At 36.5% G+C, this 72,089-nt stretch overlaps 3 protein-coding genes across 3 annotated transcripts in view; all 3 read right to left on the minus strand.

Annotated features, from left to right (window-relative positions):
- Positions 1–436: 436 nt before the first annotated feature.
- Positions 437–22,994, minus strand: LOC132092241 (protein stum homolog). The gene is made up of 3 exons (XM_059498404.1): positions 22,709–22,994; positions 7,722–7,901; positions 437–1,288 (listed from the first exon to the last, which is right to left on the minus strand). Exons 1-3 carry the CDS (start codon positions 22,875–22,877, stop codon positions 1,254–1,256), a joined length of 384 nt encoding a protein of 127 aa, XP_059354387.1. The 5' UTR covers positions 22,878–22,994; the 3' UTR covers positions 437–1,253.
- Positions 22,995–35,213: 12,219 nt separating this feature from the next.
- On the minus strand, positions 35,214–36,052 carry LOC132091825 (C-C motif chemokine 8-like). Its single transcript, XM_059497928.1, has 3 exons — positions 35,873–36,052; positions 35,599–35,710; positions 35,214–35,511 (listed from the first exon to the last, which is right to left on the minus strand). The coding sequence occupies exons 1-3, from the start codon at positions 35,940–35,942 to the stop codon at positions 35,382–35,384; spliced, it is 312 nt and encodes a 103-aa protein (XP_059353911.1). The 5' UTR covers positions 35,943–36,052; the 3' UTR covers positions 35,214–35,381.
- Positions 36,053–50,335: 14,283 nt separating this feature from the next.
- The window catches only part of LOC132092242 (EH domain-containing protein 3-like), a 23,485-nt gene continuing 1,731 nt past the window's right edge, over positions 50,336–72,089 (minus strand). Inside the window, exons 2-6 of the mRNA XM_059498405.1 lie at positions 69,281–69,457; positions 67,063–67,160; positions 54,704–55,116; positions 51,907–52,071; positions 50,336–51,467 (exon numbers count right to left, since the gene is read on the minus strand). Coding sequence (XP_059354388.1) covers positions 50,940–51,467; positions 51,907–52,071; positions 54,704–55,116; positions 67,063–67,160; positions 69,281–69,457 — 1,381 coding nt within the window. The 3' untranslated portion in view covers positions 50,336–50,939. The remainder of the gene's footprint in view (positions 51,468–51,906; positions 52,072–54,703; positions 55,117–67,062; positions 67,161–69,280; positions 69,458–72,089) is intronic.

Here is a 72,089-nt window from a genome sequence, read left to right on the forward strand (position 1 = left end):
TATTTGAAAGGCAGCATGAACCATAACAGCACACAACTTTACACAACTAATTCACTTTCTGTCCATCTTTACAACAAATCCTCAAACACATTCACAGCACACATTCACACCAGAGACCAGCAAATATCTATTAATAACATCCAAAAAAAGAGACTCAATGAAATATGAGACTCTTCAGTGTGAGTAATAGATTACAAACCAGTTCAGAGTACCTCATTTTTGGGGCTTACATTTATTTCCGAATATATCGCACACTTAGCAAGAGCACAAATTCTGCTTGCTCAATTGCTGCTATCATTTTAAATTGTTGTTTAATTTGTCAATGTCAGATTTAAATCACATTGTTTTGAACTTTTCAATTTGTGCCGTGCCTTTCTCTTATGTTGGTCACATAAAAATAACTTGCACTTAATTTACATTATTTTACATTATCACTATGACAACTGGCTTACCATGATTCACCAATACTTGGCTGTTTTACTCAACAACAGATAATTACTGGACAAAAAGTTTATGTTTTTGGATGATGGTCTCTGGGTATTTAAGACTAATAGACTGACAATAACAAGTGATGTATTTGTGCAGAATATAATACACACTTTCTGATTTGTAAGGCCTTAATTTGAGTAATAAAAACACAGCATACTATAAAGAAATACTGGAGACACTGTAATGCACATGACATATAAACATTCAGTGTAATATGTTTTCATAGTGCTCTGTAGGAAGCAAAATATTAAAAGGATAGTTCACCCAAAAATGTTTTCATTTTTATTTTATATGAACAGACATGAGGATGAGTAAATAATAACAGTTTTTCATTTTTGGGTGAACTGTTCCTTTAAGATTCTTTCAGCTACTTCATTAGAAACCTCAAAGCTTTTTAACAAATATTTAGTTTACAAACTGCAAATGTCCATAGTGTATATTGGTCAATTTAATACATACATTAAGACTAAAGAGTACGATTAAGATCGGTTTCCCTGACAGGTAACGGACGTGTTCGGCACATACATGTAGATGTTTTTTTGGAGATATTCACAGATGGTCATGCTCTTCTGCTGTCCTTCAGCAGTCAGGTGCCCTTAATGCAGTACCTGACAGGAAGTAGCAGGAGTTGGGGTGAGAATCTGCATGTGATCAATCCCTGGATCTCCCAGGCCATGTGAGGGCTGTCTCAAAGCTCCCATTCATGTTGGCCGGACAGCACAGGAGAATGGTGCACATTCAAGATAAGGTTTGGAGGACAGCAATCAGAGCTGCTGAGGGGTGGCCTGCTCCCTGTAGCCTAAAAGTACACGGGCATCAGAGTTCACAAGACAGCTAGTACTGTATATTTACACTACTTGGGTCGGCAATATGTTTTAATGTTTTTGAAAGTCTCTTATGCTTACCAAGGCTGCATTCATTTGATAAAAAAAACAGTAAAAACAGTAATATTGTGAAATAGTATTACAATTCAAAATATATTTAATATATTTCAAAAAGTAACTTATTCCTGTGAGGGCAAAGCAGAATTTTCAGTATCATTACTCTAGTTTCAGTGTCACATAATCCTTCGGAAATCATTCTAATATGATTTGGTGCTCAAACATTTCTTATTATTATCCAGTACTGAAAACAGTTGCGCTGCTAAATCTTTTTTGTGCAAACCATAATTTATTTGAAACTTTTGAAACATTTTAAGTGTCTTTACTGTCACTTTTGCATCAATTTAATGCATACTATCTGAATAAAAGAAAATTGAATAAGACAAGTAAAAGAATTGTGTTCCAAACTTTTGAATGGTATCGTGTACAAGGGCAACTTGAATAGTTGAAATGAATAAATATGGATTGCTTGGCCTAATGGTTAAATATCTGCCATTGTAACTGATCGCTTTTAGGTACTACTGTAGTTGTATAATATAAATTAATAAATATCAGATGAAAAAAAAATAGAACTGTTACTAACTGTTACAACTAACTAAAACAAAATAAGTTTAAGGAAAAAAATACTAAAACTGAAATAAAAATAAATTAATGATAAATATAAATATTTACAAAATCTAATAAAAATGTTAAAAGCACATCAAATAGTATATACATAATACTAAAAAAAATATTCTTTATTTTATATATATATATATATATATATATATATATATATATATATATATGTATATATATATATATATATATATATGTATATATTATATATATATATATATATATATATATATATATATATATATATATATATATACTGTATATAACCAAATAACTGTTTTATTTCTTACAAAAAGCCTAAAGAAAATTTGAAAGCATAGCATGCCTATATATATATATATATATATATATATACATATATATATAAAATAAAGAATATTTGTTTTAGTATTATGTATATACTATTTGAATGAAACTTTATTTTTTATATTTTTATATAAGTTTCAGTTATATATATATATATATGGGGTGACTCAGTTCGGTTTTCATATATATATATCACCTTGAAAACGCCTAGTGGTGTTTGGATTTTAGAGCACTGGATCAGCTGACAAAGCAGTCTTATCTGTGCACTAAAATATCACCCATTTTGCTTTATCTTACAGTATTTATAATGAGATGTAGAATGGGAATAGATTAATGAGTCATGACCTTCTTAAAGCATTGCATTATAACGCAGATGACTCAATGCATTAAAGCTTTCAAATGATCAAGACCCACGCTTCAAATAACTTGCCAATTCTTTTTTGCATGCAAGCCATTTAGTAAACTGTACTGCACACTTTAAGGTAAATATAATTAAATGGATGAACAACTTTAGTTATTTGTTAATATTCATTCCAAACCCGAATTACTTTCTTTCTTAAAGAAAATGATTTTCAGTACGATGAAAATGATTTTTATAAAAAAATGTATTCAAATCTCTTCATTTAATCAGTTGATCCAGTTCACAAAACTGGTCTAAATGACTCTCACTAACTCAGTTATTCAGGTTATTAACAGTCCATAATGCTACTGTATGACTTAAAATGATCCTATACTTATTTATATTTCCACTATTCCTTATTTAATCTTATTATATTAGCCTCATTGTTCATTTCTCAGATCCTTTCATCCCTACATTGTTCAAAATAAACCTTTTGTGTTTCATGAAAAGAAAGAAAATCATACAGGTTTGGATTATGCTTTCTGAGGTGAACTATTACTTTAAAGGCTGCTGTGCAACAAAGCCAAGGCTGCTGAAAGATCCGGTCAAAGGTCTCGTGCGACTGAAGGAGTCTCTGTATTAAGTCGCACTTTGGCAAAGCTTCTTTTCTAATGAGCACTATGGTTCTACTGGCATTTAATGGACAAAAAGTGGATCAAACAGACTGAGAGGAGACTGGCATATGGCAAGTGGTGGGAGGCACATTATGCGAGATGGATCAGAATAAACAGAATGAGAGAAGCCGAGCTTGCAGCATGGGTAGTGATGACGGGCTGAGACGAGTGACCAAACTGTGAGGACAGCAGACATGTGTCAAATATGTTATTGTGTTATGCTACTTTAGGATTTTACCATGTTTTTATTGCATTTAGATTGGTTTTCATTAGTAACATTCATCACATATTTTTTAAGGGTTACATACACACTGCAGATTTGACTATTATTTGATATTTAAATGCAAGAATGAATCCCCTAAATGATCATTCTGTTAAAAAAATCAGCATAGTTTGTCATAATGATAGAGATGTTTTGGCATCTCATGTCTATGAATAGTTATATATTTATATATCATTAAATGTGTATAAAAGTATGAAACTTAATTATGCTAAATTACTTTGTTTTAGCCATATTGAATCCATTAGTGGAAAAGGCAAACTCATAATACATTGCAACAAGCTCAGTAAAAGAAATAAATCCAGTTTATAAGAGATTTTTTACAGATCTATTTAATTCAAAAGAACTAATGCAACACAACTCTTGAATGTTTTGTCACAATTTAATTTCATTTTATAAAATGAAAGGGTCTTTTTGCGTTATATATGAATCATTTTCTGTGGCCATAACCAGATATATAGAAATCTAGATCCAGAATAAGAAGCTAATTCAGATGAGAAAGGATAACTAAATGAATTTATGTTTGCAAAAAACAAAAACAAAAAATTTGAATAAATGAATAAATTAGATTTCAAAATATATTAAAATACTGACTTTAATATGTAACATATGCTGCATTCTGTTTATAATAACATATTTTATTTTTATTAGGTAAATAAAGGGATTATTGATGTGTCTCATGTCTGTGAACAAGAAACTAATATTAAAATAATAATATTTTTTATCTAACATTTGCTGCATCCAAACATTTACATTTGTAATATTTAATGATAATTAATGATAAAGGCCTTATATTCCTAGACATTATTGAGGTTGCAAATGTTGCAAACAAAGAAACATTGCGTTCATAACAAAACACATTTTTTTGCAGTGTAGCTGCAGTATGTATGTAGCCAATGCTATGTTTTATAATATTTGAGACAGGTCTGACTATAAGTTGCGACAAGACAAAAGTCAAATATTACACCTACCTTCAGACACTTCCAATCCAAAAGGTTGTAGCAAAATAATTAAATAATAGATTAGAATTTTGAATCATATGTGTTTAAACATTTAATGATGCTACAAACGTTCCACAGGAAAAACACATGACAAAGTTCTGTGAGTTGCTTCGTCCGCCTCCACAGAACAATTACTGCAGAGCTTTCAATCCACTCCTACCAGCAGACCGCTCTAATAGTCATTGTTCAAAGGATTCTGGCACCTTCTACAGCCCTGGAAGGCGGAGGTGATATTAGAAGGAGTGAGAAACATGTGAGGTTGAACATGAACGGAGCTCACTATGGCCCACAGCAGGGTGACTGCTGAAATCCTGTCATTTTTTACACTTACTACACATATGAAAGGGAAAGTTCACCCAAAAAGGAAAGTTCTGTCATCATTTACTCACCCTCATGTCGTTCCAAAGCCCCGCACATGGCATACAGGAACAAAGTAGGCTAAATCATTTATAAATTTATAAATAAATTTATAAAAGATTTATAAAATTGTCTGCACAGTTTACTAATTCGTTCTCTCGATTTGCTAAATTTGGGGAAGCCGTGGCTTAGTGGTTAGAGAGTATAACTCCTAACCCTAAGGTTGTGAGTTCGAGTCTCGGGCCTGAAATACCACAACTGAGGTGCCCTTGAGCAAGGCACTGAACCCCCAACAGCTCCCCGGGCGCTGCAGCACAAATGGCTGCCCACTGCTCCGGGTGTGTGGCCATGGTGTGTGTGTGTTCAGGGTGTGTGTGTGCGCACTTTGGATGGGTTAAATGCAGAGCATGAATTCTGAGTATGGGTCACCATACTTGGCTGTATGTCACTTCAATAAATCGTGTACATGATTTATAAATTGAGAGAACGAATAAGTAAATTGTGCGGATGATTAAGCAAATCAAGGAAATGAAATAGTAATCGTGTGCACATTTTAGTACATCGAGGGAACAAATTAGTAAATCGTGTGCAGGATTTATTTATTTTTTCATGCATGTGTGGGGCTCCGTATTTGACAGAAAAAAGGAAGAAAGTTATATGGTTTTGGAACAACACGAGGGTAAGTAATGACAGAATATTCATTTTTGGGTGAATTATCCTTTTCTTTTAAATTTACTAAATTTAATGTTCCAGTTTTGCTGGAGATCATTAAAAAGAGGTCTGTGCAATCATGAGCGTTGATTTCCTAAAGTGCATATAGTGTGATTAAAATTCATATTTATTAATTATTTTTAGACATTATTATTATTTTATTTTTTTATTGGTACACGAAAGGAGAATTATTTTAAGAATTTAATTTATTACATTTATTTATTTGGTTTAACAACAGTTTATAATGGCTAAAAATGTCCAGCAAAGGCCTATATATGAATAAATAAACCAAATAAACACTATAAAAGTACAACCCGAATTCAGGAAAAGTTGGGACGTTTTTTAAATTTTAATAAAATGAAAACTAAAAGACTTTCAAATCACATGAGGCAATATTTTATTCACAATAGAACATAGATAACATAGCAAATGTTTAAACTGAGAAAGTTTACAATTTTATGCACAAAATGAGCTCATTTCAATTTTGATTTCTGCTACAGGTCTCAAAATAGTTGGGACGGGGCATGTTTACCATGGTGTAGCATCTCCTTTTCTTTTCAAAACAGTTTGAAGACGTCTGGGCATTGAGGCTATGAGTTGCTGGAGTTTTGCTGTTGGAATTTGGTCCCATTCTTGCCTTATATAGATTTCCAGCTGCTGAAGAGTTCGTGGTCGTCTTTGACGTATTTTTCGTTTAATGATGCGCCAAATGTTCTCTATAGGTGAAAGATCTGGACTGCAGGCAGGCCAGGTTAGCACCCGGACTCTTCTACGACGAAGCCATGCTGTTGTTATAGCTGCAGTATGTGGTTTTGCATTGTCCTGCTGAAATAAACAAGGGCTTCCCTGAAATAGACGTTGTTTGGAGGGAAGCATATGTTGCTCTAAAACCTTTATATACCTTTCAGCATTCACAGAGCCTTCCAAAACATGCAAGCTGCCCATACAGTATGCACTTATGCACCCCCATACCATCAGAGATGCTGGCTTTTGAACTGAACGCTGATAACATGCTGGAAGGTCTCCCTCCTCTTTAGCCCGGAGGACACGGCGTCCGTGATTTCCAACAAGAATGTCAAATTTGGACTCGTCTGACCATAAAACACTATTCCACTTTGAAATAGTCCATTTTAAATGAGCCTTGGCCCACAGGACACGACGACGCTTCTGGACCATGTTCACATATGGCTTCCTTTTTGCATGATAGAGCTTTAGTTGGCATCTGCTGATGGCACGGCGGATTGTGTTTACCGACAGTGGTTTCTGAAAGTATTCCTGGGCCCATTTAGTAATGTCATTGACACAATCATGCCGATGAGTGATGCAGTGTCGTCTGAGAGCCCGAAGACCACGGGCATCCAATAAAGGTCTCCGGCCTTGTCCCTTACGCACAGAGATTTCTCCAGTTTCTCTGAATCTTTTGATGATGTTATGCACTGTAGATGATGAGATTTGCAAAGCCTTTGCAATTTGACGTTGAGGAACATTGTTTTTAAAGTTTTCCACAATTTTTTTACGTCTTTCTTTCTTTTACGTCAGTCTTTCACAGATTGGAGAGCCTCTGCCCATCTTTACTTCTGAGAGACTCTGCTTCTCTAAGACAAAGCTTTTATAGCTAATCATGTTACAGACCTGATATCAATTAACTTAATTAATCACTAGATGTTCTCCCAGCTGAATCTTTTCAAAACTGCTTGCTTTTTTAGCCATTTGTTGCCCCCGTGCCAACTTTTTTGAGACCTGTAGCAGGCATTACATTTTAAATTAGCTAATTAAGTGGATAAAAGTGTAAAATTTCTCAGTTTAAACATTTGCTACGTTATCTATGTTCTATTGTGAATAAAATATTGGCTCATGTGATTTGAAATTCCTTTAGTTTTCATTTTATTAAAATTTTAAAAACGTCCCATTTTTTCCGGAATTCGGGTTGTATTAAAGTGGTTAATACTCTTGGGTTCCACAAGAAAACATATATATGTGCTAATATATATGATCTTCCATGACAACCAAAAATATATATATATATAAAAAGTGCTTGTAGTGGTATTATCGAGGAATACTCACTTGCCAGAATGACCATGTCCATTCCCCAAAATATGCTCATGATCCAGCCCACCATGACAATGGCTGTGATGATCTGGATGAAGGCAGCTGCGATGTTCAGCCAGAAAACACAGCACATGTGCCTGTCGGGAAGATCTGTCCTCGCTCCGCACAGAACCGTGAAGGCTGAGACGAATGTACCTGTCACAAAAATACAGTGAAATTCTTTCAGCATGGGACGATATGATCCTCTTCTGTGGTTAAAATGGTTAACACATGCAATATGACCTCAGTCTTGATCTCAGCTTAAAACCACCTGCTGTAATGATATCATTCATCATGGTGTGATTTATATTGTACATTACAGAAAGATCAAGACATAAACATGGCATAAAATATTAACAGAGGAGCTTGGAAATAAATTAACATGATGATTTTAATAGCAGTCAGTGTCAGATATGCCTGTAGCTTTTCTTACATCTGTGGTCTGGATGAAATCAATGTTTGTACTGTGTTTAAAATATTGTACATTTTGGTCTATCATCACACTTCTGATAACTTACAATACTGCACAAGTCATATGGAATACAAATATGTTTCCTTTTTGTCTTTTTTAGACAATATTCATTATGAACTGTTGCTGTGTGAACAATATCTCAAAAATATCAATAATCTTTAAAATTTCTAGAACAATATGAATGTGAATAATAACAGGATTTTCATTTTTGCTTGATTAAGGTGAACGTCTCAGGTTACGAATGTAACCATGGTTCCCTGAGAGGGAACGAGACACTGCGTCCTCTGAGGGGACACTATGGGGAACACCTCGTCGTGACCCGTGTCTGAAGCATACTTTGAAAAACGCCAACGTGTTGGCCGGCGACAGCCTCTGACGTCACTACCAGCGCGACGTAGGACCCGTCAATATCTTCTTCGTGAAGCTTGCGTCCGAAGCATGGCAGGGAGCTAGAGGACGCAGTGTCTCGTTCCCTCTCAGGGAACCATGGTTACATTCATAACCTGAGACGTTCCCTTTCAAGGGAACTTCGAACTGCGTCCTCTGAGGGGACACTATGGGGAACAGTATACCCACGCCGCCATGCTGAGGGGAGTGCAGACCAGAATCATGGCAAACACTAAGTACCAACTCTACCGCTTTTCTCTTCACCGGGAGTCGCCCCTGGGACGGTCTGACAGCTGCCTTATGACATTATCCCTTACGGCCAAAGGCCTAAGCTACATACCCAACTTATCCTGTAGGGCCCTGGCCCGGGGTAGAGCTAAAGGCATGGAATCACAGAGATTCCTTTAAAGGGATACGGCTAAAAGCCTGGCACTTTCCTCTACCAAGTCTTTGCCTGTCACACAGGGGGCTACTGCTAGCTTTCGCAAAAACCTGCCAAAAGGGCTGTCCCCACAGCACTCTAGTAGCGGCGCCCTGTTCTAGATAGGTATCCGAGGATACCTAGGTGGAGTGGTGCCCAAGATGAACGGGGCTTAAACCAACTCAAGAAAGGGCACGAAGCAGCAGCGCGAAGCCCTTACCATCTAGGGATTTTAGAAAGAACGCAGAGACTAGCGTGCGAACTTACCACAATGTGGATTTTAGAAAGTGCGCAAAGACTCCCGTGCACACTTACCATAACATGGATTTAAAATACTGTTCTAAGGAGGGGTTCTCGTGGGACTCTGTCAGAGCAGCTCGTAGAAGAATGGCCCGGGAGCAGAGCAATTGGAGGCCTCAGCCCCTGCCCCAGCAGGATGCCTGCTCTCACAGAGCGTCTCAAACAGTATGTGGTACTGGAGCGCTCTGAAGAACCGGGAATCAGTCTCCCAAGAGAGGAAGACTCCGAGCTCCGAGCAGCATGCTCATAGGTGACCCTTTCAGAAAAGGGGAGCGCTGCTGAACTACCCGAGAATTGCCCACACAGCCCCCCCAAGTTCAGGGGGCTTGGGGTGTACAATAAGTACACACCGGTTGGATGAAGCCCAAGGAACACCGGGGCGAATCATCCCGAGAAAGGGAACGAAGCGGAGCGCGTAACCCTTACCATACAGGATTTTAGAAAGTGCGCAGAGTCTTGCGTGCACACTTACCACTTTACGTGGATTTCAGAAAGTGCGCAGAGTCTTGCGTGCACACTTACCACTTTACATGGATTTCAGACAGTGCACAAAGCGTTAACGTGCACACTGACCACCATGTGGATTTGAGAAAGTACACAGGCAAGCGTGTGTACTGAAAGGTTACCTGACAACCACAGTATGTGGGAGCTCACATTCAGAGAGGCCTGTGAAGCCTTCTACCTGATAACCACAATATGTGGGAGTTCACCTACAGAGAGGCCTAGAGAGGCCTACTATCTGTTGACAGATAACCACCTCAGTGGAAACTGAAAGCAATATGGAACTCAACTCCAGGGAGGCCTGGTGAGGCCTACTACCTGACAACCACAAATCGCGGGAGCTCGTTTTTTAGGAAACGCACAGTATGTGGGAGCTAAATCTCCAGGGAGGCCTGGTGAGGCCTACTACCTGGCAACCACAGCATGTGGGAGCTCGTCTTCAGAGAGACCTGATGAAGCCTACTATCTGAAAACCACAATGTGCTATTTAGTGGAACGCACAATATGTGGGAGCTAAATCTCCAGGGAGGCCTGGTGAGGCCTACTACCTGGCAACCACAGTATGTGGGAGCTTGTCTTCAGAGAGACCTGATGAAGCCTACTATCTGAAAACCACAATGTGCTATTCCGTAGAAACGCATAGTATGTGGGAGCTAAATCTCCAGGGAGGCCTGGTGAGGCCTACTACCTGGCAACCACAGTATGTGGGAGCTCGTCTTCAGAGAGACCTGGTGAAGCCTACTATCTGAAAAAGCCACAATATGCTATTCTGTGGAAACGCATAGTATGTGGGAGCTAAATCTCCAGGGAGGCCTGGTGAGGCCTACTACCTGGCAACCACAGTATGTGGGAGCTCGTCTTCAGAGAGACCTGGTGAAGCCTACTATCTGAAAAAGCCACAACATGCTATTCCGTGGAAACGCATAGTATGTGGGAGCTAAATCTCCAGGGAGGCCTGGTGAGGCCTACTACCTGGCGACCACCGAACGTGGGAGCTCACCTTCAGAGAGACCTGGTGAAGCCTACTATCTGAAAACCACAATATGCTATTTAGTGGAGACGCACCGTATGTGGGAGCCAAATCTCCAGGGAGGCCTGGTGAGGCCTACTACCTGGCAACCACAGTATGTGGGAGCTCACCATCAGGGAGGCCTGATGAAGCCTACCACCTGATAACCACAATATGTGGGAGTCCACCCAGCCCCTCATGTTAAGGGAAGCGATGCTTGAGGTGTATAACAAATACACACTGGTTGAATGAAGCCCATGGAACCCAGGGCTAATCATCACAAGAAAGGGAACGAAGCGAAGCGCGTAACCCCTACCATACAGGATTTTAGAAAGTGCGCAAAGTCATGCGTGCACACTTACCACTTTATGTGGATTTCAGAAAGTGCGCAGAGTCTTGCGTGCACACTTACCACTTTACGTGGATTTCAGACAGTGCGCAAAGCGTTAACGTGCACACTGACCACTATGTGGCTTTGAGAAAGTACACAGGCAAGCGTGTGTACAGAGAGGTTCCCAAGCATCGCAGAGGCGCTGGATCGCACGGGAGCGGTGAGCTCCAACCCTCTTTTCTAGGCGAGGGGAGCATCACCTGAGGCAGTAAATACAGAGCTTCTTGCCGTAACCACCACCTCCCCGGATGCGCCAGGCGGCCCCTCAGGGTGACCTGGACGGACATCTATGGAATTCCCTGCAGTGCTGTGCCAATTCTTTGGCCACCTAGCTACTGTAAAGGAAACTCACAGAGATTGTTAGTAGACATATAACCACCAGCAACATAACGTCCATAAACAGGTAGAGCAAGGGTTACCTACTCACCCACCCTCCTGTACTGGAGTCCCGCTGCGGGGCGCCCCCTTCTGGTCCGGACCGTCAGTAAGGCGGTTGCTATGAACATAGAACCAACCAAAACATCATAGGTCCAGAAAGGAGACTGTTATGTGAGAGACCGTCCACCTAACCTCGATCAGGTGGAAAGCTGGTGGCTACAGGGGAATTAGGCAGGGGAGGACAAAAAACAGAGGTTAAAAACATCCGGAGCTACTAGGTCATCCTACCGCTCTGACCCGGGGCGAGGACGCTGCCTCATCCGAATCACGTCCCTCAGACCCTGCTTACCGCTCCGTGACCCGCGGTTCCTCTTGCCCCTGCCCTTAGGCGGGGGAGGAGCGCGAGCCGCAACACTAGCCTTCTGCGCCCTTCAACGACCCTCAGATCGAGATGGGCCAGGACCCCTGAGTTGCTCGGGCTCGGACCTGGACCTTCGTGGAATGAAGGATTTAAAGGCCGCTGAGCGCGCCCTTGCCTCCCTGAACTTCCCGACTACCATCTTGACGGAGGTACCAAAAAGCTCAGAAGGCGAGACCGGAGCATCGAGAAGAAACCCCCTTTCTTCCTTCCCGATGTCAGCCAGGTTCACCCACAGATGTCTCTCCGTCACCACCATGGCCGCCATAGACCTGCCCATGGCGGAGGCGGCCTGCTGGGTAGCTCGGAGAGAGAGGTCTGTGGTGCGGCGCAGCTCGGCTACCTGGTCAGGTGAAAGGCCCTCACCTGTATCCAGGTCCTTCAGCAGGTCAGCCTGGTAGGCCTGGAGCACCGCCATCGTGTGCAGTGAAGCCACAGCCTGACCGGCTGCCGCGTATGACCTGCCATTTAAGCGGGATGTATCTTGGAGGGGCTTAGATGGCAAAGCGGGAGATTTAAGAGAGGATGTTTGCCCCACAGAGAGATAGCAAGCCAGCGTCTCTTCTACAGGGGGCATCCTCTCATAGCCGTTCTCATGCAAGCCCTCGATATTAGCATAGCTCGTATGCTGAAACCGGTGGATGCGAGAGGAAAACGGCCTCTTCCATTCCTTTTCGACTTCTGCATGTAAGTCAGGCAAGAATGGAAGGCTCACCTGGGCTGGAGGGCTATGGTCAGACAAGTACCGCTCAGCGAGGCGACCTCGTGGCGCCACCTTGCTGGCATGCTTCCATGGCAAATCTAATTTTGCCGTGGCGCGATCCATAACCTCTAACAGCTCCTCATACGTGGGACAGGAGGATTGAGAAGGCTCAGCCTCAGCTTCTTCACCACTCTCAGACATCTCCTGCTCTTCCTGGGTAGAACCCAGCAGAGCACTAACTTCAGTGTCAGAATGGGTTAATGATACCACATCTGCCTCCCGAAGTTCGCTCTCGTTCGCCGCCGGAGAGTGTGAAAAGGAAGGTCCCTCTCTACACCCCTCAGCGAGATCCATTTGTGATCCCCACGAGCTCATTCTCCTCCGTGCCTCGGCAACGGCGGGACCTGAGCCGCGGGATCCAGATGGCTGTCCCTCTTTCCTCGAAAAGAGAGACAAACGAGAGTGGAGCTTTCTCAGAGAGAAACGCTCGCAGTGCACGCAGACCGCCCCCTCAAGGACATCGCGCGCGTGCTCTTCGCCCAAACAAGAGACACAAAGAGTGTGCGTGTCATCGGGTGTCAGATAACGCTGACACGGATGCACACACTGTCTAAACGCCTTGCTAGTGGAAGCCATGATGAAAACAGTAATAGATCGCTCTTACCGTTTTGGTCGTTTCTCAGATGCACGCTTCAAACAAAACAGTCAACTGAAGACGAAGAAGATATTGACGGGTCCTACGGGCGCATATTTATAGTCGCGCTGGTAGTGACGTCAGAGGCTGTCGCCGGCCAACACGTTGGCGTTTTTCAAAGTATGCTTCAGACACGGGTCACGACGAGGTGTTCCCCATAGTGTCCCCTCAGAGGACGCAGTTCGAAGTTCCCTTGAAAGGGAACTTAAAGTTAGCGCAAATGTACCTTTTTATTATGTATTTATTATTAAAATGTATTTACAAGTAAAAAAGGAAATTTAACAAGAATAAGGGCAGGGACTGGTTTTAACTTTTAATTGACTGGAAGATTAAAACTGCGCTTTATAGCTGGATGGAGTCAGACTGAATGTGAACAAAAATAGCTATTTAGCTATTGGTTTGTTATGAATGACATCAGCTTTGGTTAAATATATATAAAAAAATATTAAAATATGCTTTTCTGATCTTCCACAGATCTGTAGGACTTGTCTGAAGAAGAGTCTTTGGGAACTTTTGGGAACTTTAACCAACATGGTACTGTAACCTGCCAAGACAAGATACATTTTTCATTGCTTTTAGCAATTAGGTTATGAATAGCTTTCCATATTTGTAAGGCCGATAAGCATAAGTCACACTGAAGGAGTCTGAGCGAGCAAGCACTAGTGTTATCACAATAATAGATTCTAATGGGGAGGACAGCAGCCGAACATTAGCATATCCCACAAAACTGATGAGTCTCCTTAAATGTTCTTTATTCAGCCCGGATACAGCCTGTTATTTAGTTATCAGTCTGCTGCTATGAAATGTTTAGCTGTTATTGAGAAGAACTGGGACAGAACCTCTTTTGGAAGGGGCTTTGCAAGTAGAGAAGGGTAAAAAAAATTACTTTTCACAGTGTTTTATTCGCACGGCTGATATACAAACAATACACTTACAGAACTGCGCCTAAAAGCAGACAGCTTACAATAAACACCAAGAAAATTACTGAGCGAATGTAGGAAGTGGAAAAAGGCATAATTTTCTAAGTCCCTTGACTTGAGGAGGAGATATGTGTAAGCGTTCTCATTCTTCTCCAAGGCAGTTGCTTGACTGGTGAATGCAGCCCTTGAAGTAAGCCTAGATGAAATAATACCTCTAAAAATGTAATTTATTCCTGTTAATTTTTAAGCTGAATTTTCAAAAGCCACAAACAAATGAATGAATGCTCCAGTCTTTAGTCTTACATGGCCCTTCAGAAATCATTGTAATATACTGATTGGGTGCTCAAGAAACATTTATTATCATCATCATGTTGTGCTCCTTAATATTTTTGTGGAAACTGATATTTTTTTCAGGCTTTGCTTAACAGAATGTTCAAAAGAGCAGCAATTATTTGAAATGGTAATCTTTTATAACATTATAAATGTATTTTTTGTCACTTGTCACTGTTGAATATAAGTATAAATTTTTTTTACCAAATCTTACTGACACCAAACTTTTTAGTGGTAGTGAATACAGTATATAAACTGAAATCAAATTGAAATATGTTGAATATAAATTGATAAATGTACAGACGGATGGACAGGCAGACAAACAGATGACCAGACAAACAGACGGTCAGACAGATCAACTTTTGACCAGGATGAAAGAACATCATTTACCAGAATGCAGTACATGTGTTATTTTCATTATTCTTTGACATATATATATTTTTAATTCATCTTCCTATCATTTAAATTCCAATTCAGCTTACTCTAGGGTTCATAAATTCACAATGAATCGAAAGGGAGCCAGTTCTTCTGTCCTGAATCTTGCTTTGCCACCCATCCGTTGCTATTTCCGTCAGCATGGTTGAGTTAACACTGCTCAGGTCATGCCAAACAGAGCCTTGGGTGTTTGTAGCAGCCTAATTTAAGTGAATGAGGCAAGGACCCCCACTCCACCATATTATCACACACACACACACACACACACACACACACACACACACACACACACACACACACACACACACACACACACACACACACACACACACACACACACACACACACACACACACGCACGACAAATCAACTGTACAACCTCACATCAGGGTGTCAACAATGCTTTCTACCTGTCAAACTGCTTGGAAACAGCACTGGAAACCAAGGCCACTGTCTGCTTGCATATGCCACACCAGACGGCCACATCACATGAACACATTCACACTTTTTTTTCTCTATGAAGAAGGGATGCTTGAAGATAAGATACAGTAGGGTGGTGAGGGGTCCTAGTCCCTGCACATTAGGCTCACAATCACTATAATTTTCCTCAGCCTTCCTCATATGCGCCCCATTGCCAGTGTGGGAGGTTAATTATCCCATTCAGTTCCTTTTCTTCTGAAAGAGACAAATGTTGCTAGGAGAGTGTGTGTGTGGAGGTTCTTGGGTGCCGATGTAATTTTTTAGTACTCTAGGGTGTTTTAAACCTATGCACTGTACACACATAATTGTGTAGACCCTTGAGGCTGCAAGGAATGGAATTCAGTTTTCTTCTCTCCCATTTTCCATCGTCTTCAGACTGGATACTAGTGGATGCACCATTCAGTATTTTTCAGGAAGTCATTCACAAGACTCCTCACTTGTTGATTGCACACATTGATTGAGTTTCTTCAAGTCAGAAAGCATGTTTCGTCAAACCATTGGATAAAACAGGAGAGAGCCTAAAGAGGTTATAACACTATTCAAAATCTTCATAGAGATATTGAAGTTTTTGCAATAAGGAATAAACATTCACAAAAGACCATACAACTGCCATCACTTCATAATCCAACCTGAAAGGCTAATTTGCGACTCTGAAATTCTATTTTACAATAGTAGTTTTTGATTTATGAGTAAAAAGTGTGGGGTAAGTAAGAAATAAAGAAATTTTAAAATAAATGAATGCTTATATTCAGCAAGGACCCATTAAATTGATGAAAGTGACAGTACAGACATTTATAATGTTATAAAAGATTTCTATTTTAAACAAATGCTGTTTATTTACTTTAACTTTATATTAATAAAAAAATCCTGAAAAATATATCACCTTCTCCACAAAAATATTAAGCATTACAACTGTTTTCAACATTACTAATAATAAAAAAATATTTTCTTTAAGCAGCAAATCAGCATTTTAGAATGATTTCTGAAGGATCACATGACACTGAAGACTGGAGTAATGATGCTGAAAATTCAGCTTTGCTACCACAGCAATAAATTACATGTATTTAATATTTTATTACTGTTTTGCTGTATTTTGATTAAATAAGCCAGTAGCATATGATTGTGTGTATTTTTTTGAGGGAATCCATGGCTCGAAAATGTTAATGAAAACAGGAATCAAGTAAATGTTAGTTTTTGTAAGCTAGTGGAAGTGTATGTCTTATTTTTTTAAATGCATATGGAGAAAATCAAACACTGTGTACACACAGCACCTCTCTAACATTAACCATGCACGCTGTGTTTGGACCACAGGTGGCAACTAAAGGCCCGAGAGCTTCATGTATAACAGTCATTTTGAAAGCTAGGTGAAGGATTGGCCTCAAGGTAGGCCTAAAGAAATTTAAAATTCCATAACAGCTCTGCAGCCTCTATTTAAAACAGCTCAAGGATGAGAGCCAAGACAGCTTGCGAGGAGACACAACAAAGTCAGTCTGACTGCCTGCAGCCATCGCAGTTTTCAGCCATTCTGCGAGGAGCTGATTACTCATCAGTCATTTACTGGCTGTTCAATCCATTCCTCAGAGAGAGTCATTTGGGTAAACACTGTCTTTTATCAGGCTCACATGCAGCCTTTAAAGCGACAATTTCACTTGGAGTGACTGAGCCTTGAGAAGATCAAAATGATTAAAAATCATGCTAGAACATTTTGTTGTATGAAAAACCTCATAAGGGGAAAAACTTGAGTCATTTTCATTTCCCCAAAAGTTACAATTTGAAATGAACTTGTGCCTTATTGCCAAATCATACAATCAAATTTTTCTGTTCACTAATTTACCGTTTATTGCTAATGTAGACTTGGTCATTAATCACACTGCAAATCTTATGTAATCTGAAGCAAGAGCATTAGTGTAATTTGTTATCGGGTGTCTCTGCTGATTGCCACAGTGCAGCTGTATTAAAAATGAGACCAATAACAGTCTCTGAATGATGTCATCTCATTTTAAAGAGACCGTCTGTATAAAATTAGAGGTTACAGTGCTCAGTGGTCTACTATCTGTTGCCACAAACATAAATATATACCCATGGAACATCATCAAAAGCTGAGAGGAAAGTTCTTAATTGAACTTCGTACATACTTAAAAATGTATTTGATTTCAGACTCATCTTAAATTTGCATTGCAAAGCTTTGAATATGTTAACACAATGAAAAGAGTAAAGTAAAAACACCAAATTAGAGCACCACTACACTGTTGACCTCTGCAGTCAGTTTATTTTTAGCTTGAATCCACAAGAGAGTTAAGGTCCTATACAATAGTCCTCTGCCTGACAGTCACAGGCTCTTCTGAATGTCTGTTTCTTTTCTCTGTAATTCCGTCTGCTTAAAATATTATTCAATATGACCATACTTAATTGTTTTGCCTGTTTATGTGCACTTTGAAGGACACTCATGGACTGAATTAATTTGCATTACAGTATCTACCTCTTTCAATCTTAGCGGAGACAGGCAGGCAGGCTTCTGCTAGTATCTGCTGTCATGGAAACTAGAAGAGCACCAGGGCTAAAGTGATAGGTTTAGTTCAAAGAGTGCTGGGATAGCATCGACATGAGCAACACAAATAGTTTAAACCATTCTGATCTGCACCTAAACCAGCTGGCCAACCAGTTAAACCAGTAGAAGACCATGAACCAACTTTTTATTATTACCAGGGTTATCAGTAAAAAGACTTCTGTCAAAACTGTGGTTACTGTGATTTACTGTACATTCCTGGTTGGGTAAAAATATCTCACGAAATGTTTCTGTTTTCTGAATGCATAAATGCATCTGAAGTGGTCGACTTTTGTCTTTTCTTTGCACTTCAAACACTCACATTTCAAATGATACTCCATTTCAAACAAGGGTTTGTATGATGTTCACTACATATTTCCCTCTATTTGTGAACTAAAAATGGAAAGCTTAGAAGAATATTTTATTATTTTATTAATCTTCCTTTGTATGTATTAAATGCCAGAAATCTGCATGCTCACCACAAAATTTATATTTTTTCCCCTTGTGAAAAAACCTCCCAGATTCATACCAGGGCAAGATGAAAAATCACCAGTTTTCCTCTTTTAGACATTGAGAAACTAATTTCTTCGGATGAAATTCCCTCTATATCCGATTACATCTAAACCAAATATATTTTTGAAAAGGTTACATTTTGTTCCACACAAAGCGAAATAAAACAAGATTTTTCTTGTATGCCTGAACAAATGAGCATGCAAGCCTAAAACAAAACAGCTGTGAATCCAACTGTCAAAATAATTTTGATGCCACAGATTTTCAGAATGACTGACATCATAAAGGAAAAAAGATGCCAGTCAGGAGGTTTGAGTCCAATGTAGCAATTTAATTTTAAATCTGCAGTGTTGGATAGAAAAAAACTGTTTAGAGAGTTTTACTAAACTGCAGTTCACAGAGATTCAACACAGGCAATGCAGTCTGGGATATGAAGTTCTTCCACCCTGGTCCACAAAAGATAATTTATTAAATATAATATGATATTAAGCCATCCATCCATCCAACAGCAAAATTCAAAGTTTGTCCTAATAAACTTTGCTGTTTTAGATCAAATTTATAGTTACAAATTTCTTTTTTACTTCATTCAAATTCCAAATTGTCAGAAGAAAACATTTTTAGGTTTGTTTGGTTGCAGCATCTGAAGCAACTTATTTAAAAGTATGCTTATTGCATTATTAGTGTAAAGCACCCAGATGCCCAGCTCCGTCATTGTTTTGACATGAAATCTATTAATAACACCCTCAATGTTTGCACATGCAAATTAGCATGATTTGATGATTTTAATCTAAATTCATCTGGCACCCAACACATGCCCTGCAAAGTATCTGCAATTAAAGTTGAGGAGAGCATGTTGTCAAGCATGACTCTCTAACTAGAGTGGTAATGGTCTCTGACAACACGAGTGCAGACAGTGTGCTCAAGAGAGCCCCATTTGGCTACTGGCATCTTCCCTTCATCATCGTCATCCAAACATGGGCTCTCTTGTCATAATATTCCACTTTAGTTTATGTATGAGCAACTCCACAGCAGACAGGAGCTCAGTAAAACATACCCCTGTGCAGAGATGATACGAGACAAGAACATAACTGCCTGCAGAATGCATGTTTCATACTGAATGCTTGCGTCCTCCAAAAGCACTCCATGTCCTCCAGACTCCAGAGGGACTGGCCGAAACTTGAGGAGGAAAGGCTATGCTAAAGTGGACTGCAAGATGAGATGACTTGAGGCACAGGTCCAATAGGGCTATCCTGATGGATGAAACCAATATTGACACAAATACCAGAGGGCCACAAGTGACTGAGTGATGCAGTCACCAGGTTGAATACTGTATGTTCAATCTAACTGCAACTGTCAGAGATTGATCTAAGCTCTGCAAATGTCCCGGATGCATAAGTCTGGACAAAGATCCCATAGAGGAGCCACATATTTCCCATGCCCTGGTATCAGCACAAAAAAAGTAGGGCTGGGTTGACAATATTTAGTACCAGATTTTAAAGGTGCAGTAAGTAATTTCTAAGAAAACGCTGTTGTTATATGAAATCACCAGTACAAGCACGCCCCTACCAAAGGATCATAGCTGTCTTGAAAGGTCCGCCCCAAATGTACAAACATGCTATTTACTTACTAAAGTGTGTTTTGGTGCTTTGTCCAATTCACTTTCAAGAGTGTTTCTCAGAAATCAATGCACCTTTAATTGATTCACATTTTGACAAACCAATATCAAAATAATGTGACATGACCGATTGCAGTAGCTCCGCAGTTCAAGTGGCACTGTAGAGACGAACAAATCATTTCTTTCTTTTTCTACTAGTTATAGTATAAAATAAAAATGAATGATCATCAGAATGTATATATATATATATATATATATATATATATATATATATATATATATATATATATATATATATATATATATATATATATAAATGTACAACTATTTAAATGTATCACATCTCATATAATCCGTCAATGTGTTACGTAACATTACATTTACCTCAGAAAAGACACTCAATCCACAAACCTGTTATTGATGTCTCATTTATTGCATGTTTTAATAAATTTTCATGAAAAAAAGTTATGACAACCACAGTTTAAATGTTTATTTTTTTAACAATGAATTGGGGTACTAAATATCATTTAAAAATGTATTTTAAAAACTGTCTTAGTTATATGTTAAATATTTGTATGCATCTAAATAAACTGAATAAATACATCCAAAATATCTAAATATATCCCAAAAAATTTGAAATCCGAATTAAATAGATAATCTGTGTCTGTGTAAGTATCCATAACTGTGGGGTTAAAAGGAAGAGATATCTGATGTACTGCATGATCCATAAAAGACGAGGGAGCCAAAGGGTATCCGCTCACCTATCAAGACGATACACTTAGCTCAGATTAGAAGTGTTCAGAGTAAAGTTTCAGCAAAATGCTTTTGAATTGAAAGACTTTGGTGCAAAATAACAAGGAGTATTCTTTTGTTACTATTTCTAGCATATTTCAAAGACATTCCCTGAGGTCATGCTTCCCAGCCTTACTAGACATAAGGGAGATCAATATTCTTCTGCCATGTGTGCTTTTATGCTTTGAAAATTGCAAGCTAAAAAGTGATGCTTTAAATGTGTAGTGTCACTAAAATTATTAAAGAGAACTATTTCAAATGATCCATTTGGTCTTTGAAGATTGACATCATTGCATAATCTATTGGCAATTAAGAAAAGAGGCATATTAGATGAAAAAAGACAGTCACACAAGCTGATCACATACATGAAAAAATACCAGAGATGAACAATTACTTAGACTGAACTAACATGACCGAGAATCAAGTTGGAAATGAAAATATCAAGTTGGACAAATGGACTGGCTAGGAAGGAGAAAAGGTCAAGTTATTAATCAGGGTAATGGAGTGGATGAAATTTATTTATGATCTTCTTGATTAACTGTTCTGGTATGGATCTGGTGATGGATCTGTTACCACACTTCAAAAACTGGACATGAGCTGAAAAAAAAAAATCGAATTGAATCTTGACTTAAATGTCAGTGAAAAACACGATCTGTTCCTGTTACCATCCAGATAATCCAAGTGTATTTTTGTGCTTTGTGGCTCAATAAGAAATAAGGTCGTTTATGATCATAAAAAATAATCAAGTTTAAAACACATATGTCAGGATGTTAGAAATATAATATTTTAATTAACATTGATTTTATTCATTTTTTAAAAGCAATTTAACAAAAATGACTTAAACGTAAATTAGGTAATAACATATATTTCTTACACTTTGACTACAGTGTAAGCATATTAATCATTATATCATGCATTTTTAAATCACCAGCCGAAATATTATAGCATTTTCTTTGGGTTTTACCATTTGACAACTTGAACTAACCATGATATAATTTCCTGTTTATGATATAATTTCACGATTCATTATATAATTTCACATGACAAAAATGGCTTTCTGCATGTTGCTTCTGTCACTTTTATCCATTTTCCTAAACAATAATAACACCATTAGCCAACATACTCAAAGGTCATCCTGTTGAGATTTTCAGCCTTTTGATGAGTCTTTTTCATCATTGTACCACCCACATGGGTGACCTCATGCCCCGCAAACACATAAAAATAGATTTTAATTCAGAAATTGAAAACATTTTCAATGAAGGTGAATCCATTTGTTTGCATGAACTGCATTTTTTTGTTTTGTTGTGGAAAGTAATAGACACTGACAAAAAAAATAACCTCACGTCACTGACCCATATACAAAAATATCACCCAAAAAATAGAAACACATGAAGGAATGCATGAATGAAACAAATAAAATAAGCCTTGCTCAAAGTATTTATACATTCCAATCACAAATGGAAAGCATAAACAAAAAGTATAAGTAATATAATATACCTATGTATTACTTAAACTGTATAAGAATGTAAGTTTTTAAGGAAATTTAAATGACTTAAGCGCGTACTGAATGAACTTGTTGATGGAATGCAGTTCGTTTCGGGTGTAGTGTTATATCTCGCCGGTGGTTGTGTGTATATGAGCGAATCTCCTCCTCGTACTCACCCAGTCCGGGCACAAATGTGTTGAGGAACAGGCAGATGACAGCTACTGGGAAAGGCATATAGGGGATGGCAGCGCGTAAAGCTCCTTTCTTTTCCCTGACTTGAACAACAACTCCGCTGGTAGAAGAAGAAACTCCTTTTTCGTTCATTTCTGTGTCTTTCTGGTCCATTTCCCGATTTTCTAAACAATTACAAAGCTTGAAATCCTTGTTTTGGTTTGTACTGGACACTATCAGGCGCGAGCGCAAGCTTTGTGTTGAAATGAGTGCGCGCAGTGAACGGTAGGCGTCACACTTACTACTGTCTTTGCTACTGTGTCAGTGAGCAATAGTAGGTCGTTACACAATAGATTTAAAGGCACAGTGGTGAATTTAACAGATTTAATCGACAGATTATAACTGGATTATACCGATTGCTCGAAATATTACTGATATCCAGTAAATGTTTATGCTCAGTGTTTCGCTGTCAGAATTTTATATCACCTACTTCTTCTGAAACTTTATCTGCCGGTATTGCTCTTGAACAATTATTAGCCTACTAAAAAAAATGATACAATTATTAGATAATTTAAAAAAATATAAATTGTGTTTATTTTTTGTCCTGTTGATTTTATTTTCCCCTTTTAAACCACATTCTCCCTTTGCCTCCTCTTGGAAAATTCACTTGCTGTTTATACAGAAGAATAGTCTTTGGTGAGCCATGGCCTGTCACTGACAGTTTCTGAAAATGGCGATGTGTTGCACCTTGACTCAAAAGGCCATCAGAAGCCAGAGCCGTCACAATGAACCAAACGACAAATCAAAACCATCTGGGCCTGTTGTGTCAGCAGCTGTGGGTCTGAAGTATGGAGGTAAATCAGTAGCTAAACTCGAGAGGTTGAAGATCTGAATGTGAGAACTTGTCATATTAATATTTGTATTTGTAAATTAAAATTTACACTCACAGCTCTGATGTGAAAAGTTGAATCTTTCAATTTGCACACACAGACAATGATCAAAACACCCGTGTTTTGAATTGGAAGTTGTAGATTAATAGTTACAAATGTGTAGAATGACATTCACACAAAGAAAATGACATACACACATGTTTACTACATATTTACTTTTGCACTTTACTTCAGTTTCGCTGCACAACGTCAAGTCGGCACTTACAACCTCTCAGATCTGGAAGTACAAGTTCAAATCCTAGCGCTCTGACTTTTGCTACTCTTTTTGCGCTATTCTGTTGCAAAACTCACTTGTGCACTTGTATATGCAGATGTGAGAGAGCAGAGCTGGGGGCGGGGCTTTGGTGCGAATGAAGACATTTTATTGGTCGATGCCCGACCAATGAACAACGCCAACTGTTTTCACTGAATATCCTTAGCTTTGACAGGATTTTAAGACACTGCATTAATTTTGCCATTCAGGTATTATCTAGTAGACAAATAATGCAACATATTTTATATGTATATCCCACTGCATATTGCAGAGTAAACTCGCTGTACCAGAACATGCTTTGATCTCACCGGCACGCGGTCACGTGGTTCATGGAGCTATCAATAGTACTAAACTAAACGTTTAGTCAATATGTTTGAAATGTATTAAATGGGACAGACAGTAGTTTCATTATATTTGCAGCGATTTCTAGTAATTTGTAACACATAAAGTGCATTAATTATGCATGGATAACTACGATGACTAATGACTATGATGACTAATGACTATGATGACTAATGACAATAGCATTTTATACTGGAAAATGGAACAGCATTATGTTCTCATACTCCTCCTTGGCAGTTAAATGTGACTAAACAATTAAGTGTAACTTTTAACCAATAAAATAACTGTACTACATGTTAACTCAGTCCTGTTTAGTTAATTTGAAGAGATCATGGTACTAAATAATATGCGCAATAATTAAGATCCATGAATGACCATTTGAAATATAACATTTTCTAATATGGTTATTATTTATACTACAATAACTGTAGTATTTAGGTTTAAATTCCAGTGCAAAGAGGCACGCTTTAAATTAGAGGCATTTGGTGGACAGAAAGATAATATTCATATGCAATTCCATTGCTTAAACACTAGATGGCCTTGTTGATGGTTAATAAATACATGTATTTAGCTCTACTAGTTGTTCAAAACAGTATTTCTGGTCATAAGTGCTTATTTTTTAGGTTTTGCTGTTTAATGTACATTTAGACATTATTAAACACTCGATTTTTATTTAAAAAAAAAAATAATAATAATGTTGCATTTAAAAAGATTCATTACTGACAAGCAAATTAGGAATCTAACCCAATGAAGATGTTAAAATTATTTTTACAAAACATAAAAATAATAAAAACAGCATTATATTGCAACTCTGGTACAGTGATATGCAGTGGGATATACATATAAAATATGTTGCATTATTTGTTTACTAGATAATACCTGAATGGCAAAATTAATGCAGTGTCTTAAACTCCTGTCAAAGCTAAGGATATTCAGTGAAAACAGTTGGCGTTGTTCATTGGTCGGGCATCGACCAATAAAATGTCTTCATTCGCACCAAAGCCCCGCCCCCAGCTCTGCTCTCTCACATCTGCATATACAAGTGCACAAGTGAGTTTTGCAACAGAATAGCACAAAAAGAGTAGCAAAAGTCAGAGCGCTAGAATTTGAACTTGTACTTCCAGATCTGAGAGGTTGTAAGTGCCGACTTGACGTTGTGCAGCGAAACTGAAGTAAAGTGCAAAAGTAAATATGTAGTAAACATGTGTGTATGTCATTTTCTTTGTGTGAATGTCATTCTACACATTTGTGACTATTAATCTACAACTTCCAATTCAAAACACGGGTGTTTTGATCATTGTCTGTGTGTGCAAATTGAAAGATTCAGCTTTTCACATCAGAGCTGTGAGTGTAAATTTTAACTTACAAATACAAATATTAATATGACAAGTTCTCACATTCAGATCTTCAACCTCTCGAGTTTTGCTACTGATTTACCTTTATACTGAAGCGTGTGAAGCTGTGGCACGTACTCAGAACATTTGTCACGTCCCAGCCTGCAGACCGGCAGCAGTCTGCATAATACGATATTACAGTGGATTTTTCTTCTTGTGCCATTATTTGAACATGCACATATTTAATGGTTTAGCATGGAAATAGTGAGAAAATTATCAAGCAATATAATTGATATAATAAGGATATTTTGATCAATGTAACCCTCTGGTGCTCCACACATGATGGTCAAAATGACCCTTCTTGTTTCACAGAAATGAATGTACTATGTTTTAGATTTATGTTTTTTTATGCTTTGAAGCACATAGTATTTTGGTTTCTTTTTAAAAAATAGGCTACACGTGGAAGTGAAAAAAGTGAAATTTAGAAAAATGTTAAAGAAGTTTAAGTTTATTGATATGTAAAATGCATAAACATAGTATTTTCACATTTTATGTGAAATATATTTTCCATAACATGATTTGGTGTAAAACTGTGAGAAAAATCTAAGCCCTAAATAAAACAAGTTGTGTTCCAAATTTGAAGCTGATATTTCAAAATAATAAGGTTTCAGTCCGATTTTGTTTAGATGTACAGTAGTACCAAATGTTTCCACTAGATTAAATTTGTTTCCCATTTGTTTCCAGTGCTGTTCATTTTTGACCATGAGGAATGTAAACTATATTTTTTAAACTGTGTTTTTTTATATATATTTTTTTAACTATTAAACCTTTTCGATTTATGTCCATGATTTTGAGTAGTGTGTGTTCACACAGCGAGTGCCAAAACCTTTATAAAGTTTCATACCATTCCGATGAAGTAAAACATTCTAAAAACAAAACAAAACGTAAAAATTGCCAATCATAAAATGATGAAAGAGCACCAGAGGGTAAAATTTTACTTCATGCAGTATTGATGTTATCATTGGTACAGTCTTAAATATACAGGTTCCAAAAGGGAACCTGCAGTTATTCCATAAAGAACTATTTTGGGTCCCACAAAGAACTTTTCAGTGGACAGCTCTTATGTTCTAAAGAAAATTTTGTTCAAAAGAAATGTTCCATGGATCCTAACGGTTCTTCATGGAACCATAGATGCCAATAAAGAACCTTTTTAAGAGTGTAAGTCATTGAATATACTTATTAAATCTTCATATTCTCCAGATTTCATCTCCAAATCACTCCATATATAGAGGAATTAAGCTACTCCAAAGTGAAAGGACTTTGTCGTTATTTTTACCCTGAAGGAATCCATCTAAAAGTGCTGCTAAGACTCTTTTATTTGCAGTATAATTATATCAGAATGTTCATGACAACTCAACCGTTGAAGTATAATGAAGTCTGAAGGGTTGTGAAGTGCACAAGCTAATGTATAGCCTACACTGTGGATATGTGTTTCTGCTTTATTTCCTTGTCCTTTGGATAAACAGCCATATGAAAACAGACAATCGATTTCAGTTCAGGCTGTTTTGACATTTTAAGAACATGCATGCACTCTTTGTGTAATGAAGTTAATCTATGGAGGCTGAAGCAATTCCACTAGTGAGATTTAGATGCTCCATTCTTAAGCTTAACAAACAGGAACCAGTCGTCTGACATTTCGCTATAAATATTCATGAAGGTGACCCCCTCCACCCCACACACCATCCCAAAATCAGTCATTTTATTGTCAGGTCACCTAGCAACAGGGTATTCTAGGCAGACGTGGTTAATATAAAATCTTTCTTGTATGACTTCAGCTTTAAGAGTGAAACATGAAATGCTAAAAAGTCATTCTAGCCTTTCTTCATGCTGCATGCAATTTTTTATTGCACATGGTTTTAGAAACTAGGACACCAAAGAAATATCAAATGCATTTTAATAATAGGACAATATGTTACAGTCTTCCATCTGGAGGGACAGGAGTAGTTATTGGCTTAATATGAGTCATTACCTAATATCTCGATTTTAATATTTCTTTGGCCCTTCAGGCAAGTGGAGTGGAGTGGAGTGGAGATGCATGCACAAAATATATTGTGGCTAGCTTTCATCCACCAAAGGATGTAGAATAAACAACTGCTTATGTATTTAGAATGTGATAGTCAGTCATTTTGTCATAATTTCTGTTTTAAAGCCAGCTGATCCACTATCCACTCACTGCTTTTCTTTTAACTGATTTTCAAACATATATCCTGGATGAATAAAAGGTCATCTTTGCATTTTGATTATCAGGTCTGAATAAAAGATATTGAATTCTGAATTCAAATCATTTGTCCACAATCTGTGATAAAAAACAAAACAAAACAAAAAACACACACACACTAGCTGGCATCAGTACTTGCGACCGACCACCTGTCTGGTCTCATATCTAATCTGCTACATCAAAGCTGTCTGGTTCAGTTGGACACTTGCTTGCAGTATTCTGCTCTGCTCAGCTCAGCTCTTGGCTGCTGATTATTTTGGAATGAAATATTCAATTTGCAGCCCCATGTCAGACAAATAAAAAGCACATGTCTCATTTCAGTTGCTCTGTAAGTAAAAAATATTGATATATATACACACACATACACACAAAATTCTTAAACAATTATTAAATATGTTAAAGCATGAACTTATAAATTAACATACAAATAAATGCGCATATGTTTATAACCATGATATATATTAAGAGGCTGATAATGGTGCTAGTTAAAACTTGACACTGCATTAGACTAGTAATGGCGGCCACTAGTGGTCAGAGAGGTAACTGACAGGCTCCAATGAGATTTAGGACACGAAGACAGGCTGAATGAGCAAAACATGTCATGGTGATGATGAGAGAAGAACAATCTATCAGGAATCTCTGGAATAAGTTATTTGAGAGGTTTGAAGGGAATGCAGGGATACAGGAATCCAAAAGCATTAACTAGATAGTGAAGAATCAAAGAAGCGGATGTAGAGGATGACTCATTTTGAAGGATGGCAAAGACTTATAGCCTATTTATTTTATTTAAGGACTATAGCTATCAAAATAAATGAATAAATAACTGCGGTGAAGAAAGATTTAGTTGAATTAATTAACAAATTGAAATCAATCTAACATATATATATATATATATATATATATATATATATATATATATATATATATATATATATATATATAAATTTATTATTTCCAATTTATGTTTGAAATTTTTACATAAAAGGCTGTCAAGAGAAAAAGATATATGTATGTATGAATTTATTGATTATTATTATTGTGTGGTTATAGCTTCTAACAACAGGGTCAAACAGGACCATGCTAACCAGCCTTCTTTATCATTTAATCCTTTGGTATAAAATATAAAAATATAAAATTCAAGAAGGCCTGAAGAAAATGTAAAATAAAATAGAAAAAAAACTAAGAGAGAATGGGCTAGCAGAAAAAGCTAGGATAAGACATTTCTTTAAATAATAATTGTTAACATTAAATTATAGTAGTCCATGTGGCTATAAAGATTAAGGAATTTAATTTTTTATTGAATAGAAAGAAAGAGAGTTTCATGAAAAAAAAATCAGATTTTTTCTTGAACGGTAATTCCTGAAGGATAGACAAAATAAAATGGGAGGGTTAACATGCCAAACTCCCACAGATTCACACAGTAGTTAACAATCAACCTCACAAATGTTGCTGACAGCCTCAGCGTGCTACTGAATTAGCTATCATTAGTCAATCAAAAGAGCCATTTAGTAATGTTTTTTTGTGTGATGCATACTGCTGGATTTAGTAAAAAAAAAAGAAAACGGACAAATGTTTCAGAAATAAAGATGCAAAATGAGGAAGGAAAAAGAACAGCTCTCTGCAGTGTAATAGTAATAAACCAAACATTACACACATATATATTATACATTACACAGCAAAATATTACACATACCTTTATTTATTTCTGCTACATTTTCTTCCCTATACTCACCCTGTTTGTATGTTTAAAAAAGCAAGTGGCACTGTACTGTAAATTGTAGTGTATTTCGTTTTGCACTGTGCTGAACATTAACATATAGTAGACTGCATTGTATGGTGCTGCACTGTAAATTGTCGCAATTTAACCATGGCACTTAACATGTAAAAATTTACTTATCAAATATGAGGAATGTTTCAGAGTTATAAATATCAGCAACTCCACAAAATTCAGATACTTTGGCTCAGGACCTGAATAAAATTATTGATAAAAAAAAAAGAAGTTAGCTCTCTATTATTTTATATTATACTATATGAGACATAAACTGTAATGTTTCAAACATGATACTCAACAACAACAACAAAAAACCACAGACAAACTTTTTATTTTAGATTTAATTTTATATTTTGTCTAAAATTTCAATAAAATGTTCCATAAAAAAATAAATAATAATATATATATAATTATAATGAATGTCTACAAGATGCCAAGACATCATGTAGACATTTTTTTTTTATTTTATTTCACGTTTAAATTTTTAAAATGATTGGGATAAACAAGTGCTAGATGCTGAATTTGGAATAGCATATTACTGTAACTAGTTATTTCATATTTTATATATAAAGCATGGAGGGTAATGCGCCTCATGAAGCTCTGTCACAGTGCCATCTTGTGGTTGGTGGTATTTACAGCAGGCATAAAGGCTACCACACTAACAATGGAACTTTTTCTTGCAATTGCTATTTATTTTTTAAATATATAATATTTTGTAAAAATAACAACCTGATAACCAAATATTTTTTAAACCATTAATTATTGCTCGTTATTGATTATTGAAAACATTCACTGCTCAGAATTGAAACAACCTGATTGTGCCAACTAAAGTCTAGACTGTTGATTATGTGATTCTGTAAAAACTGCTAGAACACAGGGCTTCATTGAAAGCATGATATCACCACTATCATGATATTCCTAATTCAGCCTGTAAACAAACTTGAGTGTAGTCTCTGCAGGTCGGAATAGTGGGTGTCTCAACAGGCAGAGATTGGCATAAAGAGATTTTGGTTACACAAAAATTGCTATAAAATTGGGAGAGAAATAATGTTAGGGTTTTTTTAGAGACTTTTCCAATTGTTGCTGGATTGGTGCTGTTTGTGTTACTGGTTTTCTTTCAGAAGATAAGAGAGATGTCATGTTTACAACACTCGCTGATGTTCTGAATAATTTAAGGTGCTCAGATAACATTTGCAACAAACCTTTTTTCCTCCCCTCCCTGTACCGCTGCTGACATCAGACATGCTAACTTTCCACAGGGATTAAAATATCAAGTCCTATTAGCTCTACACCATTTATGACCACATAATTCAGTCAGTCAGTTAAAAGCATCCACAAGGTACTATCAGTGTTAGGGAGAAAATAAAAGGCTGAGATGGAATCCTTTAGTAGTGAAGAGGCATATGCTTTAAAATACAGTGTGTGATCATATTAATTGCTTAGTCAATTAAAAGCATTCACAAGATACGACCAGTTTTTAGAAACAGTTATGTAGCCGACAATAGAACAGAAAAATGGCATTTCGTTCATTTATCTGTTTCGTTATATTCTTAGTTATTATTTGGACTTGCTTGTGTTGTGTCAAATTCTACCCAGCGATGTGACTCTTTGAGGTGAACTAGAGCCGTTTCTCCTGGTTGCTGGAGTGCTGTAGTTTCTGACATTGTGATTGACTCTGGTTGACTCTTTTCTTTCAAAAGAGAAGAGAGATATTTCATTTTTACAATGCTCATTAAGGCTTGGTTAATTTGAAAAAGAAAAGCAGCACTTATCTGGATCTGCCGGAAGAAACACAGATGTTAGCAATTGATTAACTAGCATCTATTCACAAAGAAAAAATTAAGAAATAAATTAAGAAAGTCACACAATCACTTTGAGCCAGTGAGCAGAAAGCGAAGAGCACAAGACAGCACAAGATACAGTAGCGCCTCATGTTTGGGTTTGTGGTCAGTCTTTGATCAGCAGCTGATCGTCTTGAAGATAACAACCTCAATGTGATTTACAAAGTGGTGAGCTTGTACTTTGCACTATACAGATCTATTGATAGTTTTCACGTGACATCACACACTCACAGGAACGCCAACCTGGCGCCAGTTAAATAACCGCCAGTTATTTCTACGGTGTTTGGGTTAAGTATATAACGTAGTAAAACGCAGATATAAAAAGCATTAAACCATAAGGAAAACACTGAACCATTAAGTGGGTTGCATTCATATTCCAACCTCATCTGCTTGACTTTATAAACTATGCATCATTAATATAGTGATTACAGAATTTGATCTTTTAATATTAAAGTTTTAAATTTATTAAGTCACTTTAAGCGTTTTTACAACTTTTGTTGCACCGTTTAATGATTGAAATATTGCGCGAGTGCTTAATTTGGATTGCAAATGGCCAAAACTAGCATTTTGTTTACATAGGTCTACCTTTTTTTTATTCTTTTGAGACACCTCTCTCATGTATGTTATCAGTTCCTTCTCATCCCCTTCCTTAACCATTAGTATCATTCGAATAGTCTCAGGGCGAGTGGTACAATGGTCTCAATCTTACAAAAGTAGATTAAAAGATAGTACAGATCGTAAGAGTTAAGATATTATTTGCTTACTGTAATGAGAGTGCCCTTTCCCAGGGTCTTCCATGTAAATTATCTTCTGTTCTGGGACCTGGCTTAATGCAAATTCTAATTGTTTGTACGTGCCTCTATTTGGGGGATGTTTTCTTGGTGTTGTATTTAAAGGATTGCAGCAAAAGTGTCACGGCACTTCTGTAACCAGATGAGCCCACAGTGTGTCCACACTCTCTATATTGTATATTTTTCTAAAAGTCAGGTATGCATGTTACTCCTAGATTCATCTTTGAAAATTTGATGTCTTGTATTGGTTTGCTAACTTTGAATTGGCTATGTAATTGGCATTATATATATTAATAAGTTGTTTAATTTGATTCTATTCTGTTTTACTCTGTAATTAATGACTCTAGTAGATTACGCTGTATCCTCGTTACCGCATTTCCTGCGTCAGGTTAGTAATAGACTAAAATTCAGTTGAGATGGAGCATAGGGTAAATCAACCGTATCTTTAGAGATTCGGCTAACGCTTGGCATTAGTTCAAGTGTACTTATATCAGGGTTATTCAAATCTTGCCCTGGAGGGCCAGTGCACTGTAGAGTTTAGCTCCAACCCTGATCAAACCCACCTACCTGTGATTTTCTGATTTTCTAATTTCTGATCCCAAAGACATTGATTAACAGGCTCAGGTGTGTTTGATCAGGGTTGGAGCTAAACTCTGCAGTGCACTGGCCCCCCAGGGCAAGATTTGAATAACCCTGACTTAGATTGTAATGGCTTATAGGGAATTTCCGTTTAGGTCAACTGGATGTTGCTCGACCAACCTAAATAGGGTGAGCCTAACCTCTGTTTATTGTTATATTACTCTAGCTAAGTGTACAGTGGAAACCATGGCATGGCCATACCAAAACTACTAGGCAAAGTAATGTTGGTCAGCTTATAGTAGTTGTCGTGACCTCTGACTAGAAATAATGTTGCTTTATTCAAGTGTGTACAAATCTATGGGGGGTAATGAAAAGTAATTTTTTTAGAATGAGCAAGCATAGGAGCGGCTGTCTAAAGTATTAGCCAATTACCTCTGTCTAATAATCAAGACTGACAAGAATGTGACCGTAAGATGCACTAAGGCCAAAGTGATATTTTTGATCGACATGTGCACCCGAATGAACGAGTGCAATAATAAAAAAAAAATAGATAGAATAATCAAATGTCAGAATAATAACAATTAGAAATGGTCAAGCAACCAATTTGTATGACAATTTAAATTCCAGGTCATATTAAAATGGAGTCAGATTAGAATTAAACTTCAATTGAATAACTTTGATTGCTGAAAAGACAAGAACAAGCAAGAAACTTTCAGCCACCACTGGATACTTTACCTTGGGCCAAGTGCGTGGACCTTACAAAGGTGATACCACAAAGAAGAGAAAAACATAATGTGGTCTACAATGGTAGAAGTACTTCCTCTTGTACCCTTTCCTAATTCTGTGAACCTAGCCCTAATTGCTGACAAGTGTAACCTGATAAATGAAGACAATTTAAAATTTAGCTGTTTCCCAATTTTCTCCTTCTTTATTTTTCACCCATATTCCATTTCCATACATCTTTCAATTAAAAAGGAAGGAGAAGCACCCTTACATTTGTCAGATATGTTTATGCACAGTGACTAACATTACAATCAAGGTCCCCATGTTATGAGTTTTTGCCACAGGAAGCTACAGGAAGCTCTTGAATGTGCACTTCTTTGCAGTAACCAATATGAGACATATGAGATATACCATCATGAACAGAAATCAAATGCAAAAAAACTTTATAAAGAAAAAGACTAGCTGAAACAGAAACCATAACACATAAAACTAGAAAAGAAAAATCAAAGAAACAATAAGATGAGAGAAATGAAGAGAAAGAGACAAGAAACAAAGAACAGAAGAGTAACAAAGCCTCAACTTGGGAAGGAATGCATGATGGAGAAGATATCAAAACAGAAAAAAGGATATGATTTCAAAAACCTGCCAGTGAGTAAGTGATTATAATAGAGTAAGATTTTAAAACCTTGGTCATTTTATATGGATATAAAGGACAACAATATGATTGATAATAAGTGAATCAGTAAAATAAGGAAAATCGTTGATGCTTGAGCAACAATGTCAAAAGCCTGAATATAAAAAGAACACAAAAAAGTCCCACCCACAGTTTCACACAGTGGTAACAACCAACCACACAAATTCTTCTGACAGCCTCAGTAACAGTGTGCCCAAGAATTAGTATTCGACTGAAAGAGTCATGATTGGATGATGACAGGCGTCATCATTCTCAAGTGTCGTGATCAGCACTGCTGCTGTTGTATCAGTATGAGTGGCTGGATCAGTGTGGCATTCAATAAACAGGACAAGGGAGGTCACGTACTGGAAAAATCATTTAGGCCCAATATACGGAAAGTCCTGTCTAATACAGGACAGTTTGCAAGCCTAGATAATAGACTACCTTCACACTTACACATATTGTGTGTCTATTATATATTACATGTTGCCCATATAACTTACTGATGCATTTCTATAAAATATAGTTAATAATAATAACAATAGGCATCAGATAATTTTAGCATCCTTGACAAGATTTGCCTGTAAAAGATACTGTAATTGTACAATAACATGAAGCCTGTGAAATCTGACAGCGGCATTGTCCTGTGCAAGTTTAACAGTTAAACAGGGGAATAATCTACCCTCATAATTCTTTTGTCTTTTCATTTACAACAGTAAAGCTTCATTTAAGTAATATTTAAGGATTTGATAAGGGAGAATTAGGGTCTGCATGTTACCACATTTTCCCTAAGTAAATGTAATATAACAAAGTCTGCTATTGTTATTATTAGTAGTAGTATCATATTGCGGTTATTATTAAATTAAGATGTTTTTATTGCATTTTTATTTTCAAATAATGTTCAAAATCCACTATTGGTTCACCATATTTTATTGTATGGATTTGTTAAAATTCAAACAGGTTTTCATTAAATCAACAATGTTAGTTTAGATATACTTTGAATACATATATAACATAAATAATTGATTAACAGCATTGTGCAGGTGCATACATAAGTTTTTATTTATTTTTCACAATGAAAGCTTAAAATCAGTTTGACAACTGTTTAATCAATAGTCTGAAAAGAGAAGAGCTGTTCATATCTTATTCGCTGTCCTCAGAGCTGCTCACTGACATCTCCTTTATGTTACGAGCATCCACCAAGTTGATCAGTCTCTGAACCCATCTCTCTGTCGGGTCAACACAGATCTCTCTTTGGGCTTTTGTGATGACACTGAAATTTCAAAAGAGAAGATGGTTCATGATTTCACATAATTAATTTACAATTAATTTTTAATTAAGACATTACAAAAATACTTACATGACACCATTCCTGTGGCACTCAAGATGTGTAGTATGATGACTCTCAACCTGCTTTACTGGGATTTTTACATTGGAAAAAGAAAAGCAGCACTTATCGGGACCTTGGCTGACTGCAAGAAGAAAAAAAAGTGTTAAAAACACTAAATATAAATCAAAATTTTGAATGGGATACATTTAGAAATCAAGAAAGCGCCTAACAAATATACATTCAATTATTAATGGTCTAATGTTTAACTAAAAATAAAAATAAAGAAATAAAGTAAAAGACGCACATTCACTGCGTGCCAGTGAGCAGAAAGCGAAGAGCACAAGGCAGGCGATGAAGATGCAGTAGGGCTTCATGTTTGGGTCTGCGGTTGCTCGTAGATCAGATCTTGATGTGTTGGTTGCTTTATCGAAGGCTGGTCGTCTCGAAGATGATCGCCTCACTGATGCGGTCTGCTTTATAAAGGGGTGAGGCTGTACTTTCCACTATACAGACCTATAGGGGTTCAGTCCGACAAGAAACAAGTGACATCACACACATGGGGGAAAACCGTGATGTGGCCTGCAGAGGTAGTACTTCCTGTTGTACCCTTCCCCAATTCTTTGAATCTAGCCTAAATTGCTGACACAGGTAACCAGAGAAACGTGGTCGATTTGAGTTTGCCATATTTTGTTTCTTACTTCTTTTTCTTCCATATTCCATAGAAAACATCTTGGCATTTATGATGGACCCTCCTTAGGACCCCCATTTACCAATTACCTGTCTAAAATCTACACTTTCAGGTTGCATCTTCTCAAGAAGGTGCCCAAAGCTCTAAGGTGCTGCAATGCAAGAAAAGTCCCTTTCTGCAAATGCATGGTGGAAAATGAGTCTGGGGCTCAATGCAGGAAATGGTGAGCTCTGCTTTTCGGTGAGGGTGGAAAAGTGGTTGGACTGAAAGTGTTTTGTGTGGTTAACAGATTTGCACACAGTGTGATCCGAATGCAGATAATATCAGCAGTTACTCAAGGAGTTTATACCACATAAATAATGCTTTATCACGATTCTTTATCATGTTTAAAATCAATTCAACCACAGAGATATGAAAACAACAATTTACTGAGTAACTCTTATGATTTTTCTTTCCTTAGATTCCTTGGTACTTATTAAATAGTTTATTTCATACCTTTTGTTTTACCACATATCCTATTTTGGGCTGCACATGTCAGGACATTGATCAGGCCGAATATTACAGCACCTCCTCGAACACCATTGTACTTGTTCTTTATGTAGACCTGTTTCAAACACACATGACTATGAAGTCAGAAAATTCCATCAAAGAATGATATAGACATCAGTATTTCCATTCTTAGGCTCAAACATGCCTCTATAACAACAATTTCTCTTTGAGAAATCAAAGATCCAAAAAGTAGAAATAAATACCATGGAGCGTGTTTCAAACATGACATCACAACAACAACATAACATGCCATTTAGTCAGTTTTCAGGTTTAATACGTAGTGCTATGATTAATGTGACTTGTCTCTAGCAAAATGTCAGCATTATATTCAGAATCTTATAACATCCTGTTCTGAGTGTTCTTGATGCTTAGTGCATAAACTTTGGACTTCATTTGTACTCTCGACTTCCTGTTTAGGTTTACTCAAAGATGCATGCTTTTTTTAAGTGATAGTGAAAATTATTCTAAATATAATATAAAATATCAACACACCAAAACAAAAAACACAAGTACAAAAGCAAAAGCAAAAGCCCGGCTGGATTTTCTGTAGTATTTAAAAAATGTAGTTTACAATATTAATCTGCTTGTCTGATAAAATGTACATGCAAAAAGATTAAGAATCTATCAATGATAGATAGATAGATAGATAGATAGATAGATAGATAGATAGATAGATAGATAGATAGATAGATAGATAGATAGATAGATAGATAGATAGATAGATAGATAGATAGATAGATAGATAGATAGATAGATAGATAGATAGATGCATAAGCATAGATGCTTTGACTCATGCATAAGCAGGTGTGGGTTTTTGCAAAAGTAAGATATGAAACCACAGAGCTCCAAATAGAACCACAGAGGGAGGTCAGGTTGATGAGAACATAATATTTTTCCTTTTCAACCCCACGTTTACTGAGTACTCAAATACCAATTATTTTTCATCTATATAAAAATAAAATATACTCTATATAAATACTAGTATGTAAATGTATTCACATAAATACTAATATTTATTACTTCTAATACTAATAATAGTTGTAATTAAATATAGGGGAGAGCGGGGTCGAAAGTAACGTGGGACGAAAGTAACAAAGGGATTTTCTCAGAGCCTACTGCATTTGCATTCCCAGCTATGACGTTATATTCAGCATTCAATCCTGGATGGAGCTGAGAAATATCACGTGATTTCCTCATCATTTCCCGCAGTTAGGTCGGTAAAACTGTTTTCGAGTACAAAAAGTAAATTATTGAAGCGGTAATTTTTTTTAATTAGTTGTGTTGTTTTTTTGTTTGATGTGTCACAGTAATTATCAATCTACAGGTTATTTAGTGCTTTAACACATCCTAAAGTTTGCGTTATCAAAGTTTTTTAGTATAAAAGTAAGTTCCTGTCGGGACGAAAGTAACAGTTGTTACTTTTGTCCCGCTACAGTGACAAGAAGTATTTATTTTGTTCCGGTACATGCTATTCTGTGAATTTCTGTCTCTTGCATCATTTATTAAAATGTTTATGTCATATTATACCAAAAGAATATGTCTGAGTGAGGGTCAGAAAGACAAACAGTGGTCTGGTTTTATCCAGATGTTTATGAGAGAGCGTTTCTGGACATAGTGGAACATCTGGGCAGCTCCTACCTCACATTTACCTTAGTTATATTTAGGTTTTAGCCATACCTTAGCTTTTACACCTCCAGCTATGAATTTGCAGTGTTTCCAGATGTTTTAATGCACATTTTGAATTTATGCATAAAAACAACTGGATGGAAACATGAATAGGCCTACTGTTACATTATGTTTAGAATTTATATTATGCCAATGTAATTTAATTATTATATTGTTCATTCTGTTGAAAAAATGTTTTATAAAAATACACTGAAATAAAAAAAATAAAAAAAAATAAATAAAGTTTGTATACAGTCGGGTTTTGAGACATTTGATGAAACTTAAATTTAAAATATAAATATGTAATTTATAAAAGATTTTGTAATTTATAAAAATGTATAAAATAAAAGACAGAATATGTTTGCAGTTAAATATTAACAAGGTCATAGTCAGGTATACTTAGTAAAAATAAGAGTAACAGAAAATAAATCTAGCTTATATTGTTGTGTTACTTTTAACCCACCTGTGTGTTACTTTCGTCCCAACCGATGGGGTCAAAAGTAACAATGTGCAACTTATGTTCAAATTGAAATTATACTGAAGCCTTCTACATTTCTACAAAATACCACCTGGTATTTATAGACCACACTTATGAGTTACTGACCACAGCAGAAATATATCTCTGTCTACAACATTATCTTTTAAAATGATGTTTTTCTGAAAATGGTACTTTCGCCCCCGCTCTCCCCTAAGCTATATCCTAATGTTTTTATGTGAAATTATTTTGTTTTTCATATTATTTTCAGATATGAGCAGACCTACTGTACTAACATAACATTACGCATTTAACACATACAAGCGCGCACTTTGGCAGAATTCAATTGAAATAGTCATCAACAGCCATTAAGGTAAAATTGAGCATCAGAATGGACAATTTTTTTAAGGGAGAAAAAAAGAAATGTGAAAAATGCCAGCGAATTAACTTGTACAAACAATAATAGTCGCAGTATCAGTAGTGAAGGAGAAGTGCTGGATTTTCGGTTTGCCCCTCAACTCACTTGACGAAGTTCAGGCAAATAACACCATATACTACGTAGCAATCCTTAATTGAAGAAATGTGTAAACACATCTCTGGAGAGAACCTCATATTATTAAATTCGAAAGTGCTTTCCATATTTGGATCAACATAGGCTACATTTGTGAACGCACATTTTCCGCACTGTTGCGCGTCAGTGTCATGCTCCCGTGCGCGTCTAACAGACTGCATCTTAAAGCCTCTTATACTTTCTGCGTCCGCGAGTCCGCAATGGACCGCTAGGTAGGCATGACGTAATAATCGTCATCGGAGAGTGTGCCGAGGCTCTGAGCAGACGACCGCGCGGACAGGTGCGCGTGGTCAGTAGTCTCCAAAAGCACAATTGCACATGGTCAGGCAGTGTGAAGAAGCTCATTGCTACTCGAACCTGTGCAATCGGTCAATAAATGAATATAAAGACAGCGATGTGCAATAATTTTGGGCAATTGTTTGTTAACATGTTTGTAACCATCAGCGTACGCATTCAGAAGTATAAATTGAAGAAGTCTGCGTCCGTGCTGGTCGTGTACGCGTCTGGATTGCTCATGCGGAAAGTATAACACAGGCTTTACAATCGCAACTTCTTTGTGCTGTTACTCCTTTCGAGCTGAATCTCACATAATTGGTTAGCTCCCGACAGCATCAGGTGCTTTATTTATGGGGAGTAGAATTATTTATTTATTTCAATGAATGTAATAGATTAGATATCATAATATTTAGGCTATAATATTATAAATAAAGGTTGGTTTGTATTGGTGACGTAATATGTAAATTATATGCGTGTGGCCCGCAAAACTTGCACTGGACCATAGTGCGGCCCGCTGGAAAAAAAAAGGTTGAGAACCACTGCACTAAGCAGTACTATTACACGTGAAATCATTTGCCATACCAAAAACATCTTGTTATGAAAGCAGTTGATATCTTAAAAAACAGATAGTATCCTACATTCCAATGGGTCTTAACTCTCCCATATAGAGTCATGAATATGGTGTACTGCTTGGTTAGACTAAATTTATTCACAAGTTACATAAAAACTGATCATGATTTTTGACAAATCAAAAAAAACAAGACAAAAAAACTACATATCCTGTCATGCTCACAGGCTATTTTTCTTTTCACACAGGATACAGGAAGCTGATAAAAGGCCCATGCAAACAGGAATATGTACCTTTCTAAATAGTACTGTCTGTATTTTTGACTTTCCTCAACCCCTTTCTTATCTACTTGCATTACTGTCTGTTTTCAGAAACCCTGTGCTGTTTAGGATTGTCATTTGTCTTTAATTGGATGCAGTACATCATTGTTATCAATTGTGCAGGAAACTTCACAGCTATGAGAAACAGACCTTTCAGTCTCATTCTTATCAAAACCCTGTGAACCTACTTATCATCCAGTGTAAGAAGGCAACTCAATATAGATGGCATTCCAGAAAAGACAACAATATTTACATTGCTGCATAAGAGCAGCTGAGGATAGAAATGTAAATAGGTTTTCTCAACATTTCTCACTTTTAATTTTTTTTAAATCTAATATTTATATTTTATTTCAGTTTTATTTTAAATACTGAAAACAAATTTGAATAGTTTTAGTTGATTAACCAAAACACTGATGGCAAGTGAGAATTTAAAATAATATGGCACGTTTGCTGATCAAGGCAAATTATGTGGTTGTGGTTTTGACTGTGTTTATGAAACCTCCTCATTAACGAACACAAATTAAGTTACTAAAGGTTACCCTGCAAAAAATTACCACACACAAAAATCCCTTCTGCATCCATTTTGTTTCATCATTTGTGTGAGAAATCGGCAAACAAAGACAACTGTACTAGAAAAATGCCATGCGCTGGGATGAATTCAAGAGGAGAGGAGACTGATAAACAACTCCATAAGAGGTGTTTTGTTTGCAAATGCCAATGTTGACCGTGTAACTGGCCAACGGTGAACTCAATTTCTGACTATCAAACTGATAAACCACAGACAAATATCTGTTTGGTTTGGTTAACCAACTACAGTTACCATTGTCCAATAGTCTTCACAGAGAATCAGCATCTGCCTTTTTATGCTAATACTTAGGTATAAATACTTAGGGATAATACTTAGGTATTTTGTATTCAATTTCACATAGTAAAAAAAAAAAAACCCGCTAAATCTCATGATAATCATTGCTTTGCTCGAGGACTTGATGTGGTAGGAAAGACCAAGAATTCAAAGCTATTCATTCTTCACAACAATATTTGAAGGCCCCACTACTTTTCCAGTTATTTGTGATTTACTGGATATTTAAAAATATTTTTCCCCCCTCCAATTTCTACAGCATAATTTATTTTTTAAGAAAAAATGTATATTCATTATAAAAGACATCCTATGATGTTTTTACAATTTTATGAATTTACATATGACATTTTCCTGTTCAAGAAATTGCACTTACAGGCTTCCTCAGGTTTTTCAAGACAGTTTTGGCAGGGTGAATTAAAATAAGAGTTATCTTATTTTGATGCTTGTTTTGTCATCTTGAGGCCCCCTCGTTGAGAGCCTTTGTCTTTAGGTCTTCATGTGCATGAGAACATGGGACAGATACAGATATAGTCATTAGTCACTCCATGTGATGTAAAATATGTCCAGTGTGTGTGAAGCTCGCCATGCTTTCCAAAAAATACAAAAAAGAAAAATAATAATAATTAAAACAAATTTTGTATTTCATAACAAGGACAAGCACGACGTTATCAACCACCAAAAGGAACTGTTCACCAAATAAGAAAATACTGTCATTATTTACAAATGTTTTGTGTTCCACAGATAAATTAACAGCATGTTTGTTTTGAATAAAATGAGGGTGACTAAATAATCAAATAATTGAAATTTTTGAGACAACTATTGCTTTAAAGTTCACATTTAGCTTCATATATTTAAAAAAAAATTTAAAATATGTCCAAACACACAAATCAGTGTCTTGAAACTCTCCTGGTATGGGACAGGGCCTCTGACCCAGGACAGCACAGCTGGGAGTTCTTTCAGATGAGTTTGGGAAAATTCCTCATGAGATGAGACTTTCAAAAGATCTAAACTAACTCGTTTAAACTAAGCTGTAAATCTGCCAAACGAAAAATCACATGTTGAACTTTGGGACTTTTGCGAACATCTTTGTTCCATCCTCCGCACATGCTCTCACCTCAAAGGTCAAAGATCAGCCTTTCAGCGCATTACATCTCTCTGTGAGCACAGCTATAAAATGGCACTAGTAGACATTCCTCTTTGACATTTCATGGAAGAAGGGCTTTGGTGCGTCACCAGTGTTTTGGTTGGCTGTAGAAGGAAGAAGACTTCTCCTTAAACATATATTCAGTCAAACTGACATGCAAAGTAGTAACTGGGAATCTGACTAGTAATCTGAGTCATGGGATGACACCTGTTCAATATATTTTCATTGTAAATTTCAGAAATGTGTGTGTGAAATAATAATAATAATTAATAATAATAATACAAATATAATATAAAAAAAGAAAAAAGAGAAATGTCCATGGTAGAGTTAAAACACTTCTGCGTAGGCTTTATAACAACAGAGTCAAGTGATTCCCCGTGAATCTTCTGTGATAATGACCACTACAGGAAGTGAAATGCATCAAAACAAACTGAACCTGTATTATAAATATGAACGGGCCATTGTGACTATCTAGGCACAAGTGGGTTGGGTTGTACATTTGGATAAGACAAACAGGGCAGTGCCCTTGTGTGTCCTTCACCCATGCCGAGGGGAGAAGTTCAAGACTCGGCCACGGCTGAACAAGATTCCCCCATTGTGCCCACAGAGATATTGCTCCTGGCCCACTCACAGTGACAGATTTCCAATGCATCCTGTTTTTCCTTCTAAATACATGGAAAAGAGAGCAACTACATATGTGACCACATATATCATAATGTCAGACTGCACATACTTTACACAAATAACTTTATGTGGAAAGAAGCTATTTTGGGTTACTTATAACTGTGTGTTCTGGAATTACAAGCAGATTGATAGCCACTTAAGCTAATAGAATATGCTAGAATAATTATTTCTTACTCTCAGCTCAGCTTCACAAGAAAGCTCAGTGTGTATAAATTGTCTGCAAAAAGTTTAACTGCCTGTTATAATATACAAAAGGAAAAGGAAATCCTTACAGCATCTTTAAACGTTAAGTATGCAGTTTCTGCGCATACTACTGTCACCTTGTGGAACTACACAAATAAAACATTTCCAAATAACCTTTACAAATACCCTTTATATTCATATACCCTTATATGATAATTATTATCTTTACAGTATCTTACAATTTTATATGGGGTTTGACAGTAAAGAGCTGACATGTGCACCAAAAGACAGTAACAAGCTGCCATGTGCAGGGTTGCCAACTCTCACGCATCTGGCGTGACACTCACTCTTTTAGCATCAATCTCACACTGAAGTCCAAGCGTGAGTGTCACGCCAGATGCGTGAGTGTTGGCAACCCTGCATGTGGCAAAAACTGGAGTTTAGCTAAATTGTCTAGAAGAAACTCCACTATTTCAGTGTCTTGATTGAAATTTAAACATTCCATCAAAGTCTTGTAAAAGTACCACCAGCATTTACCCTTGTTTTACTCCATTCTCTATCTCTGTGTTGTATTTTGGTAAATCTTCAGATTTTGGCTTGTAGGCAAATTTGGATTTCTATTCCCATGTCAGCCCGGGTCCCACACTTGGTCTTTCAGACTTCACCTTTAAACTTTGGTAATCAAAACTTTACATGTGCTACTTATTTTCATGCATTAGGGGGAGACAAATACTCACAAAATCTATACTGCGTACTATTGAGAATGTAACTGTGACACCTGGACTTTCTCAGTCTTTTTGAAAGAAAATGTGAGTCATGGCTTTATTTATTTTGCGTGTGTGGCCTTTGGGGAGGTTTTGTGGTTGTGTTGATTTGTTTTGTTTGAGGATGCTTAACAGACATCCACTCTCTTTTTGGAACTGAGGTAATACATTTTATATGTCAGCAAAAAAAGAAATTCTAAACTTAAAACTGAATATATATATATATATATATATATATATATATATATATATATATATATATATACATATATATATATATATATATATATATCAAAGCAACACTGACCATCATCAACAAATAGATAATCTCCATAAACATTCAAAAGTTTGTGCACACAGCTGCAAAGATGTTTTTTGTGTTTCTAATCTAAGACATTAAATACTACATAATTTCCAGAGACTTAGTGTTCAACTCAGAATGGAGATGTTAATCATATTTGCTGCATACTTGGAGGCATTCTCCTCACATACTTGAGAGTGTCTTCAGGACTGTGTGCTGAGTAACACACTCATGAGGCCTCGTGGCCCGGGTTCAGCGCTCCTCTGCATTGATGTCAGCCAGCTCATCTTCAGCTCTGTCAAGCAAGGGCTGTCTACGTCTGAAACAATTAGCAACTTGATGTGAGCTTTCATGAGTATAACAGTCTAACCCTGACACCCCTGACACAGTCTTGCAGTTCGGCAAAAGGGAAATGTGAACAGCACTTTCTTAGAATATCATATTCTTTGATGTGTCACTACTTACGTGAAAATTATTAGATAAGTTAAACTATTAATAAACTATTTCTGATCCTGATAAGCTAAAAAGTTAAAATGGTTACTTTAAACAAAACAAAAAACAAACTAAAACATTTTCATGATTTTTATGCAAAAGCGTTTTGTTGACTGTATTCATGCATGTACAGGTAGCTTGATTTTATTTAATTGCAATATAAATTTATCAACATCTATAAACCAACATTTGGTCCCAAACTAGCTAGAACTTCTGCAGTTGACTATCTAGTCAGTCTGTAAATTTGTCATTCACAACACTGTTACCCATTCTGGAATAGTTTGTATTTAATTTTGTAAAACTTATTTAATATAGATGTTTAAATTTTACTGCTAGAAAACAACTAAAAAATGACTGATCATGGTTTTCATTTCAATAAAGGGTTGCAAAAATGTTGTAACCACTTGTATTTGAGTCCCTTCAGTTCCTCCGTCTAGATTTAATTTATTCAATAATATTTTTTTGGCAAATTTTCTATTTACCAATAGAAAAACAGCCCTGATCTGCAGCACACAGACATTGTCTTTAGTAACTGAGTTTGTTCATATTTTTACAAACTCATAAGCGGATTCTAGTTTTACACCCAAAGACCCTCCAAAAACATGCACAAGAACATTTTCCCTTGCTCCACTTATTTTTCTCTCTAATGAAAACACTTTAGAAAATGATTGATTTCCTGCTGCCATATTCATTGCCCTGTATCTGCCTGAAAACACTGAATATTTCATACCCCCCCCCCCCATTTAAATGATACATTTCAATCTTCAAATCATTATTAAAAGCTTTTGAATCATGAAAATCTTCCTCTTTCTCTCATGGATTTTCATGGGAAGGACTCAAGGTTAGGGAACGTTCTCTTGCACAACCCTAAAAAGTATGTACAGTATTTATTTATGAAATAAGGACTTTCATTTTATTTATTTTTATTTTCTGATATCTATGTTTTATGAAATAAGGGCTTTTATTTTATTTTTAATGTTGACTCATGAACAAAGATTTCAGTCAGAGGTATTATTTTCTCCCTTTTTTAACCACATTGCATATCAGTGGTACAATATACTTCCTGCTGATTTGATTTGACATAGATTTCCATTTTAAGTTGTTTAGCACATGTACCATATAGGGCAAACAGTCTTTCAAGTATTTATTCAACAAAAGTCTTAGTGTAAAAATTTCTGCTGTGGAAAGATGTAGGTCTTGACTTGGTAATTCCATAAACCCTTCATTTCGACCTATCCATTTGTGGTATTTCTTGCGTGTTTCAGGTCATTGTTTTGCTATTGCTATGTCCACTTGTGGTTCAGCCTAAGCCTTTAGACAGATGGTCTCACATTCCCCTCAACTACTTTACGGTTTTGTGGGTTTTGTGTAATTCATGGTTGACTCAGTGATGGCAGTCTGGCTGGACCCTGAGGCACAACAGCAGCCCGAAACCATAATGCTTCCATCACCAAGCTTTACAGATGGTCCGAGGTGCTGCTGGCCAAAGGCAATCCTTGCTTTTTGCCAAACATGTCAGGCTTTGGTGCCAGTCAGTCTCATCTGTCCACAACACACTGTTCCATCACTACTTAGATGTAGTTTGGCAAACATGTCTGATGAATCTGCAGTATAAATCCTATAGCCTCATAGGTTTTCCTGATCACTTCCAGCTAGTGTTATTGATCAGCTTGTGTGGTGAAATTATTTGACCTGATAGATAGCCATTGGTTTGAAATGTTCCCAAATATTTCAATCAATCAGTAATAACAAATTGACAATGTTGAAAATGTTTATATACAGTACAGACCAAAAGTTTGGACACACCTTCTCATTCAAAGAGTTTTCTTTATTTTCATGACTATGAAAATTGTAGAGTCACACTGAAGGCATCAAGGGCTATTTGACCAAGAAGGAGAGTGATGGGGTGCTGCGCCAGATGACCTGGCCTCCACAGTCACCGGACCTGAACCCAGTCGAGATGGTTTAGGGGTGAGCTGGACCACAGACAGAAGGCAAAAGGGCCAACAAGTGCTAAGCATCTCTCGGGGAACTCCTTCAAGACTGTTGGAAGACCATTTCAGGTGACTACCTCTTGAAGCTCATCAAGAGAATGCCAAGAGTGTGCAAAGCAGTAATCAAAGCAAAAGGTGGCTACTTTGAAGAACCTACAATATGACATATTTTCAGTTGTTTCACACTTTTTTGTTATGTATATAATTCCATATATAATTACACATGTGTTAATTCATAGTTTTGATGCTTTCAGTGTGAATCTACAATTTTCATAATTTCATAGGTGTGTCCAAACTTTTGGTTTGTACTGTATGTGTGTGTGTGTGTGTGTGAAATTATATAGAAATATTTATATAGCTTTTTGTACTTTTATTCATCTAGGACACAATAATTTGATCAAAAGTCTGACAAAAATGTTACAGAGGTTTAAAATTTCTTTTGAAATTTTGTTAATTAAATAACTAAAAAACGCTTTCCACAAAAATGGATAATTATAAGAAATGTGTCTGGAGCATCAAATTTGCATATCAGAGTGATCCCTGAAGGATCATGTAAGACTAAAGTAAGAATTCAGCTTTGCCACCACAGGAATAACATTTAAAACAGTTATTTTAAATTGTAATAATATTACATAATATAACTGTTTTTATTGTATTTTTAATCAATTCAAGACTTTTCATTAACATTAAAACAGTTTTAACTGTAGTGTATGTAATGTTCAGTATTGCGACTGGAACAATACATAATTTAAAAAAATAAAGTAACGCTGCAAAATTTTTATATCTTAAACATACTTTTTCCACAGCCCTGTAGCTTGTCCTTAAGTAAGCATGTTCCATCAGCTGGACAGAATTATCCATGACCGGTAGTGAGGAAAAGTCAGGTGCTCCCTGCTTATCGTATCCTGCTGTCAAGAAAATGACCAGATGAGAATCCACCTCGTGCTTGTGTTTCCTAGGACATACAGTACATGATGTAACAAACAGGAAGACATCACTCATCCTGACCGCCGTTAATGAAGGACAGAGATCTGCTGAAAACATTATGTACTGTCTCCTTTGGTACTGCAAGTTTTTAATATGATTACCAATGTTATTTTCATTCTATACATCCATCTTTCCCATTTCTAGACAATGATAGGCTTGGAATGGGAAAATTGAGGGAACAATATTACTTGTATTATGTCATTTTGTTTTCTGAATCAACTGCCGTAATTATTAATTGCATGAAATTTGCAAGAAGCCAGAATCTTTTTTTTAAATGTTTTTTTGTGAAGTAAAAAGAGCAGAGTAAAAAGAGTATCTGGAATAAATTAAGTCAAGATGTAACAACAAGACTCAAACAGAAAACCTGAATACAAAGGACTTGAGTTAGATCTTTATTAAGTTGTTTAATCTTTAATGTCCACCTCCTTGAACAGTAGTGTCTCACATAGTTTGTCCACAACAAGCACACGTACACAGACAACTTCACAATACATTTGCCAACAATATTGCACTCATATACATGTACATACTTGGTCAAACACATGAATGTACAACCATACATTATGACCCCCACCCAAAAAAAATGTTGATGTGCAAACATTATGAGCAAATCTGGATTTTTTTCATTTGAGACTTACATCAAACTGAGAATGGAGGATTAATGAAAGTCTTTGAAGAATGTCAGTTTATTTTATGAGCATGTAATGGTATTGTAGAATACGACATCTCTAGTGTCACAAATCTGATTGAGGCGGGTGTCTCAAGGCACAGAGGCAGCTTATAGTATTGATTGATTGACTAAACAGGCTTAGATAGGTTTAGTTAGATATCAGTGGAGATATTTGACATACATAAATGGGCATCCAGATCAAAGCAGATCAGATTTAAAGGAACAGTATACTTTCGCTTTCCACTGATTGACATTGCATTTTTTTTGTCCATACAATGGAACCGAAACAATTTAGTTCCCAACATTCTTCAAAACATCTTCTTTTGTGTTCTGCAGAAAGTCAGGTTTGAAACAACACGAGGGTAAGTAAATGATGACAGATTTTTTTTATTTTGGGGTGAACTGTCCCTTTAATGTCAATGACGCCAAATGTCAGTATATCTTGTAACTGATCATGAAAAGCCAAATTACAATATGTACAAATATGGCAATTTTCAGCATATAATTATTTCAATTTGAGTCTTTTCTTTCCACAATGCTATCACATGGCTTCAGAAGACTTGGAATATAGTATATAAGTCATATCTAACTACTTTTATGGTAATTTTTTTGAGCTTGTATAGAAATGAGCAGTGTGACTATTTTGCTAAAAATCTCCTTTTTTTAAACAACCATTTGAAATGACATAAAGGTGAGAAAACAGTGACAGAAGTATAATTTTTCGAGTAAATTACCCCTATAACGACCATTTAGTTCAGTGCATAAAATTCTAACAATTCACGTTTAGATCCTAAAAATCTGCATGAGAAAATGCGACAGCTCTAGATAACTGCTTGGCAAGGGGTGGAAATGGAAACAGAGGTAAAGAGTTCATTAAATCATTAAATGTTGATATAATAAAGTAATATGACTAAATACACATTTAAATCCAAAGCCACTGCTCTTTCAATGAGCATGTGAACACAAAAACGCTCAGAAAGAGATCACTTGAATAAAGCCATTTTGCAGCAACATTCTTTTTGATTCTTTGGAAATCAGACTGGAATTATTTAAACACTATTACCCTAGTTAGTTTAGACATTTTATGCTTTAACGTCAACAGTAGACTACTGACAAGGATATTAGCTCTACGGGTCCATCAAGAACACTAAACATTGAATCTTCTGATGTGAGGCCTATACAGTTTTAACAGTCTCTTGGTCAGGCTAGAAAGGACTCGCATTCATTAAAGATGCTGCCTTAACGAGAAGAGAATACAGTTACACCTACTTCTAAAAGGAATTTTGCTTTTCTTGCTCTATTTTAACAATAGAATACTGATACAAAGATTAAGAATATAGATTCATGTTTTCTGCATTGATGTCTCGCCCCTCCTGAGACACAGGTCACTACTGTTCAAAAGTTCGGGTTCAGTGATATTGTGATTTCTGAAGAATCATGTGACATGGAAGACGGCTGGCAAATGAAGTAACGGCTTCTGAAAATTCAGATTTTCCATCATAATCATAAATTACATTTCAAAATAGATTCAATTGGAAAATAGTTGTCTTGAACTGTGATATTTCACAATATTACTGTTTTCACTATAGCTTCAAAAGCAACGTATTGACTCTTAACATTTGAACAGTAGTGTAAAGTGAGTGTGAAAGTGAAATACATTTGTGAAAGAATGTTAGTGTGTCCTAACCAGACACAATGACAACCGATCAGAAGATAATGTTTAATGTAATTACATACAGTAGATTTTTTTTTAACCAATGAGATTTCACTGTGGGAAAGGCTAGCAAGCAATTTGTCACAGAAATTGAAATCAAGCGATCGGAAAAATTAACTTTTTTACATTTAATATCTTTTATCGCAACATGTCTGTGTTACAGTCATGACAGCCGCACAGATGATATTGAAAGACTTAAAATCTGAAAGCACATATAAAATATTTTTAGACACTGTAGACAGCACAATTTGTTCATGAAAAATAAAATAAAACTAAACAAAAAATTACAAACACAAGTCAAAAGAGTTGAGGTGGGTCATTTTTTAAATCCATTCTTGCTAGTGAAGCTTAAATCACACATATCAAAGAATAATAATCATAACAGCTGTCCAGCCATCATTAATTCAGCTGCAACCTAAATTCAAACTATATGCTTTCCCAAAATCCATCCCAATTCCAAACCAATCTTACTCTGGGACCTTTCTTTTGGAGGGTGGCACAAGATGAGCGGGCAGTTCGCTTGGAAGCTCGTGACCTTCTAGTTTGACCTTGATCAGATGATTGGCCAAGGCGAACTCCTCGTCATCGAGCATCCCATCGTTATCAATGTCAGCCAGTTTCCAGATCTTACCCAGCACAGTGTTTGGCAGCTTGGACTTCACCATCTCCTTCTTGGCATTGGCTCCAGTCACTTTTCCATTGACGGGTGAGAGAGTGTAGAAGATTTCATCATACATTGGTTTGTCACGTGCCACCACCCATTCGACTTCATCAATGCCCTCGCCGGCTCCCTCGCCATAACCGTGTCCGAACGGCCCATTCATGGTTCCCTCGAAGGCACCGCCCTTCACCACCTGGTTAGGGTGCTGCGTCTCCTCCTGGCGCACCAGAACCATAAGCTGGGCGATGTCGTGGGCAAGCATGTCATCCACGGTGTCCAATAGCTTAATTTTCAGAGGATGAAACTTGTTCAGATCATGTGCATGAAGCTGCTCCTATTCAGTGGGAAAGAAACCAAGAAAAAACACTGTAGGATGTAACAAAAGATCCTGTAAACATCTGTTGATATTTCCAGGGTAAACTAGCTCCACTCCCTTCACAAACTCTGTTCCAGAACGGCTGTATCAGGCTGTTGATGACTGGGCTTCTTTTGGAAATAGTTTCATTGGCAGAGAAAAAAACATTCAAACTAGCCAAATTTTCTCAATATTCATTTGTTTTTAGAACTGTTTATAAAAGCAACAGTAATCCAAACACTAAAAACTATTTTTACTCCTGTGCTTTTTTTTCTATAGAAAAGGCACATCAAAGCAGAAATTTCCATAGCTGTTTGTTGATGTGGGACAAATTATGCTGATTTGGAATGTGCTCTGAAAGACCCTTTAGAAGCATTCTTGAGTCAGCCTCAATCTTTGCTGGCTAAATTGACCTTACCTGCATTTTCTTAAGATTAGGGAAGTCTCCCGGGGAAATCTGGTGCTCCTTCTCAATGCGGCTGTAGATCTCGCCCAAGCTGTTAATCAGCTCCTTCTTTTTGTTGTCCTTCCCGAAGACTGTAGGCATCTCTTTTTTCAAGGAGCTAATGATGTATGCATGGACCTGTGAGAGCAAAGAAGCAAAGCCCCTTTAAGTTTATAGAGCAAAAGTCCTAATTTTATAAATGAATTAAATGTTATTGTAAAATATAAATATATAAACGATGCAGATTTTGACCCCTGTATTTAACTCAAATTTGTTATAACATTCATTATGAAGCTGGATAGTAGCAAGAATACACAAGCTACTAAATAAATGATTGTTTGCTTGGCCCCTGGGCGGAAGGAAGGTGACGGCATAAATGATGACATTTGGGGGAAGCACAGCTGTATGATCAGGGTGAGGGACAGGGATAGAACTAAAATGTTCTTCTTTAATGCATCCAGCTGGATCTGGAGATCAGCACTGACAGTCCCCAACACTTCCTCTTCCAGAGGGGATCTCTATGGCCCAGCTCATGTGTTTTGAGCAAAGTTTGTACTGATGGGATAATAAAGGGTTTCAGAAGTAAATGAAATTACATCAGAGTGTTTCAGTTTCCTTTTAAATGACAGCTTTATGTTTGACTACCTATGTTATTGTTCTTTAATACAGAGGGTATAGAAAATACCCCTCTTTAAAATAATCAAAATAAATAATCAAATTCTGTCGTTTTGCAGCCTGAAATGAAGACGGACAGTTTTTATTTTATCCAGCTGTATTATCCTCATTAAAACTTATAACATCCAAGCACCTGTTACTCTGTCCCACTACAATCCCCACTAATCATCTGAACTCTGAGTCAAAGGCAAGGGCTTTCTTTGCATTTTTAGGTCTATTTTTAAAGATGTAGCTGATTACCTGCACAACCAGTATCTTGTATGAATTGCATGTTTAATATATGCATTCACACATATTCACATTTATTGTATATAAAAAGAAAGGGACAGACAGAGAGATATATGATACTTCATAATGTTCTTTGGATCTTTTATACAGAACATATATACAGTATACAAAAACATCACTTAATTATAGCTGAATCAAGCTTGGATTCAAAATTACTGTAGAGGCAAATATTATGTGAGAAAAAAAATCATGAGTCCGAGTTCAATCATGATCAAAAATGCAGGCGAACATCAGGGCCATTCACAGAGCCACAACAGCAGACTATACAGTTTTGTTAAATAGCCTCATTACTTGGGCAAAGTCTGCAAGACCAGACAGACAAAAGGCCTGTCACTGCTATTACTTTTATACTAGAGCTATATGCTGGACCACATCAAAAACATGTTGGAACGACAACAGCATTCACAGCATCTCAACTAAATAAATGGAGAAAAAGAGACCTTTTATTCTGAATCACACACTAAATATTTTCCCTTGAAAATCAACAAAAAATTCATAAGCGCTTGTTTTGCTTTTAACAAAATTTGCCTGCCAAAATCTGAGCAATTTGTTAGTTGTTTCCTGCTTTTGGTTTCAGGAGTGGTTTGGTACAGAACTTTTCAAGACTTTGGAGTTTGGAACATAAACGATTAGTTCATCCGAAAATTAACATTCTGTCATTATTGTCTGATGTTTCAAAGGCTTTTTCTGTGGAACATACTCTTTTCAGTATTCAAAAGGAGTTTGCAGTGCTGACTGCTTTTTATTTTCATAGCCAAGGTAACTATGAAATATTGTTTGAAAAAGAGCTGCATAAAAAGATTCTTCAGATTTATTGTTTTGTATTCTGAGGAAAGAATAATAGTGACTTGAAGAATAACAATGAAGAATAATGAAGAACAGTGAAGAATAACAATGACTTCCTTTATTTATATGCCAATTCCAGAGTCTTAAAGGGATAATTCATCCAAAAATGAAAATTTTACCCCCAGGGCATCCAAGATGTAGGTGACTTTGTTTCTTCAGTAGAACACACACAAAAAAAGCTTTTTAACTCAAACCATTGCAGTCTGTCAGTCATATAATGGAAGTGAATGGGAATCATGGCTTTGAGAGTCAAAAAGAACATACACAAACAAAACCAAATTAAATGTCCGAACTGTCTTGAACGCGTTTTCAACAGTCTGCGCATCTTCTTCTTGCTTTACGGCGGATAGCAGACTTATAAGTGCATTACCGCCACCTATCTCTCAAATGGACCATTGACACTCCATCAACAAACTCAATAAGGAGTGTCAATGGTCCATTTGAGAGACAGGTGGCGGTAATGCACTTATAAGTCTGTGATCTACCATAAAGAAAGAAGAAGAAAATCATGTGCCGGCTGTTGAGACTGTGCTCAGGACAGTTCGGACATTGCCATAAATCAGAGGTAAAAAAAAACTGAAATACTGAGGTGAAGTACTGTTCAGTTTCTTGCACAGACCGATTGTTTTGTGTCTTTACACATTAATGTATCATCACAGGCCAGAGTTTAATTTGGTTTTATGTATGTTTTTTGATTCTCAAAACTGTGATTTCCATTCACTTTCATTATATGACTGACAGACTCCAACAGTTTGAGTTAAAAATCTTTGTTTGTGTTCTACTGAAGAAACAAAGTCACCTACATCTTGGATGTCCTGGGGGTAAGCAGATAAACATAAAATTTTTGGGTGAACTATCCCTTTAACTTATACAGTAGATATAACCTTATTAACAGTCTAGGTGGGACATTTTTTGGTAGGCTACATGTCAAATCTCGAAGGCTAACATAATAGAATTTTACCTTAGCAAGACGAGCTCTTTTGATCAGATCGTTGAGCTTGCGAAGGGCGGCGTTACGGGGCAGCGACTGGATATCCTTGAACAGGTCTTTCTCTTCCACCTCAAACAGTTTGCGATTGTCTGGAATCAGTAATGGATGCGACCAAAAAGAGCCGATGTAGACACGAATCACCTCAGGTGTGTTGACAATCTTCCCCAGCGACCACATGAGGGCACCATAGACGCGCATTAACTGCTGCGTCTCGATCTGGTCGGCCTTGTTAAGCACAACGCGGATCTTGTCCTCGTGGTTCTTGAGGGCCTTGATGACCTCCGAGAACTCGTCTGAGATGTCCAGCTTGTGGGCGTCAAACAGCAGAATGATGCGGTCCACGCGTTCGGCGAACCACTCCAGCACAGCAGCGAAGTCATAGCCTGAATGAGAGATTGGAAAAGAGAGTGATATCCTGTCCAGTATTTACGGTTCACAAAGCTTTTGCACCGGATGGATGCTTGCACGACAGCAAAGAGGCAGCCAGCCAATCAGAACGGGCAAAATGACCTTGTCAGACCTGGCAGTCAACAGTACTGAAGCTGCTGACTCTCTTCCAAGTATCGTTAAAATGCTAGGGCTTGTTATGGTTTTTATGTCTGCCAGTAAATGGCTTCTGCAGCTCAACTTCACTCCCTCTCCAGGGATGCAGAGTTAAAACAGCAGGTCAACCATTCAAGAGGATTCATTTTAAACCAATGCTGCATTACTTTGAATTATGGAATTATTTTAACTACATGACGTATTTAGATGCATGAACTAATATTAGCAAATGTCATTTATATTAACAGTCAGTCTAAACAATAATAATATCTACATCAATATATACAGTATTTTTCACATGATAATTAAAAATGCTGTACTTAGAAGAATTTAGGTGAATTTTGTATAAAGAATTTTTTCCTATGTATGATGCAGGCATGCAATGTCTGTATGATTAAGAATGGCTGTTTTTGAGTATGGCTCTTATTTTAAAGGGCAACAGACTCTTGTGAAGGAGCGTAAAACTAGCTTTTACATTATCTGGGTGACTACACTCTCTACCTGCTGAGATTTGGGAAGGAGTAAACTGCTAACTCAGCCAAGAAAGCCAGAATCCTGCAAATAAAAACCTAATGCTGTGGTCTAATTAATTTTGTAATGCAAGTTATGATATCTCCAAATCTATTTGTGTTGCTGCTATAATACAGAGTACAGAAAAAGGTTATGACAATGCAATACTGCTAAAATGAATCAAAAGCCACACTGTTGTGTCCGAACCAGCTTAAACAGGAGATTGTTATTGTGCAGAATTTTTGCTTTTAGTGGGAACAGACAAAATACTATCCCATAGCAACCGGATAGGACAACATGTGCTCCTCACAAGAAAATCATAACCTTGCCAGAGAAAACAAGGTTCACACAGACAGAAGAAAACCCTTGAAAACTATCAGTACTCATAAACTGCAAATGATTATGACCACCTTTTTAAAACTAAAATTATACGTATACCGTGATAAAAGCAATAGCAATTAATCGCAACAGGAAAATTTGATACTGGCATATCCCTAATTGGGAATCATATTTTTCAAATAAAGCAAGGGTAACACTAATTTCACATACAGCACACAGTGGAAATGACATGAATAGGACAGTGGGCAAGTACATAAAGCACAGCATAATTTGAAATCACAAGTTTAAAGTTTAGAGCATTCAATTCACATGGACTGACCATCACACAGAGAACACGCGATCATGCTGGATAAAAATGCACACTTCACAAGATCTCACTGATGGATTCGACTAAGTTTGCAAGGATTGTGAAATTAAATGTTCACTAGCTATTCGAAGATTTGTTTAAATGATATACATGCATATTTGCTTAATGCTGACGGCAAGTGAGAAAGTATTATAAAGTTTGCCTTTCTATTAATAATAATATATAAGCAATCTTTTTAATACTGAAGTCTGACACACCATCAAAATAAAAGTCCCGCCTTGAATACATCGGCCAAACTGAAAAAACTTATCATCCAATGCCGATAGTTGAAAAATGCCAAATATCTGCCGATATATCGGCCTAGGCTACATATCGGTCGACCACTAACTTAAAAAGCCAAAAAATTACAACACTGAAGCTTAATAAAATAAAATAAATGAAAACCTAAAATGTAAGAATAAAAGTGTATTAAAATTATTGATAAATGCAATACCAGTATATCAATTGTAGTATTATTTACTATATACACTATTATTTATTACTATATATACACTATATTCATTATGATTTTTAATTGGAATTTTATTGGAATCTACTTTTTCAACAAGTTTGGACACACCTGTTGGAAAAAACGGTATATAAATGTAAAGTAAAGTTGAAAGACATCTGAAAAGAGGAAAGGTAATGATTGAGGATTCTGACCAGGCTCTGCTGTTGAGTCTAGCTGTCTTTTTTTTTAATTATTTGTTCTGACGTACATCTTCTGTAACAACATCCAGCTTATCATCATTTACAGTCAGTGTGCTTCCTTCATACCCAAGCATTTTTTGGCATGACCCCGACTGAAAAGGAGTACATATCCAAAATTGGCAGTTCTGCTGGGAGGAATTAGTCTGTTAATATTTCAAATCAGCGACATGGAATATGGCAGACAGCCATTTCTTCCACAGGAAGATTGCATGCCTACAGGGATGGGGTGGACCATCCCTTACGATTTGGCAGTTTCACATGGGGAAGCTTTATTGTCATCTGTAATAGTTTGGTTTGTCGTTTCAACAACTTATAGATCTCTATCCAGAATTATTGTAACTTCAGACTGGGACTAGCTTACTCAATAAAGGTCTAAGAAAGATAACATCTACAGTAACAGACACATGAGACAGTGTCATTGAGAGCAGGACAATAACAGCGGTGAAACTGAGCTCAGTATTACAGTTGTGATTATATTGTTGCAGAGGGACGGATCTGAGGGTTAATATGATTTCACAGCACGTCTGGGGTCGAGCGGTGCTGGAACTTCATTTGTGTAATAAGCTGCAGGTGTTAACAGTAGTTTGGCATTATCTACAATACCTCCATATGGACATTTATGCAGGAAGCTATAACCAAAGCCATCTTCTGTAGCAACAGTTCATAGGGAGAGAAAGATACAAAGATGTAAAATACAGTAACACAGGAAAAAAGAATATACTTTTAATTAGAAATGTCTCTGATTCTTTCCTGGAAGGCAGAAGTGAAAGTTTAGGTAGTTCATGGCACTAGAAAGTGAAACAGTCTGGTATGAACTGATGAAAAAAAAACAAAAAGGGATATATAAAAGAACATGAAAAAAAAGGAAATGGTTTTGGTTGATGTTGTGTTGCGTTTGCACTTTGCAACACCCTGAACTGATTAAGATGCTAAAAAAAGATGTTAATGAAAAACATGCACAATCAACACCATAATCACAAAATGCATCATTCTGATGGATTAAAAAAAAGATGTCTTGCAATTTAGATAATTAATTAATTAGTAAATAATTTGCCAGACTGATTTAAACTGGTAACTCAAAATTTTCACTAAAAACTCATTTGTCTGGGAATGGGGACTCTAATGGTCATGCTGTGTTTCTGATTCACCAAAAAGGGAATTGTAAGTTTTAGCCTATCGTAGTTGGGGGGTAGGTAAAAAATGTATAAACAACTTAATTTGTTTAAACTTTCTATATATATATCAATGCATAATCAAAATGTAAGTACTCTGATAAAAAGAGTATAAAAATCAAGTGACTCTAGACCGTTTAATCTGTATTAAACACAGCTCATTATTTCCATTCGGGACGAAACATAGGATTGGCTTAGGCGACTGTCTCTCTCGCAACCATCCTTTTGCCACACATGACCTGCCCACTTGCGCGCGCACGTTTGATTTGAGGAATTCAAGAGGCACGGATCCTAGGAATACCAAAACAATGGCAGAGAAACAGCAAGCAAAATTCACAGTACCGGCCTATGCAGTTAGTGAAGGCAAGCCAGGCAAAAAAAGGAAAATAGTAACAGTACAAAAAAAAGGTAATGAACAAAAAGTCTTTGGATAAACAAAGAAATAAAACGTGAGTTAATATCGGCGTGGCTTTCCAGCGATGGCGAGAACTGAGGGAACTCAAGGGGCTGAAAAGTGACTCCTTGATGGCTTTATTTCTGCTGGACAGGTAAATCTTTCTTTTTGTATTTTGATCATACATATTTTTTTGTTTATTTTTTCATGAAGCATGTGTCATTAGCACACGTAGCTGCGTAATATAGCTAACATAACATTACTTAGCGAGCCGTAGTAGAGACGATAAATAATCTATAGGAGCCCAGAAGGGAGGGGGTGGAGTGAATGGAAATAATGAGCTGTCTTTAAAACAGTCGTGAGAGGTCTACAGACACTCGATTTTTATACTTTCTTTTTCAGAGTACTTACATTTTAATTATGTATTGATATATAAATAAAGTTTAAACAAATTTGGAAAAGAAGTTTTTTATAAATTTTTTACCTACCCTGACTTTAATTTGTGAATCAGACTACACTAGTTGTATTGTATGTGTTGTCTTGCACACAATGCAAATAAATACATATTTTCAGATCCTAAAATGTCTATTTACACCAACTCTGATTTTGACCAAATAACAAATACAAAATATTCACACCAAGATTAATACAGAATATTCATGATTCAATAAGTCAATAGCCTTGTCAGTAGGCTTTCTTGTCAAAAGCACTAACAGTTAAGACTTTTTCATTTCAATTAAATATAGCTAAGGTGTTTCAACGTAATGTTGCAATCTGAGCATAACCCTTTTCCAATTAATAACAAACAGCAGCAGGTTTGTGGTTTTGAACTTTATGTGGTTCAGAGCCGAGGCGTTATTTAACACGGCATGCTACTTCAACTAATCACATGGCAGTTGCTTCAATGCATTTAGGGGTGTGGTCCTGGTAAAGACAATCTCCTGAACTCCAAACTGAATGTCAGAATGGGAAAGAAAGGTGATTTAAGCAATTTTGAGCGTGGCATGGTTGTTGGTGCAAGATGGGCCGGTCTGAGTATTTCATAATCTGCTCAGTTACTGGGATTTTCAAGCACAACCATTTCTAGGATTTATGGTGTGAAAAAAGAAAAACATCCAATATGCGGCAGTCCTGTGGGCGAAAATGCCTTGTTGATGCTAGAGGTCAGAGGTGAATGGGCCGACTGATTCAATCTGATAGAAGAGTAACTTTGACTGAAATAACCACTCGTTACAACCAAGGTATGCAGCAAAGCATTTGTGAAGCCACAACATGCACAACCTTGAGGCGGATGGGCTACAACAGCAGAAGACCCCACCGGGTACCACTCATCTCCACTACAAATAGGAAAAAGAGGCTACAATTTGCACGAGCTCACCAAAATTGGACAGTTGAAGACTGGAAAAATGTTGCCTGGTCTGATGAGTCTCGATTTCTGTTGGGTCATTCAGATGGTAGAGTCAGAATTTGGCGTAAACAGAATGAGAACATGGATCCATCATGCCTTGTTACCACTGTGCAGGCTGCTGGTGGTGGTGTAATGATGTGGGGGATGTTTTCTTGGCACACTTTAGGCCCCTTAGTACCTATTGGGCCTACCTGAGCATTGTTTCTGACCATGTCCATCCCTTTATGACCACCATGTACCCATCCTCTGATGGCTACTTCCAGCAGGATAATGCACCATGTCACAAAGCTCGAATCATTTCAAATTGGTTTCTTGAACATGACAATGAGTTTAATGTACTAAAATGGCCCCCACATTCACCAGATTTCAACGTGGTGTTGGTGTGGTGTGGTAAAACAGGAGCTTCGTGCCCTGGATGTGCATCCCACAAATCTCCATCAACTGCAAGATGCTATCCTATAAATATGGGCCAACATTTCTAAAGAATGCTTTCAGCACCTTGTTAAATCAATGCCACGTAGAATTAACCCTTGTGCGTTGTTGGGGACGTTTTCGTCCACTAGGGGGTAAAGTTGAGTCTTATTTTGGCCACAACTTTCTCTGTGTTTGAGCTAATGGAATGATTTTTGGTGACAAATCTTATTTTGGTCCATATTTTGGGAAAATGCTTTGAAATTTTTCAAAAACTCAACGGTACACTGTGGGCAAATTCACTACCCTTTCGGGGTGTTCATGGATGAAAACATCCACTAAATTAAACTGCTGTAAAAATGTATCAGATTCATATTTTTTTTCAATTTTTTTTGCATAAATCTATTAATCAACCTCAGTCCTGATCGAAACTACCAAATTTTTTAAAAAATTCCAAGATTTTAACTTTTTAATTACCAAGTTCATAAATGATGTCACTGATTTGGGAAAAACACACACAAAATTACATATTTTCAATATAAAAAGTGATTGTGGACTGGATTTTTTTTTACCTTTTATCACAGTCTTGGGCATGTCAAAGATTAGTAACAAGATTGGCTTTGATGCATTGTTAGTTTTTGTGCAGCATTAGATTTACATTTTTTCTCCCTAATTTGTTGTTGGTGGCTGTTTTTGCCCCATTGACTTCCATTATAACGACATTTTTTGATTGCAAAGCCATGACACCATATAATCATGCTTTCTTGATTGTTTGTGGTTTTCACTTTTGGGAAGAGGTAAAAAAATGTATTTTTACAGTTGATCACTAGGTGGGACCATTAACCCTTTAAATAGGCCTGTGCAAAAAAAGGCTTGGTTTCTGGCTTGTATATGGAGTTATATGGAGTATAACAGCAAATTATGGTGTTTGTGTGTGTGTGAGATTCTTGATTGTTGGTGGTTTTCCCTGTTGCGAAGAGGTAACATTTGTTATTTTTTACAGTTGATCACTAGGTGGGACCATTAACCCTTTAGATAGGCCTGTGCAAAAAAGGCTTAGTTTCTGGCTTGTATGGAGTTATATGGAGTATAATAGCAAATTATAGTGTGTGTGTGTGATAGATGAGAGAGAGAGAAAGAGAGGGTGTGAGAGAGACCTTTGTGCACTTACCTTGATGTACAGTATCTGAAAAAATCTAAATATGTACCTCATGCTCTCAGAACTACATGGAGTAAACAATAAAAAAAGAAGTGTGCTTATGCACTTGCTTCCTTTTGATGGTGAAAAGTACAGATGGCCTATATGTGAAATGCTCCTCTTTTCTTGATGGTAAAGCCAGTTTAAAACCTTAAAATCCTGTAAAAAAATCTACTTTGCATCAAATTTATGAACATAATGTATTATGAACCAAAATGCAATACCAACTTCAAATAAGCTGCAGCTCGCTGGAGGGGTCACGCTACATAATCATTTCTAAAACTTTGGTACAAGTCAAGCCCTTTCTCGTGTTGCTTGCTGCTCTTCTCACCATTAAATATCCAGCACGATAGCATGCAAGTGTTTAAATCCACGTACTTTGCTTTTGTTTAGTCTATTCGCTTGTTAAGTCTGACGTCACTTGTCCAAACGCTCTATCAGTTATCACGAGAAAACAACAAAAGGTGCTAATATAAACTCACAATGTGATAGAATACTAGCGAAAAAGTTATAATATATAATAAAATAAAAAGTTTTTTTTTTAATATATAATAAAAACCTTTAACTCCATACCGAAGTACCAGATAGCCAGACAATGAAAATATAAATATAAAGTAAAATATATAGTAATATATATTAATTTTTTTGTGTTTGGGACGCTGTGAGCACTTCTTACGTCATCACTTAACAAACCGAATACTTTCACCACCATTAAAAGGCAGCAGGTGCATAAATACACTTTTGTTTACTCCATGTAGTTCTAAGAGCTGAGGTGTACATTGTGATTTTCTGAAATACATTAAGGTAAGTGCGCAAAGGTCTCTCTCACACACACTCTCCCTTTCTCACACACACACACATAAACACTCAATATAATATGCTGTTATACTCCATATAACTCCATATACAAGCCAGAAACTAAGCCTTTTTTGCACAGGCCTATCTAAAGGGTTAATGGTCCCACCTAGTGATCAACTGTAAAATTAACAAATTTTACCTCTTCCCAAAAGTGAAAACCACAAACAATCAAGAATGCATGATTACATGGTGTCATGGCTTTGCAATCAAAAAATGTCGTTATAATGGAAGTCAATGGGGCAAAAACAGACACTAACAACAAATTAGGGAGAAAAAAATTAAATCTAATGTTGCACAAAAACTAAAAATGCATCAAAGCCAATGTTGCTACTAATCTTTGACATGCCCAAGACTGTTATAAAAAGTAAAAAAAAAAATCCAGCCACAATTACTTTTATATTGAAAATAAGTCATTTTGTGTGTTTTTCCCCCAAATCAGTGACATCATTTATGAACTTGGCAATTAAAGAGTTAAAATCTTGGATTTTTTAAAACACATTTTGTAGTTTTGATCAGGACTGAGGTTGATTAACAGATTTATGCAAAAAAAAAAATAGAAAAAAAAAAAATGAATCTGATACATTTTTACAGCAGTTTAATTGAGTGGATGTTTTCATCCCGAACAACTCAAAAGGGTAGTGAATTTGAACAATCCACAAGGGTTAAGGCAGTTCTGAAGGCGAAAGGGGGTCAAACACAGTATTAGTATGGTGTTCCTAATAATACTTTAGGTGAGTGTATATATATATATATATATATATATATAGAGAGAGAGAGAGAGAGAGAAAGAGAGAGAGAGATTGAGAGAGAGAGAGAGAGAGAGAGAGAGAGAGAGAGAGAGAGAGAGAGAGAGAGAGAGAGATGTGTTGATGTTTGTCAGACAAAGCCGTTTGTAAGGATGCTTTCTGTGAGATGCTGTCCTTGTAATGGATGCATGAAAAAGTGCTGATGGGTGTCAGAACTGTATAGATATTATTAATGGAGTGATCTGGGTGGGGAACCGTCTCTCAATGTTGGTGATGATCTAAATACTACAGCTTCAGATCGATCCGGTTACTGCAGTGATACTGTAGATAATGCAGTTAATCTCAACTAGCCAAATTATGATTACATATAAAAATTTGGTGTACAGTCTGGTAGATAATGCATCTTATTTTAGTCAAAAACCATCCACTCTGTCCATCTGACAGGAAGAATCTATCTGACATTATCATTTAAAGGACTGGGTAAGAGTTTCTTTTTTTTAAAGAATCCAATACTTTTATTCAGCAAGGATGCATTAAAGTGGCCAAAGGTGAGAGTAAATACAACTATAATGTTGCAAAATTTATATTTTAAATAAAGTCAAACCTTGTATTCATCAAAGAATCCTGAAAAGGGTATAATGTTTTCTCTAAAAATATAATAATAAAATAGAAGAGATTTATTTTATTTCATAATATTTCACAATATTACTGTATTTACTGTATTTTTGTTCAAATAAATGCAGCATTGGTGAGCATTAGAGACTAAAAACATAAAAAAGGTGTAATGTGTAAATGTTTTTTACATGTACAATGAGGCCCAAAAGTCTAAAAGAAGTAAAAATGCTTTGATTTTGCACTTTTGACACATTATCCCATTACAAATTATATTACTAGCCTAAAAATATTTAGTAGGTAGAACTGAAAAAGATTAGTTTATTATTGTTGAATCTTATATATACATACATACTGTACATACATACATACACTCAGTCACTCACTCACACACACACACACACACACACACACACACACACACACACACACACACACACACACACACACACACACACACACACACACACACACACACACACACACACACACACACACACACACACACACACCTAAAGCGTTATTTCCAGGTTTCATTTAATTTAATTGACTCTGAATCCCAGATTTTATATATATAAATATTTTATATATATATATATATAAATGAACCAGTTCTCAATTCCCAACCCTAAAGGAGAGATAGACGGTGAGAGAATGAAATAACCATTGTAGCAGCACATGCTTAGATGCAGTATTCAAACAGGAAGAAAGAATGCTAAATACTACAAGGCTATTGTTATGAGATTAGCAGAATGAAGTTTGATGTGAAGGTGCCATTAGTTGTCATGAAACTGAAATTGCTCTGCACTCATGTGTGTGAACAACCCAAATGACTAAATCCACAGTTCAATGAAAACTTTGAAAGCTCACAAACAACATGTTCACTGCGATCAATGGCTCATTAAAGCCAAAGCTACACAGCCATAGAGTATCACACACCAAAGTCACTTGGTCACTGTAGCATTCTAGTTTTTGACATGAGTACAATTACATAATGCATACTGTTGCACATAATACAATACAATTATAGGCTGTATTGAATGTATATACTAGTACTCCAGTGTGTATCTATTTGATGCACAGAAATTACACACACTTTGTTTTCAACAGAGGCTCTAGTATCAGATGACGACTAATTTTACTGCCAAATTAAAGTGCTTCCCTCTAAACCTACATTTACTGCTTTCAGCGCAAACAAGAGCTACTAAATATTTGTCCTCTGAAATCACAGAGGACTTTGGAGAGCCTAGCTCTTGGCTCTGGCCTCAGAAACATGAGTGTCTAATCTTCGGGCCGTATCAATCCGGTCTGTGATATGAAAAGCGCTGATGCCAGGAAGCCCAGCAGTAATACTATGGGCCGCTCAGCTGCAATGGACTTTTCTGAATGAGTGATGAAGTAACCATGGGCTAAACAAGCTTAGTGTTACATGGGCATCAGTACAGTAATTCAACCAGAAGTGACTTTGTACAGTAACTTTTATATCACTGAACACTGAATGTCACAACATTTTTTAAATGAAAGTCTAGAATGCTCAGTCATGCATGAAATGTAATGGCAGGTGGGAAAAGTATGCATACGCTAGGCTTAAGAGTCAAAGCTTATTAAAAAAAATCTACTTGAACCAAACAAGTTACAAAATATCTGCCGTAAATATCCATTACTAAGCATTAAGTAGCAAACCAGAGAATAAAAAACAAGCACACACCCATCATCCTTTGATACAAATACAGTTATAGCTGAAAAAATTGTAACACTATAAACACAATTTAATGCATTGTATATGTTCTTAAGGTTTTCAAGCCTTTCTTGATAAAGCCTCTTCCCTCTTCATACTCAACACAGACTTACAACACATCAAAATTAAAAACAGACTGAAACTCCAGTTACACAACACACCAACAGTGTTGCTTTCCATTATAAAATGACGAAAACATCATGAAAAAATTATAATTGCTTTTTTTCAACATAGCGATCAAGTGAACTAGTTTCCACATGCCACAAGGAACAAGAGCTAGCATTCAAATTTGAATTTGAGATCACATGATCTTGTTATGCAGTTTAGGGCTGGACAATGTGTCGTTTAAGCATCGATATCGCGATGTACGAATCCACGATAGTCACATCGCAGGATGTGCGATGTAGGCTGTCGTAGTTGATCCGTTATTCATTAACTGTAAGGGCCAGCTGCTCCCCGGCCCTTGACGAATGTGATTCACGGATTAATTGCACAGCTTAACCATCATAGAGTGAAAGTTTATCATGTTTATCAAACACATTAAGCATGTGTTTTTAAGTCCTGTCAGTTTAACAGGGCAGAGAGAGAGAGAGAGAGAGTGAGTGTGCGAAAGAGAGATAGAGAGAAAAAAAGAGAGAGCGTGCGAGAGAGAGCGAGCGCGAGAGAGAGAGAGAGGGTTGCTCTCTCTCCCTCGTGCAAATTAATCAATTGACATGATGGTGTCGATGTTTAAAATGAGAATGTAAGTGTGCTCACCCCATTTTTGTTTGTAAGAAAAAATTTGATTAGATTTCATATCGCAATACATATCGCAGAAAAATAAAATATCGCAATGTCATTTTTTCCCAATATCGTGCAGCCCTAATGCTGTTGTACTTGGAAAACATTCTGTGACTTTGGGGTCAGCAAGTTATACTTTTATTCAGCCAGGATACACCGTTTTTTGAATTGTCTGAAAATATTATGTTTCAAATAAATGATCTTTTGAACTTTCTATTTATCAAAGTATCTTTAAAAAAAATTTATCCGGGTGTCCACAAAAATATTAAATGACAACTATTTCAAAATTGATAATACATTTCTTGAGCATAAAATCTGCATATTAGAATGATTTCTGAACGATCATGTAACACTGAAGTAATTGATGCAGATTCAGAAGTAATTCAGCATTGCCATCTCACACTGTTTTTACTGTATTTTTGTAGCCTTGATGAGCATACAAGACTTCTTTTATAAACAGTACAATCTTTTGAATGGTATTGTATAAATATCAATAGCTCCTGATTCAGATGATATTCTTCATCATTGCACATGCATGTTGATGCATTTTGGAAGTCAGTTACCTCTGCTGATCCTCTGTTTCTCTCCGCTCAGGATTCCTGGGGTGTCAATCACACTGATGCTCTCCAGAACAGGGTTGGGCAGCTGGGCACACACAAACCTGAGGGCCAGCCCAAACAAACCAGAGTCACACTCAAGGACACTGCAGAAATCTTCCAAGAACATGACTGGCACACTAACCAGCAGTTTCCACATGCTTATGCTTCAATCTTGATTTGAGCTTGTTGTCTTTGCTCTCTCTATTTCAAAATGAAAATATACATTTGTCATGGAGTGAAGAAATGCTCTCTGATTTCACACTGCTATAAAGTCCCAAATTTCCAAAACCATCAAGTCGTAGTACTGTAAGTTAGCATGAAGACATGGAGCAGAGTGTCATAAATCATTCTTTTGTTACCATTTACATTACAGTGATTTGACCAAGCTGGACATATTAAAACATAAAAAGCAAGATAGACTTCACATTTTTATAGCCTCAGAAAACAATTTCCTCTGAGATGCTTTAATAACAAGCCAAAAACTAGTACCCATGGCTTTTGTGGCTTAGTGTGTGAACTAGGCCCAGAAAATGTGTGTCATGTTTTGGAGTGAATCACTAAGGACCTGAGGCTATAGGGAAACATTATCCTAATATTATTCATCCTCCTTTTGACAGTCCCTACTTTAACACATTGGACACAAACAACTTGAAACCACTGAAGAGCACATTCTAGCAATTACAATTACAGAACATCTGACATCAGACCACATGCTAGTGCAAGCAGGAAAGTTTTATTTACTATGGGAAACTACTCAAAATCACATTTTATTCTAATTGAAGAAATTATAAATATATAATACCATTTTGCTTGCATTGTCAAATTATTTGATGTGTAATTCTATGCACTACAACACCATGCTCACTGAGCTTCTGCTATTTGTGAATTCATAAATGATATACTTAAATAAATCTGAAAACCAGGGCAGGTGTCTCAGGCATTTCAAAATGCATAAACCCACAGCCAAACAGGGTGCATGGCAAGTAGTAGCTCATAAACATGTTTACTATCTCCATGATGGTTCACCCAAAAATGAAAAATCCTGTAACTATATGCTCACAATCGTGTCATTATTTTCTTTGTGTGGAACACAAAGGATAATATTTAACACAAAGTGTCCATTTTTGTCCATAAAATGGAGGTCAGTATTGTTGTGGCCCTCATTTACATTAATATGGACATTCTTCAAGATATTTTCTTGTGTTTTACAGAAGAACAAGAAGTCATACAGGTTTGGAACAACATGAGGATAAATGAGGGTAAATAATGACAGTACTTGTGGTTCTGGGTGCACTTTTCCTTTAAAGTGCATGTTGCTGCTCTTCTGACAGAATTACATGAGAAATATTTAAAATAAATATGCAGGCTTTGCGATTGCAAAAGGCAAAGAGACAATTTTCTCAAGCGTTTCTGTTGATTTGCACAACAAGTTTGCCAAACCATCAGACTACATAGACTACATGCATTCGATTGCATCACTTGGAGGTTTTATAAAGGAATGTTACTCTGTCATTGTGTAATTTTAAGACTGTGAATTACAGCCTGTTTCATAATATGCTGGTAAACTTGATGGTATGATGTGCTCTTATCACATTCACATGACAGGAGGTCAGTGGATCAGACAACACGAGGAAACTCAATCAAAAGTGAAAGTGACGTGACATTCAGCCAAGTATGGTGACTCATACTCAGAATTCGTGCTCTGCATTTAACCCATCCGAAGTGTGTGTGTGTGTGTGCGTGCGTGCGCGCACACACACACACACACACACACACACACACACACACACACACACACACACACAGAGCAGTGGGCAGCCATTTATGCTGCAGCACCCGGGGAGCAGTTGGGGGTTCGATGCCTTGCTCAAGGGCACCTAAGTCGTGGTACTGAGGGTGGAGAGAACACTGTACATGCACTCCCCCCACCCACAATTCCTGCCAGCCCGGGACTCGAACTCACAACCCTTCGATTGCGAGTCCAACTCTCTAACCATTAGGCCACGACTCTCCCTTCAAGAGAAGGAATGTTGCCAGCCCCACTCTGTGATATCATTATAAGATAAGGAAGACCATGTTACAGATGCAAACCTCTGCCCAGACTAAAGATTTAAACATGTCCATTTCAATAAACACAAGAACTAAAACAAAACACACTGTTTTATCGTTGTTTTAATCCCACCTGTTAAGGAAGGCATTGCCAAAGGCGTTGAGTTTCCGAAAGGGTTTTTTGGGATCCACTACCAGAGCGTTTCCTGGTATTAGTCCCTCCATGGTGCCGTGCATCACTGCAATGAAGGAGTCAGTTGTTGGTTCTGGACCGATCCGCATACCAGGGAAGTCCTGCTCCAGAAGATATCTATAAAAAATAAATGCACGCACAAATGCATTTAGATGCCTGCAAACACTTGTAATGGTGATTAGCATGTGTAAAATATAACAACTATGATGAGGATTTGAGAAAGTTTGGTTATCTAAAATAGTTTCAGTTAAAAAATACTGTGTATTCAATATATATCTAGCATTTTTACATATAGAGTCCAAGAACATGTAAAAAAGCTCCTTTTTAATTTTCTACATAATTTTGTTAGTTATAAGTTAGTAAGTTAGTCGTTTGAAAATAAAGGATCTTAAATATGTCTTGATAATTTTATGTAATCATTTTTAGATTTGTCAAATGTTTTTAACGTTTAGTTTATTTAAAAAAAAGTATAAAATTACTATAAATAAAAAATTCCTTCATCTTCAGATGTTTGGAACATGTTTATCCACTCTTTGGTGTCCATCCCTGTAATGGATGCCTCATGTGTTGTAATCTTTTTTTATTTTTATTTTTTGAAATTAATACTGTTATGATTGCTCAAAAGTTAAAGTAAAGACATTTATAAAGCAACATAAATGTGCATTTCAAATAAATGTTTTGAACTTTCTGTTTGTCAATGAATCCTGGAAAAAATGCGTCACAGTCAGTTTCCACAAAAATCTTAAGCACAAAATCAATATATCAGAATGATTTCTGAATTTAGCTTGTAAGACTATGTTCACATCATGATTCAGATGATTTCTACTGCTGTTAAAAGGAACAGTGTTAAGATCACACTTTAATGGAGAATGTGAGTTTGTTAAGATAATGTTTACTCTTCTCAGCACAGAGACATTCAAACAGACCCTGCTGTGGACATGTGACTGCACTGAGACTGTTGGGAATACAGAGCAGGTCAAAATGACAGTATGAGCAACTTCGGGACACTTGGCTTCAACGGAGAACTTATTAGCTGCAGTTTATGTCAGTAACACAAAAGTGTAAACAGGACACTGGTGTCATTTACAATAGGATGTTTTGCCATGGCCAATATATCTAACACAGAGGAAGTTATCGGTTGCTTTCTCTAACCCACTCTTACAATCATTCCAGTGATTTCCATTCCATTTCAGTGACAGTGAAGAATGGAGTAATGGCTGCTCACAAAACAGTTACAAAACCCCAGGACCTACAGTGGTGGATGTAGGAATGAAATAATATGTGACAAGTTCATTTGAGCATTTGAATTGGTCAGCTAGAATGATTTCTCTCACATCTCACTGTTAAAAGTGCACTTCATTTTGCATTGACAAAATAACTGGACATGAGTGTCTTCAGCTCTTTTTAAAAAAAGTGAAAAGCAGTCATGAGCCAAGCTTTTGTATTATGTGACAATGTTGAAAAAATTCCATGTTAAGTTTGAAATTGCCCCGACATTATAATGAAGTGTTTCATGGGCTCTCACATTCAGGAAGCACACATAGAAAGCTGAGCTTATTTACTTTCATAGTTATGTGTTCCATCAGCAGAATAGCCACTGTGTCCACTGAGGCTCTCATGACCCTGATGAATAATGCACAGGAGGAAAGAGAGCCAGAGCGAAAATGAGGAGGCACATTTGTTATTGCTAGGACAACACCTCACTCTCACATTTTACACTCACCTCAAGCAAAAACACAGCTCAGTTACTCAAAAAATCCCAAAATAATATGATTGTGAAGTAACTACAGCCAAATGGCATGACATTTAATGACATTAAAGAATTAAAAATACATAGACTGTTGTTCAGATGTTTGGGGATGGTAAAAATTTTTACCTTTTTTTTTTACACTCCATTTACTTCATGAAAAATACAGTAAAAACAGTAATATTGTGAAAGATTAAATGTTTTCTATTTTAATATTTTAAATTTTCATTTATTCCTGTGATGACAAAGCTGAATTTTCAGCAGCCATAACTCCAGTCTTCAGTGTCACATGATCCTTCAGAAATCATTTTAATAAGCTGATTTGATGCTCAAGAAATAATCATTGTTATTAAGCATCTCAATATTTGTGTGGAAAATACACACACACACACACACACACACACATCTATATCTATCTATATATATCTATCTATCTATCTATCTATCTATCTATCTATATATATATATATATATATATATATATATATATATATATATATATATATATATATATATATATATATATAGTATTGCAAAGATCTTTTCTGTCAATTTTTTAATACTTTTAATGCATCCTTGCTGAATAATAAACAAAAAAGTAGCTAACTGCACACTGAATCCAATGCAGACTGGAAAAATCTAGAAAAACATATCTTCAGTGCTCCAGTGCTTTTTTAATAAACAATAATAATAAAAACCTCGTAATTAGTGTAATTTCAGAGTTAGAATAAAGTAGTCTCAAATAAAAAAAAAGCTTGCTTAATGAAATTGCTAATATATCTACAACTTAGCAATGAATTCAGAATAAAGTTCAGGTTAGTCTTAAAAAATTTTTAAATGACCACATGAGTCCTTCTAAAAAGGATATCTGGTATGTCTCCATCTCCATTTACATCTCTTAACTTTTCTACATTCTGGACCCTATTAGTGACAAGTTACTATGGCAATTCTGGAGTCGTTGGAAGTGTCTCTGGTTGCCTGGTGATCTTAAGCAGTCTGTTG

Source organism: Carassius carassius, chromosome 18 (assembly GCF_963082965.1).
Source record: "Carassius carassius chromosome 18, fCarCar2.1, whole genome shotgun sequence".
Lineage (NCBI taxonomy): Eukaryota > Metazoa > Chordata > Actinopteri > Cypriniformes > Cyprinidae > Carassius > Carassius carassius.

Coding starts and splice junctions, on each gene's coding strand:
- LOC132092241 (XM_059498404.1), bottom strand. CDS start 22,877: ATGGACCAGAAAGACACAGAAATGAACGAAAAAGGAGTTTCTTCTTCT. Junction 7,902..22,708: donor CACATTTGTGCCCGGACTGG/GTGAGTACGAGG, acceptor TTTTTGTGACAG/GTACATTCGTCTCAGCCTTC. Junction 1,289..7,721: donor GGACATGGTCATTCTGGCAA/GTGAGTATTCCT, acceptor GTGTACTTTTAG/GCTACAGGGAGCAGGCCACC.
- LOC132091825 (XM_059497928.1), bottom strand. CDS start 35,942: ATGAAGCCCTACTGCATCTTCATCGCCTGCCTTGTGCTCTTCGCTTTC. Junction 35,711..35,872: donor CTCACTGGCACGCAGTGAAT/GTGCGTCTTTTA, acceptor TTCTTCTTGCAG/TCAGCCAAGGTCCCGATAAG. Junction 35,512..35,598: donor TGCCACAGGAATGGTGTCAT/GTAAGTATTTTT, acceptor TTGAAATTTCAG/TGTCATCACAAAAGCCCAAA.